Below are 72,089 nucleotides of genomic sequence, written 5' to 3' on the forward strand. Positions count from 1 at the left end.
AAATTTAATGAATTATGTATTAACATTATATTATTCTATTCATGCGACATATCATATGATCAAAAAACCTGTTATTTTAATAATTATTGTCTCCCAATTATGTAGTATAACTAAAATGAACCCTTTTCATTATTTACTAATAATTATTAATTCATAGATATAGATAGTTTATAGCATATAATAGTGATTATTTAATCGTAAGCGAAAACTTCCACCTGGTAAAGCAAGAATGTATTTTACCTTCCTAATATTTTATAGGATTTTATATTATAAAAATTTTTATTTGTAAAAGTTTTTTAAATATAATAGATTAATTTAAGATTTTACTCCATTTGAAATGAATCATTTTATATCATTTGTATGATATAGTAAATTTAAGATTATCCTGAACCAAAACAATTCATTAAATTAGATAATGAAGCAAATTTAATATTAATAATCCATTATAATAGTATTTCGTTAGTAAAAAATTTATAAACCATAGTATTAAAGGGTTATTAATAGTTGTTGTCCAGTTTAGAAGATTTAATCAATCTCCTATCAATATTTCATATCTAACTTGTTCACATTATATAGTTTTAAATGGTATGTGAATCATTAACAAATATGCTAAACAGTAGAACTGCATTAAAAAAATAACATAAATTCTTATTAATTATAATAAAATGATTTATAAATAAAAAATGAATAAAAATATTTTTCAAAAAAAAATATATTTTATGGAATACCACACAGATAAACATAATATTATCTTAGTATCAACCAACTTGGATATTGATATATCTCTTAATGTTTTATATTATTATCTAAGCTTAGTATAATCATTTGGGTTAAGTTGTTAGATTATAAAACTAAGATCATCATATTAAAATAGATCGTTATATATTACTCATTTCTTTGGCTATATTCACTAAAATTTAAAATTTTATTAATTATATATTATTGTATTAAATTCTTATTTAGATAAAATTATAAAGAAGAAACTCTAAATATGTGTTAATTGCTCTTTACAAGATTAGAGTATTAAATAAATATTTTTCAAGAAGTCCAAATTAAATCTATATTATTATTTCCGTTAATGTGCTAATATGATAATATAAATTTAGAAACTGTGCATATTTAGAAAAATTTAATATTTCAGGGACGACTCATATGTAAAAAATACTGTTAGTAAAAATAGTTCCTTAAGACATTTTTTTATTTCTATGATTATTCTCTGGTTTTTAAGGATTTTTAAATTCGAATAAGATATTATAATCACATTTACATATTTTTGTGAAAATAATACTCATAACTTTTTATTAATAAATAAGTAATTATAAATGTCCTACAAAATTTTTAGACAGGCCCTATAATCACAATTTTTAATTTATTATTCTCGATAAAATTTCTAGTTGATGAGCTACATTATATGTATAATGGAATTTCAATTAATGTGTTACTTATATTATATATGCTTTTATCTAGGATGATGAAAAAAAATATATCAAAAATAGAAAATAAAAAAGATGATAATTATGATTACAAGTAAAAAATAAATTTTCAAAAGAAATTTTAGAAATAAAAACTTTTTTAAAAAGGATAAATTTTTCCAAAGATTTTTTTTAACAAATATTTTTGTATACTTAGTTTCTCATCAAGGTTAACGTTTTTAACTAAATATAAACATATTAAAATTAAATGCAATATAAAAAATAAATATTATTGGCATCAATTAATTTATGCACTCAATCATTGGTTTTCACATTAAAAATATGAATATATATAAGGCTATCATAAAAATTCAACTAGAATAATTTTTAAAATGGTGGATATTAAATAAGATACATTTTCTAAATATTATTTTTAAGTCACTTGAAATATTTTATATAAATTGCTACCTAAAAGCCTACTCATTCTTAATGATTATTTATTTGGGATAAAACTTATTCATTTTATAAAATCCTTTTTTTAAAAGAATTAAATTAACTGATTTTTATAAATTAAAATAAAAATACTAAAATTTAACTCATGATAATTAAGCCTCACTTATTATATAATGATCTCCATCTTTTCCAGCACATGCCCCACCCCCTTCTTGCCCATAGCTGACTAACGACGTAATATATAATAACATATTTAAATTATTGTTTTATAAAACCGATTAAATTACATTTAAAACAAATCTTAACTCTTATTGTACCAATTAAGAAAGATTAAATCCTAAATATTTTGAATTTATATTAGCTTAAATGCGATTTCTCCAAAAAGGAAATAAGCCATCTCAATTGCAACACAATATTTTTTTACCTTCGCCTTTAGCATAAGTTACTTAAATATTTATTAAAATATGATTATCAAATAATATAATTTTTAACATGTATAGTTTATTATTAGACCTAAAATTATTAAGCCTTTTCATTAAATGTAAAATTCATATTTTCTTACGAATGATATGGAATCTTTGTCTAATTTCTTTATAAAAAAATATAAAATATTATATTAATACTACATATTTATGATATGCTGAAATTGTGTTATAAATCTTATTTTATTTTTATGGTTTGTTTTACAGTATTATGTTTCACTTATTTATTTATATTTTGGTTAATTGGTTTCACAATAATTGTATTACTCCATAAAATAATCTAATATTTTTAAAAAATCATTACAAATTAAATTTGTAACAAAATTTATATATACATAAATACATGTTAAGAAATGTTGTGATATTCGAGGGTTAAACATAATTTAATAATAATGTTTCAAATTTAATAAAAAGTAGTGTATTACATTTAAAATATAAATTGTTCATCATTAGCGAATTCCTAATTAATATTTTATTTATAAAGTTATTAATAAAGTTAAAGTTTTTATTAAAAAATAACATCAATTATATCACTAACTCATCAATTCTTTTATTTCAATGATTTGGCAATTATTTTATCATAAAGCATATTTCTAAACACCCATGGTTCATAAAAGGCAATAAATTTATTAGTATATTGAAACTCTAAATAGAAATTAAATAAAAATTTAATAAAAATAGCAGGTTTACTGCAAAGATTGAATATTTATGTCCAACCCGGATTTATAAATTCTCCTTTTCCAATCTGATGACATGGATAAATTGGCATTTATAATTTATATTTTCCTCGGATATAATGTCTTAATAATTTAGATAAATTAAAAATATGCTTACCATATTCCGCTTTTAGATCAGCTATATTAATTAATTAAATAAATGTGTTTAATCAAAATGCTAATTTATTTATCGCTATTTCCTTTTGAGTTTTAATATATTATTGTAAACAGATAATTAAAATGATTAAAAATAAATTTATTTTTAAAGAAAATAATTTATATTAGTCTAATTATAATGGAATAATGTTCCAAATTTGAAAAGTAACGTTACAAAAATTCAAAAAATAATAATTGTTCATCATTATCGAATTAAAATTAATATTTTAATTAATAATTATCAACAAAGTTAGAAGGTTTTCATAATAAAAGCATCAACCTATCACTTCTTTTATTTTAATGATTTGACAATTATTTTATCATAAAGCATATTTTTAAACACCCATGGTTCATAAATGCCCATGAATTTATTAATATATTTGAAACTCTCAAAAGAAATTAAATAAAAATTCAGCAGTAATAGCAGGTCTAAGGATAGAGGTCAAATATTTAGGTCTCCCGAATTTATAAATCAGTTTTTAATCTGACTTGACAAAGGGTAAATTGGCACTTATAGTCTACGCTCGGATTTTAAAAATAATCTCAAAGAAATTTAGATAAATTAAAATATACTTACCACATTTCGTTAGATCTTTATATTTATTAAATAAATAAATAATTTAAAAAAAATTTATTAAAAATATTAATTTATTTACGTAAATTTTCTCTTCCAATTCCTTTTGAGTTATATTATATTATTGTAAACATATAATTAAATTGATTAAAAATAAATTTTTCTAAAATATAATGAAGAAAATTTTATATTAGTCTAGATATAATGGAATATTAAATAAGTCAACATTTTATAAGAACGTTTAATATAATATTAGAATTCAAAAATATATTTCTTTTATGTCATTGTTTAATAGAACCAAAGTTTACGCCTTTAGGTTAGACCGGCTAGACTTATAATTACTTAAGAGTAATGATATATTACGTGGGACATTGTTGATTATATGTTTTTAAAAATAAATATTCTAATTAATATTATAAAAAATATTGCTTATTTATCTTAAATGGTTGTTTTATGTGTCTAAGAATTTAGAAATAGTTGAACATAAAAGCAAGTTTGACTTAGATCCCAAGTTTGGGGGAAAAACGGTCATTCTTTTCTTTCTAATACTATATCCGATATAATGAGATAACTTAAGGGTAGGGTTATATCAAATATGGTTTAATTTTTAAAATTGATATTCGTTGTGAGGATCCGACGTTTAATATAATTACTAATAATTTATAATATAATTATATTATTTCATTCATTCTGAAAAATATTATTAGGAAAAAATATATGATTAGAAAACATTATTTTTAATTTTAACTTTTAATTTATTAATTTTTGTTTTGTCATTTTTCTCTTATAAAATTATTTTTTTTTACATTAATTTATAATTATACCTTTATTAACTATATTTAAAAATAATGAATTAAATCATAAATATAAAACAATAGTTTTATAGCTGTATTTAAGGAGCTGATATTTACTCCCTTCAAATTTTACCGAAAAATTTTTTCTTTCTTACAAATATTATAATAGGGTCAATATTTTATTTATTTTATTTTCCCCTTAAAATTTAATAAAAATTTAAGATATGCAATGTGTAATATCTCAAATTCTAGTATTTCCGAAAAAGTTAATATATATGCGAATGTATGGATTGAGTCGTTATTATTTTAAGAATAAATAATATAATTTATAAATTTAATTATTATTATTATAGTCTTAAATTGTACAATTTCATTAGATAAATGAACCTAATTAAGTTATAATTAAAGGCTATTATAGACTAATTCTGGTGGAATAAATCTAGGTTCAAAATTAAAAATGATTAGTTTTCTTTTATTGAAGCTATTTATAATGTACGTCAATACATAATCAATTTTTATATTAAGAATTACAGTTTAGGTAAATAAATTGGGTTATTATCAGAAAAAATTAAGTTGGCCTATATCACAATCAATTGCAATCATTTTTTACATTTTAAAATTCACACCTTAATGATGATTATCTCTGATATTTGACCAATTAGGTTAGCTCCTGATAGGTATAAATAACCACTTTGAGATATTGGGAGTAAAATTAAGTAATTGATAACTTTAAATGGTTAATTTTGTCAAACGTATTACTATATTAGAATTTAGTATTCATTTAACTTTTATTGGAAAGGTTTCTGTCTTAAATAGATAATAAGCTAGAATCATTGGTATGTACAAACTAAGAATAAATTTTTAAGGGGTATGGTGGATAGTAAGAATGAGTTTTTGTTTTAGATTCCATCTTTAATGCAGTACTTGATTAAAATATGATAAAAAAAATTAATCTATTATCCTCCTATGTAGATTTACACATTAATTTCTTTAGAATATTGTTCCAATAAAATAATATATAATTATTTTTAATAAATTTGATAACTAAATTAACTGTGTGACAATTGTCAAAATTTAAGCAATATATTTCAAAAATATAGGTATAAAAGGTTAAAAGACTATAGGAAATTGCATTCCAGATATATTGCTATTTTAACTATAAGGGGCAAAATAATTATTATTTTATAGGCTAATGATGTGGAATAGAACTATTTTAAATAATAAATATAAAATAATTTGTCGCAATAGAGAAAATGGTTGCCATCCCACCGCATTTTCCTCTACTCATGTTGAACACTTGACACATATAGTATATATTTTTACAGATTAAAATTTCAATGTTTATATGTAGTCAGTTTATGAAATTAGATTTATAAAATAATTTATTGTACCAAATATTTTTTATATTTTAATTAAGAGTCCTGATAATTTAATTTTTATTTCAAAAGGAATTTGAAAATTATCTTAAGCCAAATTTTTGAGCCCCATTATTCAGAAAAATAATAATTAAAAAGGAGACAAATAGTTTGATATTACTTTCGTCTATGCATTTATTAACTAAATTATATAATAATGTAGAAATAATATTCAGATAAAATCATAAAAACTCTGCTTAAAATTGCTATTTTTTTAAATAAATATTTCAAGATATCCACAATTATAGATTTTTATTATCTCGTACAAGTTGTGACTTATTTTAATCAATCCCATCGAGTATGCTAATTTACAAATTCTGAACCCGTGCATTTACCTTTTTAAATATTAGCATATAAAATGTAACGTCCATTTTTATCAATATATTCAATGGGGAGTATGTTTTGTATAAAAGAAGAATAATCTAAAAATTATCATTTGAAAGTTTATCAAAAAATAATTTATTTTATATTTTTATAAACTTTTTAATATATGGTGAGCATTTTAGGAAATTTTAAAATCGATTTTATGTGTAGGCAAAATAATATATTTTCATATATATTTTGGAAGAACGTATTTATCCCTATTAAAGTTTGCATTCCCAAAAATTGTCGGTTAATTTATATTATAAGAATGTCACAACTGAAATTAATTTAAAAAAATATCGTTGCCATGTAATAACAGAATTATATATTTTAGCATAGCTCTAAATATTAGTTATAAGCTTAAAACATTCCAATACGTAGAAAATGTCAACATTCAATTATAAGATAGATTTGTGGATGGTCTGACCGAAAAGATACCAATGTGATATTCTAACTGCAATATACAATTCAAATTCAAAATCCCAAAAATTTTAACTTAAAAATAAATCATATTATCGCATTTCATATTAAAATGTCCGTGGCTTTTCAAAAGCTTAGAAATTTCAAAATCTAAACAGAATCTGAAAGTTAAAGAAATATTTTTAAAATTTAAATGTTAGTTAATTTTTTGAATTAATTTAAATGATTGGAATTTGGACTTCATTAATTCAAAAAATCTAAAATTTTTATTATTTAATATATTTATTATTGTCATCTGAGAGTTAATATGCTTATATAATATTTTAATTTATTCATTTCTCCTAAAAAAATTCATGGTTACATTACAAATATAATAATTTAATGATTTATATTTAAAAGCTTAATTAGTTTGTTACCTATTTTCAGAAGGAGAGTTTCTTAAAGTTATAAATAAAATTTAAATTTTACTAAAAAAAAAGAATATAACTGTAATTTAGGGAAAAATCTTCAAGTAGCCCATCTATTTCTTAATAAATTGGGCCTTCAGTCATAAAAGAATTAAATCTATTGCATACCCTTTCAGTTAAATTGGCAAAAAAATTATTATAATTGTTATTGGAAATATAAAAAAACTTTAAAATCGAATTAAAGTTATTTTATTGTCAATTTTCAAATTTAATTTATATATTAACTTTGTAAAATTGGACGAGTTTGTAGTTAACTTTTCAACTACTCTATAAACTTAGTATCTGTTAAATATGGATTTATATTTATAATTATTTTATTTATACTATATGTTGTTTAGCATAAATTGCAATTTATTTCATTCATTCCTTGTAATTCATAAAATAAATATCTATTAACATTTAGCACAATTATCTTATTTCATTCACATGACACAAGATTAAACTTGATTGATTGTAAAAGTATATATATACATATAATTTATAGTTGTAATAATATAATTTTTTAGATAAAATAAATTAATAAATATTCTATATGACAATTCCCTGCTCACCTTGACAGTATTGATATTGATATTTTTATACTGAAATTCATGTTGAATAAATCTGTCAAATTATATTTTTCTAATTTAAAAATTGCTGTCAGTTTTTGATTTAAAATTAAAAGATTCCAAATTCCCTCATATATTTCAATATTCAATTAATTTTCAGAAGATATTCAAAATTATTAAAAGGTAAATACGTTTAAAATAAATACCTAAAATTAAATTGTAAATTTCATATATCCCAAAAAATTTAAAGTTAGAAGTACTAATAAAAAAACAAATTATGAATTAAAAAATTTTTAAACTTTTTTTGTATTAATATAAAAATTTAAGAATATTAAATAATATCTATGTGTATATATTTTTGATTTATTCAATTAATATAAGTATAGTTTTTCTTTTTGTAGGATTATTATATTAAGTTGATAACATAATATTAAACCCTAAAATTTGACACGATCGAGATAACCATTGTTAATTTATAATATTCATATTTAATTTTTCGTAAAACGACCATGATCTAGTCGAGTGAGTGCTTCAATCTCAATCCAATATTTAGGTTTAAATTCAGTTATCTAAAGCGAACTAGGAGTTCCTTTTAGAATATCGTTTTTCTTAATAAAAAAATGGATCTTGCATTTTAAAAAAGCTTGGTCCATGTTTAGCACTTTAAATTTATATAATATTATTGTAGTATTTTAAGTTCAAAATATTAAATTATTTAACACGTGAATATAATTATCTAATAAAATAATTCACAAATTCATTTTAAAAATAAAATTTCTAAATCCTCTCGATCAAACTAAATTTTTTACAGCTTCTAACTTAAAGTAAATTCTTAGTTTCAAATATTTATTATATAAACTTTTTAATTATTTACTTATGTAAGCCCACTTTACTAAAATTTTATTCGATACAAAATATATTTCAACAAATCGTATATTATGTTTAAATTTTTTAATTAGAACATATTTAATTTTTTCTTACAAATTTCAAATTCTTCTGGGTTTAGTTCTATTTCTTTTAAAAAAGAATAAAACAAATTGTTCTCATAATAATTTCTTATTAATTAAATAGAAGTTTATAATTTACATTAAGCATAATGCAATAAAATAAAAAAGGATACAAAAATATATCTATAAATATAACCAAAATTTTATAAAAATTACAATTTTCATAGCATAATAAGTCTTAAAGAATAATTTTATGTTAAATTTTATTAGCAAAATTTTGGATTAAATTCAAATTTTTAACCCATAGCAAATTGTTATATTAAATTATTTAAAATATAAATTTAATTAAATTCTTTTTCATATTTATATAAAAACAATTATCTACATTTAGCATAGAATATTCTCTTCCATTCATCACCATTAAAATTATATTTCCCAGAAAGATTTCAGATCGGATTTTTATTAATTAAATCTTGCTTATCTAATAAACATATGGGGTGAAAAACAATTTAATATATTTGTATAAATTTTCTGAAAACTGATTCTCTTTCATATAGTAAAGTATAGGTGACCTGAATTTCTTCTTATACATTTGCTAATTGATATGTAACATAACAGTTTGCATGAATAAATCAGTTAGATAATGACTAATGAGTAAATAAAATTGAGATTTTGAATATTATAATAAAAATATAATTCTTAAATATTTTGGGTGTCCAGAGAAATTATTGTAATAACGTTAAAATTGCATTTGATACGACAAATATGCAATCTAACTTTCAAATAAACGATAATTATAATTATTTTTTACAGATTTCAAAATAAATTCAAAATTCTCATCAGTTAGAATAAATTACGAAGATTAACCAATAGTATTTTGAGACATAAGAATTTTTTTTGAGAAGAAATACAGTTAAGCTCATCAAATTTTTTATTTGAACCATATTTATTTCAAATAAATAAATTAAATTATTAAAGATTTTAGTATTATCAAGTTTTTAATAGGTTGATTTCCAATTTGAGGTACAAATCAGTTATTTGTTGTTTTTTTTTGATTTTGGGAATTTATTTAATTTTATGGATAATATATGAAAAATTCCTACTTTAAAAATTAAAACTTTTATATAATGGCGAAATTTAGCAGCTAATCTACTATGATGTTTTCTAAAGAGAGTTAATTCTAAGACATGACATGGTATCTTACAATTATATCATTGAAATTTATATATTCTTAAAATTATTCATAAATGTTATGTTTATTTAATTTAGTTTAATTTCAAAAAGAATTTGTCAAGAAATTTTCTAATCGTAGGTAAAAAAAAATAAAATAAATAATACTCTAAACTTAATTTTAAAATGAGTCATGGAAATTGTTATACTAATATAATAATGCATAACTCTAGTTAATTTTAATATTTAGAATTAATTTCTATAAAATATTATGAATACAATAAATATATTGTCCTAATTCTAATCATATAATTTAAAATTTTCAGGTTTCACGTGGTTTATAAATTCATTTTTCTTTTTAGAAAAGAATATTCATAAAAAAAATATAAAATAAAATACTAGTGACTGTATACCTAAATCATCATTTCTTTTTTCTAGATATTTATAAATTCATATATTTATATGCCTACTCAAAACGCGTTTTAAAAACTTTCTAATCCTAAAATGCGGAAGTTGTTTCGTATGAATATTTATTGAAATAGAACATTACTCAAAATTATTTAGAAAATCATTAAATAAATTCTTTTTTATAAAAACAAAATAATATATTTACATTCAAAAAATATAGTTTGTTTTTTTTCTCTCATTTTATGCTGTTCTATTTGATTTAATTTTTATTGTCTATTTCTTTTCTTTATTAAAATTTAATTATTGCATACCTTTCAATACTATATTTAAAGATAATAAATGTAAACGTGCATATATAATATTATTTCATTTGAGATTAAGTTAATAATTATTCCCATTAAAAATATGGAAGATTGAATTTTTTTTTCCTTTATAACTCAATAAGTATTATAAAAAATTACTGATTCTTCCGAGGTGCAAGTTATATAACCATTTTTAAAAAAAAGTTAACTAACTTAGATTACAGTAAAAATGGACCCAATAATTAAAAATTAGATGAAGTAAAAAATATAATTTTTCATAACAATGGCAAACTTATTGAATAAATGGGAATATAACCAAAATCCTAAAAAATTTCGATCAAAAAAGGCAAAATGTCAACCAAAAAAGGGGTAAAGTTCAATCAAAAAATGAAATGTATCTATCAATTAAGGAAAAGCTACCCGAAAAAAAAGAATGGTTCCATCAAAAATGAAAAATCGTTATTTTTTTTTGCTTATTAAAAAAAATTTTTTGATGTTAATTTGATAGAAAGTTTCTATCCTATTTTTTTCTAACTTTTTTCTATTTTTAATCTTATTCTTTTTTAAAAAAAAATCTTTATAAGTTAATTTCTTTTTTTCTATGTAACCTTTCTTCATTATTATTTTTTTTTGCCATTTTAAACCATCTTTTCCCCTTTTTTCATATTAGGTATTTCTTGTCTTTTAACTTTTTTTTAATATTATTTCATAAATTTTATTTGAACAATTTGTTTTACTTCTCAGTGGAAATCAATTCTTTTTTTTTATTAATATTTGTATATTTAATTATTTTATTACAATTACTATGTAAGAAATATAAAAAAAACTATAATCATTAATAATTTCCCATTTTCTCCATTTTGAAATAGAGGACTCCATATTTCAAAATTAAATTTTGGACTTCTCTTCCAGTATTCTTTCCATGCCATCGTTCACAAAAATTGTCTTCATCATATATTCTATTCAAATTGAATTAATATATTTTTTACTAGGTTCTTAAAATGAGCATTGCAAGGGCCATTAAGAACTTCCAATTAGAATATTCTTACAATCGTGAGCGCAACAATGATGATATTCATTTTCTTTTGAGTTTTTTATCTTTTTTTAAAAAAGGAAGGAGAATGGTTAAGAATGACAATCAGGAAAAATAAAGAAATAGTTGAAATTAAAAAAAAAATGAATGAGGGTCGATTAAAAAATCGAAAGATAATATAAAGATAAAGTGAGAAGAATGGAAGAAAAATTGAATCTAGGAAAGTGTGCAGAGAGAATACTGCCATCGAAACTTTGATAATTCGCTTTAAAGATAGTTATAACCAATTTCTGTCTGAGGAAGAAGCCTTCTCCGGATCGTCAGTATGCTTGTGAATAATGCAAGCTTACCAAAGAGGTTTAGATAATGGATATTATTGGTATAAAGATGTGTCTTCTGATATTTTCGAATATTTGAAATGTTATAGTGTTCTTTTTGCTAAAGTAGGTTTGGAGTTTAGTTGGATAAGCTAATAAATCTATACAAGAATATCCTAAGCCAGAAATTGGTCCCATTTCCATGAAATCAGGGTATTCAGTCAGGCCCATCGGATCAAGAAGTCCTGGTAGTTTCAATTATATTTTTTTTAATATGCAAAAATATAAGTATTTTCTTTTATTGAATGTTAATTTCCTTTATTTTTTATTGAACTTTACCTTAATTCGTGATATTTTTCCTTTTTTAGAAAATGACTGGAATTTTTCCGACTTTTCCTTTATTGATTGAAACCTTTTTCATTCTTGATCGGAACTTATACCTTTTTGATCAGATTTTTCCTTTTTTTGATTGACACTTTTCCTTTTTTGATCGGACCTTTTCCTTTTTTATTGACACTTTTCCTTTTTTAATCGTACCTTTTCCTAAGTCTTTGGTACTTTTCCCTTTATATTTCCATTTTGGATAATTTTTTGTTCGGACCTTTTCTTTTATTGATAGACAATTTTCTCTTTTTTTGAGAATCCTTGTAAAACCCGATTTTTTTTTAAATGGCTTTATTTTGCTCAAAAATGCTCTCAGTAACCAAAATGTATATCTTAATACTTGTTTTAATGGATCCATCTACTAAAATTTTTAGTAAATTATAAAATTATAATAATAATTCATATTTAGAGAAAATTATTTTTAAAAACATCTATATTTTCTCTATATGAATAATGTAATTAATATTTATATAAAGATCGTCCCAACACAATTTTTATTTTATATTTCTTTTTCAATTTGTGAGTTTCTTTATCACATTTGTTCCCTATGGGTTGATAGTATCATAATGTAATACTATTAACTTTGCATTTACTGATTTGTAGTAATATTTGGAAGACTATTATGTTATGCAGGATTATTTAGGAAAGGAGGGATAGCATTATTAGGTTGGTTTTCTCATATATAATTCAGGGGTGTTTTTTGGGAGGGAGTAGTTTAAAAAATTTGCCCCTGGCTATACCTAAGCTAAATATTTTTATTAACTTTATCTGATTATTATTTAAAATTACCATAAAATTCTATAAAAACTTTGTTAATTTCATAAGCTTAAATCACAATTAAAATATGCATTTACAATTGTTTTCTTATTCGTATAAAATAAGTACCGTTTTACATTATATATGATAATTTAATAGATTTAATTTGAATGTTTAATTAGTGTGTTACTTATATTGTTTAAGGTCACTTCTAAAGGATAAAATAATATATTAATAAATAATAAAACTTTTATTACATAATATTTAATAGAATTTTAAACAAATATATAAAAACGGAGGTGGGATTACAAGTTCTCAAAAAACAGGGATAATTATATTTTAAATAGGTGTATTAACAAATTCAAAATGATGCCACTTTTTATTTGATTTATTTCGTTAAAATTTTTATTATTATAATATTTACTAAAAATTTATATATTTTTGTAATATAAAGAAAAATAATTATATAATAAAGTTCCTATTATATACAATTATTTTACTATACTTTCACTTTCATATGTGCTGTACACTAAAATCAATGAATATAAAATTTTTAGTGGTTATTTCATTCTATATTATAATTTGCACCCATTAGCATGAGAGTATTTTTGGGAATGAAGTGAACTAGGAAATAAAATATGCAGAAATCTTTTCAAATAGGGTTGCGGTTTAAGGATTCAGAATAATCCTTTTAAAAAAAACTTCAGTTATTGGATATTGGGAAAATTTATTGCAATGTAAATCTTAGCTTTTGAATTTCGATTAGATAATAGCAAAATTTATTGAAATATTACAGTTTAATAAATATATTTTAATATATATTATTGTTGCCACTTTACAATATAATATCAGAACGAGAAAAGATCTATTAGATGCATGGTATAATAACTTTTTGTTTCTTTTTATAAGATATTAGGATTATTTTATCTCCAGGATGGCTAATGGATCAAAAACTTGTTGAAATTTTGCCTTCCAAATTAAACGTGATACGATTTAATTTATTAAAAAAATTAATCAATGCTAAACTATTTAGTGATGTAAGCGTCCTGATACTAATGTTAACCAACAAAAATATGGATGTGAAATTCCACAGCTCATCCTAATGTAAAAACATATTTTATATTTTGATGGCATTGTTTATAATCACTTGTGCTAATGGACAGTATTAGGTGAGAGATTTCAGATATGATAAAATAAAAATGATGATGAGGGTGAGGGTGATGTGAAGAAAACAACCTTTTTCACATTTTTTTGTTGTTTTGTGAAGGAGAAAAAAAATACATCTCCAATTTAATGTTTAATGATATTTTGGAAGAATATTACTATTGATTGTCAGATAAACTCGTTTTTAATAATTTTCGAAATTATTATCCCCTTACTTGGACTCGCGGAAGTTAAAAAATAAATAATTAACAGAAATTGAATAATCAATAATTTTTCGAGCTTTTCATAGTAATGCATTCTACGGAAATACAATCAAGCATGAAGTTGGAGATGCAATAACATCATAGTAATGTTAAATAAACTATCACAAGAGGTTGTAATTGTGAAATATCATTTTGCCTTACAAATGTAGAGGTTTATAAAGTTTTTTTTTTTACTGAATATAATAAATTCTTTAAATCTTATCAAATTTTTTTTGAGTAATAATAAATTTTGTCTGAAATATATAAAATACACAAGTATTGTCAGATAATCTGATATAATCACGTAGTTTACATATTTGATGATATCTCTTTTACAGTAATAAATCACAAATGAATAAAATATTGTTTGATTAGTCCTATATAAATTTGAGCATAATCTTGAACTATAATAGAGTAGTTCTCCGCAAGGTTCATTTGTTATAAATTATTCACTCAGGTTAAATTTCAACGAGTTAAGAAATAAAGTTTCTTGTGAAGAATTAAATGAATGTAAATAATTAGATAATGTATTTACCTAAATCGTTGTCAGACCTGTTAGCCTTTTGAGCATTGTATGATCTACCGCTAACCATTGTTTAAATTTTTGAATTAATATCAAACAATGAATTCAATCTCTCATTAAGTTTTGAAGTACCGGGTCAAGTTTATTACTTATTTAAGTAACAGCAAGGCTGAAATAGATTTAATAGAATTTAGGTAACTGGTGTTTTATCTGTGCATATTGTGTTTTCTAGACATGCCTGCTTAAGTCAGTTTTTTTTGTCTTAGGAATATAAACTTTAAAAGCTAATCTTCATAATATACGATTAAATAAATCTTTATTTTACATAAAATTAATTTCTTTAGCATTTGATTATTTTATTGGAACGTATAATTTTTACAAATATATTTCATGTCATTTATTATTTTGCTATGTAATTCTGTTTTTATATAAAAATATTAAATCTTGAAGAATTTATTTTGACAAATATAAGATTTGATTAAATCACAGAATCTTTTTAAAACAATCTTGACAGTTAAGCTAGCTGCTAACAATAACATAGATAATTAATACCTAAAATGGATAATAAACTAAATCATACACCCGCCTATAAATTTTTTGACATAAATAACCTAAAATTACAACATAATTATAACCTATATAATTTGGAGACTAGAACAAAAGACTATTGTTTATCAAAACAGTTGTCTCATTTCTCAAAATTTTGCTTTAAAGAAAACGTTTAACCATCTCTTATATTCTTATCAAGATGATTTTAACCATTTATAAATAGTTCTATTTATTTTTATTAATTCATCAAAATTATGATTAAAATTATGTATGAATACATAAATATACAAATGATTCCCTTTAAGCTTTAACAATAAATCTGTCAATTCTATAAGTTATTCTAATGATGTATTTGACCTTTTGATTATTAATTAAAAATATTTTAGATCTTGAAGTTATGGTAACTTCTATACATAAAGAAATGTTGTATTACCTTGGATGTTTTTATCATCATAATGGGTATTAGGTATTTATAATATTTTTTAGTCTGAATTTATATTGATACAGGTTTAGCCACAGAAATTATAGAGCTAATGGATAGATTAATGGCATTATTTTTAATTTTCTGATAAATCATAATCACATCATTTGAATCAATCTCTAAAATAATGGCTAGAATTTCAAATCCAATAAGTCCAAATACCACTGATGAAATTCACTTCTACCCTTCACACTAAAATATAGTGACTTATTTGACATTGTTTAAATGCAAAAATGTCAGGAATTGGTTTTTAATTCAAAAATAATGATCGATTTTAGTTGCCTGTCCTGGAAGATGCATTTCCGAATATAAAAGTTCAAGGTACATTTTATTTTTTTAAATTTTAACATCTAAGAGGCTATTTTCATTTAAATCAAAGCTTTTGAAGGCTGGTAATAAATAACAAGCTTGTGACAATTTATAATTCAAATATTGAGGTCAAACTCTTAATAAGAAGATCGGCCCTTCCTTTATGCCCTCCCTCTAGAGTTGTAGAGCTATATCAGATTCTTAAAGAGATAAAAACTCTTATAAATAATTCTTCATTAGATAATTTCTTTTGTTTATTTATGCATTATCATCAGTAATTTTTAATAATCAATTTTGGAATAAATACAAATGGCCCTCTCATTAGTAATAATAAGTGACAAATATAGTGATCTAACCGATAACTTTACAAAAAAATACTTATCAAAGGTTGATTCATTTCTTATTGTAAATGGTGAAGATGTATCGGAACTCCGCCAGTAAATCTGTAAAATGAAAGAGTGTACGTTGCAGTTTCAATTAGATTAAAAAGAAATCGATAACTAGTGCAATCCTTGACTGAATTAGTTTTTAATGTAGATGTTTTCATGTTTTTTGCTGAATTTGTAAATTTTAATTAAAAAAATGAATTTTTACATTTTGAAAAGTTGGATTACGTTTTTTACCTATTTAAAGAATTTAATAAAATTTTCAGAAAATTGATAATTCATCGCTCTCACAATCTATATAATTTAATACATTATATTTAGAAAAATGACAGATTTATTGCTAAAAATAGAAGGTATCAGTTCAGTTGGAACACAATGTAAAATTATTAAAGAAATGGTTATTATTAATTTTTTATATTTGATATGAATAGTTTTAAAAAGATAATATAATTTAATAATTTTAATAAAACAAAAAACAACAAATACCTTCAAAAATTATAAATCACCGACTTTTCAAAATTGGCAGTTATTCATTTCATTTTTTAATAGTAATTTAGGATTTATAAATCACCGACTTTTGAAAATTGGCAGTTATTCATTTCATTTTTTAATAGTAATTTAGGATTTTATTTATTAGGACTCATTGGTCAATTTAATTAGATGGAGCCCGAATTATCAAGTACCCATATTAAAGAGGTCTGACTGTATTTTGTAACATAAAATTTTAGCTATGTTTTAACTCTTGTGATAACTCTTGAATCTCTATGATTTTTTATAAATATAAGGCAGTATAATGGCTATCTATAAATAAACCTATGAAAAATATTAGTTAACTTTATATGACTATTTCCGATTTTATATTTTAAGCCTAAATAAGCTGATTTTTAATATTTAAAATAAAATTTAAGACATGGTTTTAGCTAAATTATTTTTTAAGATATTTAAAATTAAATGGAGTAAATATTCATTTTCTGCGTTTATGCATAGATGGTCATATTTCAAGAAAATAACTTTTATATGCTATTAAAATACATTTAACGCAAATCGAATATCATGTTTAAGATTTTTTATATGATAAAAAAATAACAAAAATTTATGTATATATTTTCTTACGAAAGGCTAACGGGTTTTCTGTAAAAAAAAAAATTTTTATAATAATATTTTTATTAAATTGCAGTTTTTAATTCATATTCAAACTTAATGCCTCATGCAAAAAAAGGATTGATATAGAGAAAATAATAAATTTTTACAAATTATCAAAAAATAATTTTAAGTAAGAAAATATTTAAGTAAAATTCTATTTTTGCATATCTTATTTGACGGTTATGTTGAATATTTTTAAAATATTTAACATTATAAAAAAATTTTTTAATTCTTACACTTTTTTTAAAAAAAATCAATTTTTTTACATATTGATATAAATTAATAAAATTACTCTTTATTTATTTTCTTTTTTGCTTAGTTGGTATACTGAAAGGATTAAAGTTTAAATTTCTCCCTAAGGATATTTTATATGCTTATATAATTAATATTTAAAGTATATTTAATTTCAGTGTCAATCATCATAATTAAAAAAATTATCCAGAAAGATTGCATATTTGATTTCTATTGTTACAGGTGATTAACCTAAATTTTTTTAAAAAATTTCTTTTGCTAATTAATTTTGGGTAAATTAGTTACTATTGAGAAAATTAAATTGAGAATTTATGTGCTTGTAATTATATAATCCGCATTTTTTTTGTGGGTCTAATGTATTTTGTAACGATTTTAAAATTAATTAAAATTATGTTTTAGAATAAATTTGAATTATTACGAAATTTTAAACTTTGAGTTACCAAAATTTTTAAATTCAAAATTGAAAATTTTATGAAAAAGACAACATGAATTTTTCTAATCAGTATTTATATTATTGAATCATTTTTTATTTATGTTTATCAATTTTAATTTTTTTTTAAATTTTTTTTAAATTTTCCAGGAAATTGGCTAATAATAAAATAACAAATATATATAATATTACATTTTACGAACATTAAAAAATTATAAGGGAATTTTTTTTTTCGATTTTATATTTATTTTGTTATTTGAACAAAAAAAAATTTTCTCGAAATTTCTATTACGTCATTTCTTATCTTAGTTTTTAAAATAAATATAAGCAAAAAAGAAAAGTTTATAATATAATTTCCATTTTTTGATATATACAAATTTAATTGCATATAATTAAATATAAAATTATTTATAATTATGTAAAAATAAGATTGCTTCTTATAGATAATCCTTATAGGTGAGAGTATATATTACTTACCCTTGTTGTACATCATTATTTTTTTGTTTTTTTTTTAAATTTAAAAATATCTAAAAGCCCAATGCTGCCTACATCTAGTCGGTATTATCTCAACTGTATTTTATATTTTTAAATCTGTATTCTTTACCAAAAATTGTTTGGGTAGATATGGTTAAATGGATAGGCTTCAAATCAATAATCATGCGTTTTAGCTTGCAATATATGAATATTACTATTAATTATTTGTAATAATTGGAATCAAAGTTTTAGCAATATTGAGGAAGGGAAAAGATCCTTACCAACTTTCTAATTTATACAATGATATGAAATTTATAGAATAATATTGTAATACTTTAAGTTAATTAAGTAACTCTAAAACAAAAGACCCTGATCCCATAGCTCTCCATAGAAACCTAAACAATTTCATGCTATTTTATTTTAAAAAAAACACCTAAAAAAATTTTTTTTGCAAATCGAAAATAAAATCTTCACATTTTTTGATCTTTAAAAGAGCAAGGATCTTTGAAGATTTTTTAATTTTGAGCAAATGTTATTTTTGATAAAAAAAATATAATTTTATTTGATAGACTTATTATTATAACAGCTTCCGTTTCCTCGGTGTTTAGTTTCATCTTTACAACAGTTAAGTTTTTCATCATATATTAAACAAAATTTGAAGGTCCTTAGGTAAGTCTGATTTTTGCGGCCTTGGACCATTAATTTTTCTGCTCCCCCGTTTGCACGCTCTGATAGATCTTGAAACTTAGCTTATTCTTTAAACCATTTGCTAAGTTTTTCTTTATATATTTTATCTTAATCTTTTCTACATGTCCCACACTAGATAAAAAATATAATATTTCTTATAATCTAATTTTTTTTTGTTTTCGTTTGTTTATAAATAAAATAAATAAAGGAAATTTAAAAAAGAAAAATATAATTTTAAAATAATGTATACGCCCCTCTCCCGTTTTGATGTCTATTCATTTTTCCTCCTTCCTTTAAACCGTCATACTATAACTCTAATTATAAATATTTAGGATCGGTTTTAATAAAATTCAAATCGGATTAATCGTTAAAAAAAATCATCGTTTAAACTAATTTCAATAAAATTATAACATGGATATCATTATTTGATTATTTCCTTCGAAAAAAATACTATATTTATTTTTATTTATGTAAGGTTTATCTAACGATTTATGTAATGATTTCATTTAAAATGATACTTTTAAATATTTTATACTAAAGCATAGTATAATAAAAAGTCAGCATTGAATAAAATAAATGGAACACTTCTCAGTTCAAAATAAATGAGGGGGTGAGGGGAGGGAAAATTTATAATTTATCTATCTGAAAAATTTATTTTTCCATCTCTGTCTTAATTTTTTAAAGAAAATGAATCTATAATTAATAGGAAAATTTTAATAATTAAATATGTTCTAAATTTAATAATATTTTTTAAAAAAATCGAGGATAAAGTGGTAAAAGTTTTTTTATAAAAAAATTAATATTCTGATTGTAAAGCTTTATTTAAAAGCTGAGTTTGGGTTCTAGGATATGAAATTCAGAACTTAGATACAAATACAGAACTTCAAATTTTAATTAAAATAACCAGCCAATTTTTGCAAAGAAAAAGACGAGATATACGGTAGAAAGCAAATTCTTATAAAAAATCTTGTGGGGAAATTGTCGATACAGTAAAAAAAAAATTTCCACAGATTTTAATTATTAAAATTATTTTTCGATATTTTTTCTTTAATTTTTTTTTAGCTTAAAAATTTACTAAAACAACAGAGATTGGCTATGTTTCTGCCTAATATTTTTTCTCCATATATTTTCTCGCTCCATCAAGCCCTAAAACTATTTATGCACGAACTGACTGGTTCCTCATTAGATTTTTTCCAAACCGTCGGCCAGGCTCTCGGGCGAAATTATGTGTAAAATTTTAAAAGGAAATTATTAATGCTGGTATTAGCAAAATTTTTAGAAATAATATATAAAATAAAAATGTTAATCATAATATGTATATTAAATTTTGTATATAATATACTAATATAAATAAAAAATTTTTATTAGATACACTGAATAATATTAATAAAATATTTTTTCTTAAAACAAACCCAGACAAAACTACTACATAATAAAAACATGAGATAAAAATAATTTTTTTTTTTTAACATTATATCAACTTGAGCAATAAGCAAATTTTGAAAATATAAATTATTTTCCCAATTTATAGCTTGTCCTGCCTAATTTGACCATATTAAAATAGGGCATAATACTACTTGTCAGATCAGATTTTGATCTTAACATTCGATTTGAATTTATGCTTTTATAAAATAATATACCCCTCTCCTCCTTATGTCTCTTCATTTTTCCTCCTTCTTTTAAAACATCATACTATAACTCAAATCATCTAAATTTAAATTTAAAAAAATAATATTTTTTTAAAATTTTTTCAAAGCAAAATTTTATAGTCAACTCCATTTGAGCTGAGTTTTTAAAAAATTTTACTCGATATTTTCGAAAACACTAATAAATGTCCAAATCTTTGTTCCAACTATAAAAATATCTTCAGATTTGCTTAATATTTTCTGAATAAAATACTGAGTTAGTCGTTTTTTTTAAATCGGATTAAATAGAGCCATTTGGCATCAATACATATAATTAAATAAAAAACTATTAAATAATATCTTATCAGTGTCCACTTTATTAATTTAATTTTCGTATTTAATAATAGATATAATAAATCTTTTTTCCATGGAATAAAATTATTAAAATTAATTTTCCACGAAATTATATTTCTTCAATGACATATATAATACCTACACTGACGATTTATTCATTAAAAATGAACATCAATGAAAATCAGCCGGAGACGCCATATTGGTTACACTAATGATTTTTAAAAATTTTAAACGAGAGCCTAATTTATTCCTATTAATGATGCTTTATTAAAGAATTACCTGATCATCGAGATAATAAGGAAGCAAGTTATCAATTTATTAGTAGTTTTTAACATGAGAATAATTACATGTGTTACCAAAATGGCGGGTTCAGCTGATCTGCTTTTAACGGCGCTTAAAAATGCATCTTAATGAATGAATTATCAATCTAGGTATTATATATGTCATTGTATTTATTATAATCTATTTTTTTTGTTTACATTTGTTTAGAAAAAAATAAATAAAGGTAGTTTAAAAAAAAATATAATTTTATGATGATAATATTTTAAAATTTAATGAAATTTTTTTAAAATATTTTCATTTTTAAAAATTTAAATAAAGTGTAGAATTTCTAATTTAAGGCAGAAAAATATTAAAATAATATAATTAAAACACAATTATTTTTCTTTTATTTAATAAATATTTAAACAGTCAAATATCAATTAACATCAAAGAATCAAATAAAGGGAACGTTTAATCTTCATTTACCGCTCATATTTACAATGTCCCATTGAAGCAATCAACAAAATACAATCAAAATAATTTAAAATAGTGAAATTATAAAAATATACGGAGAGGGTTTTAATAATATTTCCCTTTAAAATCTGGTTCTCTAAAGGATTTCTAAAAAAAATCTAGGTTTTATATTGACTTTTATATAAGTGAAATATATTAAAATTAGTTTTTTTTATATATCATCAATTCAAATAATAACGATCATTTTTTTTTAAAAAAAAATGTGAGTCGGTTCCAATATTCATATGATAAATATTTATTCAAAAAAAAAATTAAATATTTATTTGAAATAAATAATTTTCAAAGAAGGAGGCGAAAGTCAGAGGCTTAAATAGAAAAACGTTAAAAAATCGTCGTTTTTCTTTAAAATAATATGCATAAATAGATCGAGACGTAGAGAATGTCGTTCAGAATAGAGGCCTGCATTAGACGGGGTTTCGGCCCGCCCGCCTACGTCCGCCCATTTAAGTAGGCGGGTGGATGTGCGGGTAAAAGAATTTTCGAGAATGGACAGGCGCGGGTTAAAAAAGATTTGAAACTATGGGCTGGCGGGTTAAGAAATTTAAACAATGAGGGTTAAAGAAATTTAAAATTTTTGTTTAAAAACAAACTAAAAAAAATAATTGTTTAAATGATCTATAACAATATTTCTTTTTTAATTGTACCAATCGTTTTTTTTTTAAGTGGAGAACATTTACCTAACTGTATTATGTAATAAACACAACGATAAAACTTTTTTTCTTAGAATAAATAAACATTTTTTGTCTATTAAAAATTTCCATTTATGGGAATGTAATAAAACTTTTCTAGTGCTTCTTCCGAACGCGGAATTAGCGTTGCTGGAAGATTTTTAGAACAAAGAAGAACATGTTTGAATCCAGAAAATGTCGATTCATTATTATTTTTGCATTTATAATTACATATACATTTATATTTTTTTCATAAATATTCAATTTGATCAAATAAATTGTCCATAATTTACATTGATTATTTTTATACTTATATTAATTTCCTAAATTTTAAACATTTTGTAGAGGTGTATGTAATGCTGAAATATTTTTATTAGATGCTTAAAAAAATGAAAGAATGACCATAATTAAATTTTATAAGCGGGCTTGGGCTAATGTGCGGGCTGGGCATCCGGGTTAAATTTCCCAAAAACCTGCCCAATGCAAACCTCTAGTTCAGAGTTCATCTAATCCCAATTTAGATAGATCAGGCATGTCTGATCAGGACACTTTTATATATAATAGTTGTAGTAGTAAAAATGGGTGTTGAAAATAAAAATAAATTGCTCGTCTGGTATATTTGAAGAAATTTAAAGGTGATAATTATATATATCTTGTTTTTCTTTGTCTGTATTTTTTTTAAAATAATAATATATTATTATATATATTTTATATTATTAAATTATTATTGCAAATTTTTTTTTAGTTTTTCTTCAAATATTTTGCAAATACAAGCATAATTATTTAAATAAAAAATTTTTGCACAAATTTCAGAGAGAAAAAAGAAAGTAAAAATAATAAAGAAGAAGAAGGGAAAATGAAATAAATGAAAAATAATGAAGAAGAAGAAAAGAAAGAAAGAAAGAAATAAAGATATAGTAATTCTTAGTTAAAGAGTAAATAAGAATTATATATGATCAAATTTTTGTAACTGACCTAAAAAGATGTTATTAAAACAGGATTATGAATATGTGTTAAAAGATTATTTTTATTCCTGTTCACTTAAATATCTAATCTGCATCCGCTCAAAATTTTGTCAAACACGAAAATTTTTTTTCAGAAATTTTAAACCCAAAATAAAGTCTCTAAAAAGTTAACATAATATTTATAATAATTTGCAAAATAAATTAGAAAGCTAATCTGATTTTTTTTTGAACCAAAAAAAAATAAAAATTTTTTTTTATACTTTATCATTTATTTAAAATCGCATTTGGGGATATTAGAATTCTTATCACTTCCGAAAGTAATTGAATGGCGTGTTCCCTACAAAGCCCTTTTTCCTAGCTATCTAAATGTGAATTTTGTTACAATTTCTCACCCCTACCCTCCTCATCACCCATTGCAGGCTATGCCCTAGATGATTTTATTCATAAAATATTACCTTTCAATAATTCAATTGTATGTGGAGAAAGATTAAGAAATAGCGAAAAATAAATTAGTAATTAAATCGTTAACATTTTTTAATCATGGTTCAAAAATTTCTTTAAAAAAGGTTTAAAATATATCCACTTAATATTATTATGAGTAACATTATTTAAAAAATATGAGATTTATACTTCTTGGGAAATAATGCAATAAAATATATTAGTCAAATTACGAAGTGTAAATCAATTTTGAACATAGCAGAATAAATAGTGGACATTTTTTATTTATTCGCTATAAGATTTAGCATAATTATTATTGCAACGAAGGCTATAAATAAATATTACATGTTTCTTAAATGTAAAAATCCAAAATTATATTAATCAGAATCGAATAAAACATAATGTAGCAATTTGCCTAGTCGTTTAATTATATGTTGTAAAAAAAATACTTTAGGAGGTAAATTTATCAAAATAAATATTCGTAATAATTTACAATATAAATGATTAATCTATTTTAATGAATGAAATTAAAAATTATTATTTGAATGTAGAGATAAAAAATTAAATATCTCATTTAAGTTTATAAAGGAAGTTAAAAAGATGCTAGCCCATATACTCTGATTTAAAATTTTCAAATGATCTTAATACGTGATTTATAGCGCTTTTGCCCTCTGACATTGAAGATTCTAAAGAGCTACGCTAGATACTCCTCATTTCTATCTAATTGGAACTAAATTAATTTTGGTGATAAAGTAAAATATGAGGAGTCCTCTACACGTTTATGAGCAAATCGTACGTACTTGTAGGCGTCACATTTAGAAAAATGTTGCTTAAACGTCTATAGGCTCTTAGGGGGGAAAAGAAGGAGCCTATACCCAAGAACTATAGTATAATTTAATTACTTTAATAGGTGGGGGAGGGGGGGGTGGATAAATTTAAAGTTTAAAATCTTTAAGTAAGATTAAATTTATTTCAAATCGATTTTGAGAAATTATTTTTACTTTATATATTGAAGAATTTATTGATTAATTGAATTTAAGAATTTAATGTATCGTATCCTTTGAATTTCATATCTATACAAAAATTTGTTATAGTTTTGTAAAATCTTCTAGAGATGTATTTGATTATAATATATTGTTTATATATGGTATTTGGATTGTGAACTTTCATTTGAATTATCTCTCTTTGATATGACATATATTTTTGAATTCAGCGTTTTATTAATGTTATGTTTATTGGGGTACTTGTAAATATCGAAATCTCCTTTGTTTTCCATAATTTCATACACATGTATTAATCTCTCTCGCTTTTTGTAATCTAATTTTTATTTCCTCTTTGCAACTACCTTTATTATCCAGAGTGACCCCTAAATAGTCAATTTTGTCTGCTATTTTTACTGCGTTAGCTCCAACCGTAAAATTTTGGAGCAGTGGAGCAGGTAGGAAGAGAAGAATAAATGTATTATTGAAAATTATCATTAATCCAACTGACTAAAGGTTTCTAATAGGTAGAGTAAGTTTTTGGTTTCTTCTAAATTTTTGGTTATTACAACAACTGAATATGATATTATTCTATTTTCTAAAAGTATCGTCTCGATTGACCCTAAATCTATTAGATTGGCCACGCCCAGTGCCTTTTTAACGATTTTATTTATATGATATTAAATAAAAGTGGCGATAGAGTACAACCTTGTTTTACACCTTTTTTTTATTCTGAAGGAAGGGGATATTTTATTATTAATTTTGAAGTATGTAAATAGTTTGGAATAGTAATTTTTAAAAATTCTATTCTTCTATTCCACATTCTGACAGCGTTTTTCCTTAGAGCTTCATAATTTACATTGTCAAAAGCCCTATTGAAATCCACGAATGTCAAGTTTCTATTTACAACATTTTTGCATAATTATTTTCAGGACTAATATTTCCTTTACTATATTTTTGTTTGATACTCGCAAATGTATTTGGAGAAATGGTGGGGTGTGGATGATATAATTTTTTTTTAAGAGGATCGTAAAAATTTTTGAAACGCAGGATGTGACGGCTACATCTCGATCAGTAAATTTTTGTGGGTCTTTGATTTTAGGGAAATTACTAATTTATTAAAGAGGGCTAATAGGAAGAATGATATTGTTATAGGTGAAATTTTTATGTATTCCTATTATTAAGACACGGAGTTTTGTTTTTCTGTAGTTCTTTGACTATATTTGATATTTCATTTAAGGAGAAACCAGATGGATGGGGATCGGGCAAGATTTGTGTCTATATTAGTTGGTAGAGTTGCTTTACATGAGTCGAAGACCATCATATAATAATCAATCAGTAATGCCATTTGTTGGTCCTGATCAATGATTACTTTTCCCTTACCTAAAACAATGGAGTATAGTTTTCAAGTCTGTAAGGTTTAAAGAAATATTTAATTTTTTATTGGCATCATAACTTCTATTTTCTTTCATGTCCTTATCAATATCAAACACCTTTTATATTAAGTAAATCCCTCTATCGCTCCATAGGTCTCTATTCGAGCCATTATTCACTCTTTGTTGATTTATTTTTTTCTAATGTCTAACTAGACGTCCCTTCTTTCCTCGAGAAATAACTTACATTTGGCAAACCGTCATATGATTCTCAAGATCGCTTTTAAATAGTTTCCAGCACCTTTCTATGCTTCCTTGCATAACGCTTGGGAAGTTAGCTTTTTTCCTATTTAACGCTAAATCAAAAAGTTTTACATCTTCAGGCGTTTGCAATTTACTGAGTTTACGAGTAGAATTAGTTTTCAAAAAGTTTGTACTAGGTCTAGTTGAGTTTTGTCTAATTATGTGGTGACAGCCCCATATATTTCTTACGGTTGCATTAGCTATAAAAATTCTATGATTACGATAGCAGAAATCAAGAAATTTCTTACTGTCCTCATCATTTCGTTGTTGTATGGTAGCATATCCAGTGACATTACTACTAACATATCCGCTTCTTTACCAATTTTTATGTTTAGAACACTAAAATTTTTATATTATATCTACACTGTAGAGAGTGAATCAATTATCATTATGTCGATGACTAATCTTTCATTTAAATTAGGTGGGGCATAGATTTGCTATAGGCTTTGATGATAAAATTTTGTATTCTTTTATTTATTAGGAGAGCTATCCCAAACCAACTGTTGGAAGTGGTTACTAGCATAATATTTTATAATCATTGAAGTTTTCAGTGATATTTTCTGGATAGTGGATTTCTTCAATACCTATAATATACATCATCTCCTATTCTAGCATCTTTAAAAGGACCGCTAATTTTTTTATTCCATTAATATTGAGGGATGCAATTTGTAACTTGCCTGTGAGTTTGTTCTCCATTTGATCATCTTAACTTGTCCAAAAAAATTTTTTTAAATCCAGTAGACATTAGGTGAATTAATCTTTAGTTAAGTTTAGTGAAAATTAATATTAAAGTAAAAAAGGAATTTAAGATAAAAAGAATTAAATTCCAGCTTCTATATATAACAAACAATCATCTTAATTTAAATTGGTATTTGCTTGTCGAATTTCTTTCACCATATTTAATTTAAAAAAATATAGTTGTTTTATAAATTTTACAATGAGATGCATTTAATTTAGGCAAGGCCAAGCTTTAAAAAATACAAATTGATGATTAACTAAATACAATTTTAGATTTTTAAAAATGCAATAATTCTTCCCTTTTTCAGTCTATATCACAATTTATATCGGGGAAACTATAATTTTGTTGATTTTCTCATGATAACTTGATTTTTTTTTATCGTATTCAGGGGATCTCTATATATTATGAGAACACAATTTTTTTTTTGAACTATTTAGGTTGGGAGATGATAGACCTCCACCTGGCCTATTAGCAAGAAATAAAAGCTCTATTTTACCTTATTTATACGCATTTTTGGAGTCAATAAAAAGTTACGAGTAAATTTCCCGCCCAATATTTTTGATCAAGAAAATGGATGTATAAAAAATATCGTGTAGACCATTAGGATTTACAGTATTGAATTCCCAAAAAAGTACATTGACTTTATTTATTGTTAATAGTAAATTATATAGAAAAGGAATACAATTCCAAAGAAAATCATATAAATAAAAAGAGTGATTTAACTACAACATATGGTGCTGGCTATCAAGAACAAGACCTTATTTCCCAAATCTTTTTTGACCCAAAATAGTCCTTATCAAAAATAAATTGTTGATATAAATAAATTTATAAACCTTTTTAATTAGATGATAAAAAAAAATTTTTATGCCTTTTGAAGGATCTTCAAGTGGACATAGTAGACTTTGTACACTCAGACTCATAGTTAAATATTTTTAAGATTTTATAATTATTTACAGTTGAATTGTAATTTTTATAAATTGTAATTAATCTAATTTTTTTAAATATTTGCCATAGATGACCCACTCATTAAAATCGTTCAACATATATTCAAACATTTTTATTATCCAACTACAAATATTTGGAGGAAATATCATGCTTCTTGCTTAAATTTATTGTCAGAAAAAAAGGAAGTTCTCCAAAATATAGGAAGAGTGCTAACAGCTCCATCAAGGTTGGAATCAATTGAACCAGATGGGAATTGTTTTTACCGGTAAATTAAAAATGATTAAAAAATTTGCCCGATTATATGTGTTCATATTTTATTGGTTTTATTTTTTTTTACTAATATAAGGATTTGTTTTTGCTTCTTTCATCACCTTAAATTTTAATTATTATATCCTATAATCATTCGGAACACAATTTATTTTTAAAATTTTTTTTAATATGTTACCATTTCTAAAAACCAATCATGTTTCAAAAAAATAAATATTAGATGTAAAAGTATGAAGATTACAGGAAAACAAAACTCCTATGAATTGATTAGATCCCTTATGGTCTCGATGCTGCAAAAAAATGATAAAAAATATCTTAATACGTGTGTGAAGATGATTCGCAACGGTATATAATAGAAAAGGTGAATAATAGTGCTGAATAGGTAACAGATATTGAAATGCGAAGTGTTGCGACATTTCTCTATACCCCGATAATGGTGTACGCTAATTATGAAGGTTCATTTTGCTGTCTAATGTATCCGCCATTTAAATATGAAGATCGAAATATAACAAAATTTGACAAAATATTTATATTAACAATTCTGTATCACATTTTGTTAATGTTAAAATTAATTACAAAGCTGAACATTTTATACTATAATAGATGGCATTAAATATTAAGGAATTTAAATTAAATATAATTTATATTTAACTATGTTCAATTTAATCCGGTTACATAATAATGTAATATAATTTCAAAAATGATAATATAAAATTTTAAAATCCTAAATTTATAAAGTAGAATCAAAACAAATTAAGCCCTTAAGTTTTGATAAAGAACTATATTTAGAAAATAAATATTTTATTATAATAGTTTTGGCATCAACCTTTCTACATAATTTACTATTATCAATAAATAAAATCAGCGTACTTTTTTGTTGAATCCACGTTATAATGATTTCAGCAATGTATTTATTTAATTTTTTATTTTGATCAGTTGTAATTTCATACATATAATCTGTAGATAAATTTATTTATTTCTGAACTAATATTTTTTCTGTGTAACATTTTATGCTTAAAGAAACATATGTCGTCTCAAAGTAGCTAAAATATGATAAAATTAGTATGTTTATTTGATTAAGTTTTTATTCATTATATGCATATTTTACTTGTGCTTGAAGAATTTGAAAATGTTTGTAGACATATTTTACATGTTTTCCCAGCTTTATCTTTTTTGAAAAATTTATATAGATTTTTCACATGTGTTGTGGTTCATCAATAGTTATTATTTCATGTTTATCCATTTAATTTATAAGTAAAACACTAACTAAATATTGAAACGGAAGAATATAAAAAGTAAAAGGTGAATGAGATATTATAAAGTGTTAGGCATTAAATAATCATGTATTATGTGTTCATGTACATGTCACATTAACTAAAAAACGATTAATAGTATAGTAAACTTTTATCTTTTTTAATCGGTCGGACCGGACCACAGGACCGTGTTATGGGACCGGACTGGACCGTCCCATGGGACCCAAGAGCATGATGGGACCGACTTGGACCGGACCGGACTGTCGGTCCGACCGGTCCGACCAGTCCATTGCAAACACTATCAGTGGATAAATGTTTATTATCATCAAGGTCATTATTACTTAAGGTTGGCAGAACAGGATTAGAGAATATGGCTGAGAAGCTAGAAGATGGTAAAGAGGGAATATGGGAGAGAAATACAGATGCAGGACATGTTGATGAACTGGGGCCATGAAACCTGATTTTGTAAAAAATGTTAATTTGCTACAAGAGGGACATGAAACATAATTAGAAGAATAATACTCAATACTAAATTTTGATGTCTAATTATGTTGTTTTATAAATATAAATATCATTGTATTTAAAAGTTTATGAAATGATAATATATCAGCTGATTTTGAATTTATAGATATACAAAGGTAAAGGTTATTGTGAGTTAAAACATTAAGAAAAATAAACATTAATTAAGTAGGTCAATTAAAATAGATATCAAACTCATATTTTTGATTACATATAAAAACATATGTTATCGCCCCAAATGACATAAAGTTTTAAATTTAAAAATATTTTATTAAAGTGTATTCTTGCCTTATCTCGTGATTTCCCTAATAGCTTAGATCATGGCCCTAGTATGGTATAAACCTTTTTAAATTTGCTAATATTTTATTAAATTTATTCTTGCCTGATTACGTAGTGTCACAAACTGTTTAAATCTTCAAAGTTTTTTAAATCTCAGAAGTAAAATTTGGGACGTAACCGGCCCATGAATATTATACTGGAATTTTTGACCCCGTACTTAATAAGTTTCATCAGCCCGTAAAATATATTAACAAATTTTCCCTGGTCAGGGCTTGCAACTAATTTTGCAAAGAAAAAGGACATGAATTTACCTGATTATCAGTTTTAAAAACATTTTCAAACTATCGTTCCGCAAAATATAATGAAAATATGCCTAGCCCGGATTCGAAAATCTTTTTCCCTGTTTGGACTGGTCAGTTCCAATTTCTTTCATTTTCTTTTGAGAATAACAAAGTAGGATCTTTAATCAAATTTTACGAACAATAAGAGATATTTTTTTGCTATAAATCTTATATAAGTAAATTTTTTTATGATAAAATCAATAATTTTGATCAAAATTATGGGCTAAAAATGTTTTCTATGGAAGGTTAATTTCTTCTAGCATTGGAATGCAACAAGGTGATTCTCTAGGTTCCTTTTTGTTCTGTCTGGGCATTAATAACCTGATGCGAGACATAAATGACCAATGATTGCTTAACATAATTGGTATATCAACGATGGATACTAGAAAATATACTCAATCTTAAATTTAGAGATCTATCTTGGTTACAGGATATCTTACAAACCAAATCTGGGGGCATTGGCATAAGGTCGTCCTCGCTACTTTCTGGTAATGCATTAGGATCCTCTCTTGCGGGCCCAATATACACACTCTCTCAAAACACCTGACCTCTTGCTTCTGTAGTCAATTGATTTCTGGAAATCTCTCTCATTACTTGATAAATTGCATAAATTGAGGAGCCGACCTGATCACTCTCTACTCTTCACCATTTAGGGTGGGTAGCTGCTACAAATTTCTCGAGGCTCTCCCATAGCGAAAATTAACCAGCTACTAAGCAACAATGAGCAACGTCACGCTATTGATCTTAGACTCATTTGCGATATGGTGATACCCTATCACTATTATTCTCTGTCAAATATCGGTCAACTCCAAAGGCCGTCACTCTTTGCACTACAAACTTTGTAGAAGCAGATTCATTAAACATTCAAAATGCAACACTATTTCCAGGGCCTTAAAATCTGCTAGTATCCCGTCAACCCACGAGCCCACTGATCAATACAGTTCTAATTGTAAACGGCCTGATGGTCCTATCATGATCCCTTGGAAGAGGGAGGAGGGAATTCCCTAACCTGGGATTTCTTATGAATCGATACTCTTGCCCCTTCCTATATAACTAGAGCTGCTATACTGGGCGCCGAAATGAATAAACTCACCATCGCTACCTGCTAACTATACATTCCTACCATTGCCATGACATTAACAGAGTTTGGCTCTCATACCCTGGTTTTTCTTAAGGAGCTGGGGCACCGGATCTCTGCTAGAATCGAGGATCCTAACGAGCGATACTACCTACATCAGAATTTGGCCCTAAACATAATAAAGTGCAATCATCTCAGCTTTATACTTTTCATGACAGAAACCCCTGATTGAACATTCTGTGCATAGGATAGGCTTAGGCTATTTTGCTCCCAATTATAACGATGGCGCTAAAAGGGAACTTGGATAAGAAAATAAATGGCCAAAAAGCAAAGCTAATGCTACTTTTTAGATGCAGAATTCACAAATTTTTGCTTACTTAAATTATTTTAATTATATAAATTTTAAATTAAATTAAATATTATACTAATTTATAATTATAATCTTTATTTAAATGAATTTATCACATTTATCATGTAATTACCTATCATATGTCATTTATATTTTTGGAATATTGGATCACCATCCTTTTTAACCTTTTATACGAACATTATATTTTAGATAAAATTTTTATTTATATGAGAATATTGTAATTAGTGTTGAAACGGCCCGATTTGGGCTAGATTTTTAAGAAGAGCCTGATTAAGATTTCAGTCAAAATAGATATTTTGCTCATAAGTAGCAGAAAGATTTAACCTCTATTTGCCAAATCTCAATTATTTTGGCTAAAATATTAATCGGGTCTCTTTAAAAATTGGATCATTAAACAAGACAAATTGTCATCAATCTATGTAATATAATAAAAATAATGCAATAAAATGCTGATTATTTTATGTTTCACATTAATTTTGTTTTACTTGGGAATATATCCCAGTGAAATAATTTTTTTCATTTAAAATTTCATTTGATTTAGGGGTCTGCAAATTGGAGGGTTTTAACTAACACACCCGTCCACTCGTTATTTTGATATTTTTTTCAAACTACCGCCTACCCCTCTATGGGTTTTTTTAAATTTACACCGACCATCCAATGTTTTTATTTTTTGATGGCTTCTTAATAGTAGTCTGTTGGGCTCATTTCGCCCGAAAAATATTAAAAAAATTTGTAGATGATTGTAACATGATAACTGCTAAAATATGAAGACACGGTCGGAAAGTAGGTTAGGTGATCGTATTCCTCATTCCAACTGCTTTTGTGAATAAAGTTTCCTATAGCCAAGATAATTATCTAAAGTCAAGATTGACGATTTGTTCAGTCAATATTTTGATCTCTTGTTATCAGGTAGCATATCGAAAAAAATGGGTATTGATCCAGGGTATAATGAATCTTTAAAATTACAAGTAATTCCTTAGCAGGAATGAGGATTAATGGGATGATTCGGAATAAATAATGTATATATATAACAATATTATGTTACTAAAAACAACTCTTAGACGGGCTCAATCTTTTTGGGGGTGAACATTATAAAGCAGCTTCCACAAAGCGCTCCATTATGCGAAAATAAATACATAATCATTCAATTCCATATAATAATATATCAGATTCATATTTATCATGTTCTTGTATATTAATTTGCATGTATAATTAATGAATGTTCTAATTCATTTATTTTTATTTCAAAAAAACTACGAATTTGCTTCTTTGTCCAAATATAACTAGAAACTTCGATCAAGAACATAAATTATAAAAATCCAAGGGCCCCTAAAGGCTTGAACCAGTTCTAAGAGTTGCTTTTAATAACATAACATTATTACATATTTATATTATTTGTTTGCTTTAAACTCAAGATTGTGTTTTTAAAAGTAATAATTTGCGATATCATATTTTGTATTCATATTCCATTCGAATTTTTTATTATAATATTTTTGTTAATAATATTCCCTAATATATGAATCGAATAATTCGTTTTAGGGATAATGTATAAAACCTATTGCTATGATAGTCTGCGCACTTTTCAAATTGTTTCGTTCATCATTACTGATTAAAATTATAAATTGCATATCAGAATCTATAACATAGAACCTGAATACACTTATATTACAAGATTATAAGACATTAATTTATATAGTTTTAAAAATGATTTGTATAATTTTTACAGTTTAGCTAAGAAATTTAATTTAGGATTCGAAACTATTATATTTTTTTCTGAAAAAAATATTTAGTCAGCTTTGGGAATGAGTAACTTTTTGTAAAGAGTTAAATAAGAATTTATTAAATCTTTTATCCATTGCTCGTTCACATTGAATACTATAAAAAAAATATATTAATAATCGATATTAATAATATAGTTATAAATGTATTTAAAGAGAAAGAAAAGAGACAAGGAAGAAGGGGGGGGGGAGGTGTAGCTTTTTCAAGATTTGGTTTAAACTTAAAATAACAAAAATAAAAAATGAACAATGATATAACTTTGGATTTTTTTTTAAATTTAACTTTAACAAACTCATGAGGGATCTATGTAAGAAAAAGAAGAGATATTTAATAAGCAATTTTCATTTATCATGTGTTCTTCTTATTTTCAAATTCCTCCCCCCCCCCCCCAATTATATAAATGCTATCCTAAACAACCCTACTCTCTTTTAAAACAAATTCTTACCCCTCATTCATAGATCGATTTCGCGGCTCGGTAAACAAAATATTTTTTATATACTTCAGTGCGAATTTACTCTAACTGTGAAAGCAGGGTTAGATACTCAACTGGTAATGCTTAACAATTTTATATTTTATTTGCAATGGCAGGTATAAAGATTGGTTTTAAAATACAAAGACCCTTTTAGCAGTATTTCAAAAAATAATTAACAATTATCACAACTTTTTTTTTGCTATATTACAAATATAAACAAATGTATAACTATCCTATTCTTTTCAACATATATTTTTTTTCTTAACTAAAAACACTTAGAAACTTGTTTTTGACCCATTCCATGCAGGAGATAATGATGATGCACGGCTTTTAGATAACTTTAAAATTTATTAAATAACCACCAAATTTTATCAACTATTTTTTAAATATATTAACCCTACCCCATATCTCTATATCCCGTTATATTCCTCTCGGCTAGATCCAAATTAGTACCTGGACCAGCCGGTTTTCAATTTTACAAGGTTGCTCAAACCGGTCCAGTTATTTTGCATATAAGGCCTAACCAGCTGAACACCAAAATAAATAACTATTTAATTGGGGATTGGTTACATTGAAAACACTACATTTTATGGATTATCATTTCTATTGAATCTCAGAATTTCATCAATAATCTAACCCAATGATAACTTTTACCCGGGTCCGTTAATTAATTTTGCCCGGACCGACACCCTAAATAAATTATTTCATACTTATCCCGACAGCGATCGCGGATGGGGCGTTGCAAATTTCTAACCCTAATATTGTGCGAGAAGTTTCTCAGAAAAAATGGGTTTCCGTCAGTGATCAAACTCGGAAGGTGTTCCACTTAAGTCCAAATCTCTAGCCCTCTGAGCCACTAAAATACGATTTTGTTTTGAGATATATGTGTTAAAAAATAATTGTGAACATTGACTGCTCATTATATCGTTAGTCTTCAACATAACCCAATCCTCAAATCTATTTGGAATTGGAACCAAATTTATTACGTGCCAATTCTTAAGGAATTTTAGCGAAAATGATCATATAAAATTTTATTTTTGTTATAGTTTGTTAGATTTTTTACAAAACTAAAATATATATATACACGAATTGAATTTCGAAATTAAGAAATCTTTTTATTTATTGATTTTTGAAAAGACAAAACCAAAAATAAAATTGGTTCACGTATTTTTCTTGAAGCAATGATGATTATATATATATATATATTTTATCATTTAATATATATATTTAATTTGGTATAAAAATCTATTTATATTCGCTTTTGAGTTTAAAAAAAAATAACTTAATATGGTTGGTAAAAAAAAGAAAGTATGAATAGAACAACCTATAATCGAAATTATTTTTAAAAAAAAAATACATGCACGAAACTTTTCATATAATAATTTTAGACATCGAATCATTGTATTAGTGTTGTTAATAGGTAAATTAACAACACTAATTTGTGTATCAGAAAATTTTCAAGCTTGCGTTATATTTTAGCCGCATAATATTACCTGAATCTGCAAATTTCTCCAATAAATGTCCAAACATTTGCGCATCAGAAAAATCTTCTGACTCGCGTAATATTTTTCTGGCTAAATATCGAGTTCGCCATTCTTAAAAATCGGCTCAAATGAAGCGATTTTGCATCACTAATCTATAGGATAAATAAAAATACGTAATGAGTTTATTTTTTAAAATAAAATATAAATTTAATTTATTATTTTTTAAAAAATAAAATAAATAATATTCTCCTAAAGCCTTTGAAAATAAATTTTAAATTAGGAATTATTTTATGTTTAAAAAACGATAATAGTTTTTTATAATTTTTTATAGATAACTAGATTTTTTTTAAAACAAAATTTACAATTATTTTAGAAGCAAATTAAAAATTTATTTAAATTTAATTTAAATTAAAAATTTTTTATTTTTTTATACTAAAAGAAAAGTGACATTGGTTCATTAACTTGCACAAGTAAGTCACTAATATAATATAATAAATTGAATTCAAATAATTTATAATTTTGTTTGTAACGAGAAAAAAAAAGGTAAAGAGTGAAAAGGGGGTAAAGACACTAATTCAAAAATTGTTATTTAAAATTTATTGTTTATTTGAAATTTAATCAAAAATAAAACTTAATTTACCTAAAATTATTTAAATGGTAAAAAAAAATACTGGGGAATTTATATTTCTGAACTATAGATTTAGATACTAATTCCTATACTTCTAGATGTTCAGACCCACTAATTCATAAATTATCATTATAACATCAAATAAATTCATGTTATTTTATCTAGTGTGTTTAAAACCTAATTTTAGGAAAACGAACTAAATTCATTTTTGCGAATCGTTTTGACAATGATAAACACCAATGGAATATAATATTACCTTACATTATTATATAAATGATAAAAAAATGTAAAATGGTGGGAAACAAATATTCAGCATTCTTGCTATTGATATTATCGCATTATAACTTTTTCGAGAAAGGAATAACAACGCTATCAAACGTTATTTATGCTAATTTTAATCACTCATCTAGTGTTACGAATATTGATTCAACGGATAAGGGGAATAACTTGAAAGAATTTCATAACGTATTAGATGGTAAGCAATTTTACAAAAAAAATGTTAAACGAGTTACATTTTCCAAGCTTGACCCGTGCCAGCAGTACGGCTGGGAAGAAAATATAAACTTCAACAGATCCATTGGGCAAAATGTCATTAATAGTTCATCACATAATTATAACGAAGAACGTAACGATAATCTGACGGGTGAGATCGTAAATCCCGGTTATCATGATCAATATCCCAACAATATGGAATGCGTCAACATTATAGTGGGTTAGATTTTTTTTTCCTTTTAAAGATAATGATAAAAAAAAATATATGAAATAAAAGAAATAAATAAGATACTATTATAATTAAAATTGGAGATTGAAATCTAGATCAATATAAATATGACGCCTTGCATTTCTAATTTTTTTTAAGAATGGTTCCATTTCCGGTTCCCAAATTTGACACGGTTCTTAAAAATCCAGGTATATGTTACAAACAAATCGATCAAAATTTTATAAAAAAAAGAAATAATTAAGCAATAAATAAACCTTCTAAAATGGATAAAACAACACTAAAAATAATATAACCGTGGTGGCTAAAAAAGAACGTCTCGATTTATAATCTTTATACCTCTAAAACGCGTCATTCGTTTTCTAAAACCGGTTCTATAACTGACATAGTTAACGGATTTTATAACCGGTTAGATAACCGGTTTCTCATAAATTTTAAACTCAGTTCCGATACCTAAAAATTTTAAAAAAGGGTTCCAGATTATTTATGTATTTGGTTCAAAATTCTGATTTAAAATAGTTTTTTTTATTATATATATATATATAAATATCTGTAAAATAAAAAAATAGCTCCGAAAAATTATGTAATATCCTTATCCTTCGATGTCAAAACTTTCGAGATAGAGCCTTCCTCGAACTGTCAATTTGATTTTCTGGAAATGAGGGACGGTCCTTTTGGTTGGTCTCCATTGATAGGTAAATTTTGCGGATTAAAGCATCCAAACTTGTTTCAATGGAAATCGATGGGTCGATATGTGTGGATGTATTTTAAAACTGATAAGGAATTGAGATACAAAGGATTTCGGCTTCTCTACAAGTTCGTCATCGCTAGAGACACTCATAAAAAATTGAATATCTCCAGGCAAGATAATTACGTTCAAAGTAAGGTATAATGAAAAGATTTTTTATATATTTTAATATGTAAATTGAAAGGTGTGGGACTTGGAACGTTTAAAAATGGTTTGGGAATAAATCAAAAATGTCAAATATTATAGAAAAAAAATAGGAATGTAACTGGCGGAGGTTCTGGAACTTGTATTAGAACTTTCAGAAATCTCTAGAGACAAAACATTCTGGAATATTGGAACTTTTTAAAAATATGAAGGGAGAGTGTGCTGATTTGTTTTTTCTAACTTAAAATAATTGGAAAGCATAACCAGAGAATTACCAAAAAATAAACGGGTTCTTAAAAGCCATATTTTTCAACTTATTTATATTAAGACGTTAAAATGCGTATCTAAAGCTTGTCTGTCGTAATTGGGATATAAAATCTTTCGGTACTCGAAACTGTATATATATATATATTCGAGCATGTATAGAGTAATAACCCACACTATGAAATTTCATAACAATTGTTTTTGCCAAGAATTCTTTTGAACGGCTCTTAATTTATTATTTACGTATTTATGTATATAAAATATTATTCAAAGGTTAAGGTTTGAAATTATCCGAATTTAGTGTTTTATTATAAAGATTTGGTTCGATGTTTAAAAAACAGTCTCATTTAAGATTTTAGCCAAAATAATATTATGCAGGCCTGGAAATTTTTGCTCAAATATAGTAGCTAGAAAATGTTTTGGACCACTCTCTTTATAGTAAAATATCGAGGATTACATAATAATATTTTGGCTCAAAATCTTAATCGGGCTGTTTACCAACACTATCTGAAATTCACAGGGTTAGGATGTACTCTACAATCCTTACTGAAATTACATTTGTCAAGTCAGATGATTTTTTTTTTTTTAAATAAAAAATATTGGACTAAGTAAAGTGATTTAATATTAAAAGATTTAGAATTCTTCCATGGATATTTCATGTCCCAAAGCGACATATATAATTAATGTTTAATTCAATTTAATAAATAAATATATTTTTGAAAAAAAAAATCATATTATATAAATTTGCTTGATAAATCGTGTCGCATAATAATAAAACAAAACTTTTTAAGATTTTCAAATTTTCAAGTTTTCAGTTTTTTTTAAAATATAAAATCTATATCTTTTTTTGACTTCGAAAGAAACCTATAATTTATATAGTAATAATATATGCATTAATTATTTGCAAGATGTATATCGGTTTGGCTTCAATAAAATGAAAAATAAATTGCCACATTTTTTGAAATCTTTGCCGAAACTCACGCGTTACCCCTCATTCATGGTTGGCGCGAATTCGCGGCGAATTATTCAAAATACTCTGTATTTTTGTATTCTCCACCACGAATACCCGCTAACCGCGAATGACTCGAGTTTCAAAAAAAAAATATTTTTCAAAGCAGGGTAGGATTTCTATTGGATTAAACTTATAGCTGAGTTTTCAATTTTTTGAAAATATTTCCCATAATTATATATTATAGCGCAAAAATTATATTAAAAATATCTTTATTATTAAATTACTACCTTATATTATAAAGTTATTCAAAATACATGGTAATAAAGGGAATGTATGTTGTATCGGCCTTCCATTTATCTTTTATAACAGCTTAAAATCTCCTCTTCTACTGATCAAAATCTAACTTGGATTTTTTTTGTTGAGAAATATATGAGAGTAACACCATCGATTTTTTTTTCTAAGTTTATCTAAAAAATCTAAAAGATCGAAGAAGCCAGCCTCCTACATGATAAATCCAAATGGGTCTTGATCAGGGGAATTAAGCAGTTTGATGGGCAAATTTTATAAATCTAAACTCGTTGAACTTCATTATATATTTTACATTTGTCTTAGAGAATTCACAAATCAGACTTAGTGCTTATCTATAAAAGATCCTTAAGGAGTTACATCGGATAATTTAAAATATAAAATCAAGAATTCAATAAAATGTGGCAAAATTTTGACTTAGGGAAATTTTTTTTGGCAAAAATAAATTATCTTTCTTAAAATTTTTAAATTTAAAGATTATCTTAAAGTTTAGAAAATTTAATAGCCTTAGTCATTAAAAAAAACAACTTTATTTTAAAGGATTTGTAATGTATTTTATTGTATTTTGCCTTAATGTCCATATCTTTTTTTTATCAGTATTCTGAATGAATATTGAGAAAAAAATTTATCTATTTATTATGGATGAGAATAAGATTTAAATAAGCAAGCTTTGATCCTCTTTCTTTATAAGATAGAGTGTTGTGCAGATTTAATTCAAACATTCCCATATTTATTTTAATTCATTTATAAATTATAATTTATTTATCTTGTGAAAAAATTGATAAGAATATATATATATGTTATTATAACAATATTTTTTTTTGATTCTAATTTAGCAGATAAAAATATATATTTTCTAAAAGTGTAAAACAAAGATTAATTTTTATAAAAAAATATGTTTGCGACCAAAAGGATCTTCTAAATTTGGCCCTAAAACACTGCAATAAAATTTATAGGGCCAAAAAAGGCATCCTCACTCTTCCTACTACAAAGTTACAAGGAAAATTACGGGTATCAGCGTCTACATGACAGTATATTTACTGGATGCAAACCCCCCTCAAAAATATATCTACCCCCTTATATACCAAAATATTATCCATAGAATTTAAAAATGTAATTGAAAATTTTCTAGATTATTATAGCCTACCCCCCAAAATGCCTACCCCCTACCACCTACCCCCTCAAATAGATATTAGATACCAAAAATTAGGCAAATATACAAATTAACTCATTTATTATTTTCTTCATTTGTTTTTAGATTTAACTATCGCATAAAGTGTTGTTAAAATGTGACGATTTTTAAAGGCAGCTAACTTAGTTTTTATCCAGTAAAGATTTTGCTTGGAGATCTCTCAGTGAAATCTCGAATCTTAGTAAATATCTTTCTGGATAAATATTCAGTGATCCGTTTATAAAAATCGGTTCAAACGGTGTCACAAGACTTCTTACTTACTTCTGATTTAGCATTAGATATTTAGCCCCTGATTCTAATTTTTATTTGAATTTTATTAAACATAAAGATATATATATATATATATCTTTATACTATAAACGTACCAAATAGATAAAAAAAACATGATCATTGTGAATACTAGATCAAAACCTATTTTATTCCTATCAAAATAAAATATATATACGTGGAAATATATTTAAAAAAAATATCTATATACTTCATTTTAAACAAATAAAAAGATCTTTATAATAAAAATATCTAAAACTCCCTATCGTTTATTTTATTATGGTTTGGCCCCTGAGATCCCTGAGGTCCCTGAAATGTCTGATTTTTCAATTAATAAATATTCTAATATATATTATTTAGCTAATAAATTAATGTCAAAATGGTTTTTTTTTATTACCAGTAATGATATGATATATGATTTATTTTTGTTTTAAAAAAAACGAATTAATTCTGATTTGTAAAATTTTTTTTCTCCCTTCTTTTAATATTGATTTTTAACTATCATACTTATCAGTAATAAAATGACCTACGAACGAGAATTTATGTATTAGATATAACATGGTCCTGAATAAATTACAAACCAAACACAAGCATATTTTTTTGGATAGAAAAATTGAAATGAAATGAAAAACGTTTTAAAATTTTATAATAAATTTTTTAAAAGCATCAAAATATTTTATTTTATCCCCTGTTGAATTCTAATTTTTCTGTTAGATATTCTCAAATGAATTATTCATTTATTTTCATTTTATTTTTTTAAAAAAATCATATAAATTATAAACGGTATAATATAAAATTAGTTCATCATCTCATTTAAAAAAAAAAATAACCAAATAACTAAAAACTATTCTATATTATAATTTTTTTTATTTATAAACCTTGAGTTTTGAAAACGAAATAATTTTTTGAAAGAAAGAAAGAAAAGAAAAGAAAAGAAAAGAAAAGAAAAGAAAAGAAAAGAAAAGAAAAGAAAAGAAAAGAAAAGAAAAGAAAAGAAAAGAAAAGAAAAGAAAAGAAAAGAAAAGAAAAGAAAAGAAAAGAAAAGAAAAGAAAAGAAAAGAAAAGAAAAGAAAAGAAAAGAAAAGAAAAGAAAAGAAAAGAAAAGAAAAGAAAAGAAAAGAAAAGAAAAGAAAAGAAAAGAAAAGAAAAGAAAAGAAAAGAAAAGAAAAGAAAAGAAAAGAAAAGAAAAGAAAAGAAAAGAAAAGAAAAGAAAAGAAAAGAAAAGAAAAGAAAGAATGAAAGAAAGAGAAAAGAAAAGAAAGAAAGAAAGAAAGAAAGAAATCTAAACAAAAAAATCGAAGCAAAAAAAACGAAAAATATATTTTTTTAAATTTATTAGCCAAATTTAGTTAAGTTGCTTCTCCAAACAAGATAAATAACTATTTAAATAATTTATGACTACTAAAATCATGATTGTCCTGGTTCGACTTATTTCTAAGCAGCCCTCAATTTAGCCGGCTTAATATCTTCAAACTTAACAGCCTAGTCCTATCTAAGAGACTGTTTAATTTAATTATACCACTCAGTCAATTTTATAAATAAAGATAGTACAGTTCATATATAGTAAAGAAAGCACATAATTCTAGCAATGGAAAAAAACAAAAAAAACAATGCCATCAAAAATTAAAAACAAACTAAGATAGGGTGTCCTAATTCAAAAGATGTTTAGCCTAGGCTGAACAGCAATAAACATAGTTAAAAAAGAGTCGAACAGGAACACAGCCTCAGTGTTTCGCTGATAAGGAAGGTATACAAATAAAATGAGAATATAGTTTCCCATTTCTTAGATATATATTTTTCTAGAGGGTCGCGGCATTGTATGTCAAATATTTCTATCTTTTTTACGAAATTCCGTTATGTTATAATTTCCTAGAATACTATAACAAAGATTTTATTTTCTAACAAGAGCTATAAAATTTAACATAATAATTCTTATATAGGTTTTTTTTAAAAAAAACTTGTCAAGATAAATTAAATAATTTCTATATGTATTTTAGAGATCTATAAATGTATAGGCCCGACCCCTGATAAAAAATTTTATTTGGGCTGGACTAGGCAAAAAAAAATATTAACAAGCCTGGCCGTGAGGACAAAGTTTAGAAAAATGCCGGGCGGGCTTAATATCTAAAGTTTGCTAATTATTTTAATGATTAAATTACCTGCTACTCTGATTATTTTCTACATTTTGTTTTTTATTGATATAGTTATAAGAAAATCATGAAATCAAAATCCTCATCATTACTGGTTATTTTTTTTTTCCATAGTATACATTTCTGGATTTTAAAAAGCCGGACCGGGCCAGACACTCTTAGTATAAAATTGAAACCGGTTGAACGGGCCGGGCTGGAAAAAAACTAAATACTAACAGGACCGGATCGGGCCTAAAAATTTTGCCCTGTTAAACTTCTAATGCATGTACGCAATGTCTATATCTATCGAATTTAATGACTTATATAATTTATATTAGAATTTTTCAAATTAGGAAAAGAAGCACGAAACTTCCCACTTCAAACTAAACGAAGGTGTGTAAGAATAATAATAATTTCATTTTATTTTATTTAATAAAAATCCTGATTTTACCAGAATTGTCTTTCATCATGTTTTATTATAAGAGTTTCTGGCAATTATGCCACGTTGAACTTAATATAATTTACATCAATTTTTTCCATAGATTTTTTTTTTAACTTTAATTATATATGACTCAAAGGTTAACAGCAAAATTGCATACAATTGATAAAAATAGAGACTAAATTATAGGAAATAGCCAAATTTCGAAAAATTTTGCATTGCAATCGGACCAAAATATTTCCAAAATGCCGACCTAACCGGGCTTGAAAGTAAAAACATTTAGACGGGCCGGATTTGGAAATGAATTATATTTTTCAAATCCCGGGTCGGACCGAATCTAAAATTTTTACCTCTTGTTAGTTCTCTTATAGAAAAATCAGTAAACATTTCCGGAAACATAATTGAAAATATTTTAATCCATCCTCAATGATATATATATATATTACTAGATTGGTGATTCATTAAAAGTTTATATATGTATATAGGAGTCAGCTGTAGGGCAATTTTGAATTATCATTATATCAATGCATATTGATGTTATTTAATCGACCTGTGACAAATCCCAAAATAGCTCTACAAGCTGACTCCTTATGTATGAACAACTTTTAAATGCATTTATTCGCCAATTTAAAGTATATATATATATCAATGACATATATAATATCCTAGACTGACGATTCATTCATTAAAATGCATTTTTAAGCTTCGTTAAAAGCAAATCAGCTGGACCCGCCATTTTGGTAACACATATAGTAATTATTCTCTTGTTAAAAACTACTATTAAATTGATAACTTTCTTCCTTATTATCTCGATGGTAATTCTTTAATAAAATTTGCATCAGATATAGGAATAAATTAAGCTCCCGTTTAAAATTTTAATAATGATTAGTGTAACCAAGATGGCGTCTCCAGCGATTTGCATTGATGTATACACTTTTAATGAATGAATTGTCAGTCTAGGTATTATATATGTCATTGATATATATATATAACACTGTAAACTTGGATTCTAAAAAATATCTGCTTAATAGTATATTAATTAATAAATCGTTATAAAAACATTTGGACATGAAATGAATTATAAATATAGTAAACAACGAAATAAAAATGATGGAAAAATGTGTATATTAATAAAAATAAAAATGGAGGTCGCTTTTATCGAAATATCTAGTTTTATAGGTGAAGAAAAAGATTTCTTACCCTTGCATTCACAGTTAGCGGAAATCGGCGACTAATTACACAAAATCTATTGGAATAATTTTGTATTAATTTTTTGCTATACTTAGCCACGAATTCGCGTTATCTGTGAATCAGAGTTATATTGGTCAAGAAAAATAATTCTTATGCATCAAAGTTAAAACTATTTTACCGTCTCAGTATAAATTATTTTTAATAAAAAAATTCTTCTCAAAATATTAATAAACAAATTAGCGATGGAATGTATAAAAATACTCCCAGCTAAGAAGTACGACCATATCAAGATATCCGACATATCCACCAACTCGAAAACGCTATCCAAGTTGTTAGACATAGCGATTGATTGCGTATGGATAATCGAGTATCCCCCGCTATCAAACGTATGTATTTATTATTATAGCACCAGTCAGAACCTTACATTAGCAATGGCAGCTCTTATTTCAAAAAAAAAGATAAGATTTTAAAGAAGGTCTTCTAATCATGGCAAAGGTTCCTATTATGCTCCTGATGCATAACTTTTTAAAACATGAGCTTTCTTTCTTTCTTTCTTTCTTTCTTTCTTTCTCTTCTCTTCTCTTCTCTTCTCTTCTCTTCTCTCTTTCTTTCTTTCTTTCTTTCTTTCTTTCTTTCTTTCTTTCTTTCTTTCTTTCTTTCTTTCTTTCTTTCTTTCTTTCTTTCTAGATATAATGAAGTTTTTTATTGAAGTTCGCATGATAGAAATTTTTGATTAATAAAAGGAAAAAGAGAGAGAGCGAAAGAATAAAACATTGTAAACTGGAATAAGAATTATATTTATTTATTTCAAATAAATAGATTCAAAAAATTTTATTCGCTCATTATTTGTAATAATTTATCATTTCTTGAGTCGCCCTTCCTTGGTAGGTAGTTTGACTCAATCATGTCCGGGCTAAATAAAAATTCCATCTGAACATTAAAAGGTGCCCACCCTTTAAATATCTGTTATTTTAATTTTTGAATATGCTAATCGTCCAGTTTTTTAGGTATATTTATTTTTAAATATCATTGCTAGTTGTTTAGTGAGACCATAGGCGGTTTCTTGATTGCAATTATTCGTGTCATTTGATGGGTATAAGAAACCTAACATGATATTTTAAAGATTGTATCATTAAAATTTTTAAAAAAAGTAATTTAACATAAATAGGTTTTTCTCAGACTGCCTCATAAAAATTTATTAGGAAGCTTGGACTGTCGTATCGCCGCCTTAGAACTATATTCCGCAGCTTCCTCTCTAAATAATCGTTTCGTAAAAATATGTCAAGCTCAAGATCCACATTTAAAATCATCCACTTATAATACCGATTTTGCCCATGATACCTACGACAATAATAAGGATAATACATCTTGGTTCAATAAAAATGATGAAGATTCTTGGGTTTCTTGCAGTAAATTTTTAACCAAGAGGAGGCCTGTTAAATTATTTGTGAGATTGCAAATCAGTTCCTACCCTTCATTTTTAACCCTATTGCGGGCGAAAGGGTCTAATACCTCCAACAAATTTAGGAGCAATTCCTTAGAGTGTGTCGAGGCAACTGCCAATGGTAGAAAATCTTCTAGCAAAACATGTGAAAATACCGATTATAACAATATCGAGGATACTATAACTTTATTCGAATATACTCTCTTTACAACGAACGGTAAACTTATTACATATAAAAAAACTGAAAAACATTTTTGAAAAAATTTTCTAAGTGCTGACGACTTCCTTTGCAATGAACTGTGACTGATAGTCTATTTATTTTTAACAATTTTATAGTTATTTAAATTAAAAATAAATAATAAAAAGTATATTAATTTTGATAAAAATTTAATTTTAATTCAAAGTTTTAAATATAAATTATGTGTTTTTTTTACAAGTTAAATGTAGAGTCGATTCTCAGTTCGATTGTGGTAACAACACTTGCGTTGACAAAACTTTTATATGCGATGGCGTTGTTAATTGCCCAAATTTTAGCGACGAACATAATTGCCATGGTAAGTTCGATAAGGTAATAATACATTTATATTAGTTGCATTTAATTTCTTAAAACATTTTATAATTTGTAGATATCTAATATATTATTATTAGTATATTATCATATCTAATTTTATAGCATACAAAAAATAAAATATTAGTATATAATATATAATAGCTATAGGCATCATAACCAGAATATTAATAAAGAGGAATAAGGGTGTTGCCAAAATATTTTTGGGGGCCTCGTCTCAAAACACCAAATTTCGACCTTAGACTCTGATTGGGCATTTTTTAATTTTTTTCTAAAAATTTTTTTTTAATTTTAAAATATATAACATCTTTATATCGCCTCTGTTAAAGTTTGCTGAACAATTGGAAGTATACTATTCAAAATTCTATTTCAATGGTTCCATGCTTTATTAGTGACTATGAGTTAACAAAAAAACTATTTTTCCAGCCTTAGAAAAAGAATGAATACAATTTTTCAGACAATTTTATCAACATTTGGTGCTTAATTTGTAGGAGGATTGTTAAAAAAGCCTGATTCTGGTCAATTTTTGATACAACCCGATTAAGATTATACCCAAAAGAATATTATGTAAGCCTGGAAGATGACAGGCAGAAAGGTTTGGACTTCTATTTGCCAGATATCGAGGCTTTCACAATATTATATTGGCTAAAATCTTACCCCTTCATTCTTAGTTAGTGCGATTTCGCAACGGATAATACAAAATACGCTGTATTAGTGCCTTCCCCACCCCGAATTTGCGCTAACTGTAAATGAGGGGTTAATCGGATGAATTTTTTTAAAATCCGTTTGGAAGACAGTAAAAAAAAAGAATATCAAAATAAGAAAATGTCGGAGTTAGCATCCTTGTCAGAATAAAAAAATATATATAGAAGAAACTAAATATATGGTTATTTTGCCACTGATATTTCGGTGCTTGACTAGTATATTTATTAATTTCCAAATTTATTCATAGTTACAAACCACATAAAACAAAAGCGAGTTATATATAAAATGAGAATCCTGAGCAAAGCTTTAGGAAAACACGAATTCTGAAGTTATATACCATTAAATAGTGTTTAATTTAGTACATTTTTAATCTGTTTGGTATATTGGATTTAAAAGGGAAATAAAGTTATTGATAAAATAAGAAGAAGAAAAAGTTTATAAAAATGGATTAAAGTGTAAAGTTTAAAAAAAATAACTATGAACCAAACTTTTTAAATAATTTATTTAGCACGTATTTTTAAATTTTAATATATTTTTTCTGGAAGAGTATTCTTATAGGTGTAAAATGCCTATCTAAAATATTTGTATAATTTTGCAAGTTATTTACACATCTTAATTAAGGATACGCGTAAGATTATTCGATTTGAATGTGACATATACAAATTTAAGCATTTTAGGCAACATCTTTCATACAGATATATATAACTCACGTAAAACTGGCAACTAGTGTGTAATCTGCTAATTTTAGGCAAATTTTTATATAAAAAAATGGCTAAACTTGGCTCTTCAGCGTTACTTAATAAATATAGCTAAAATAATTATATATAAATAATTTTAATAATAAATAAATACTAATTAAGGCTAGCTTTATCTTGAGTAACGCTGAAGGACATTTAACAACGCTCCTTAGCCTATGCCTAATTTTTTTATTAATTAATTTTGGCAGATTTTTTGGATAAGCCTGATTCCAATTTTACGCTAATCCTAATAAGGCTTATGGCGAGAGTTGATAAGGCAACACTGCTCGCTACCATTAGTACTGCTATTTTAAAGTGTTAAGTATATAAAGATTATCAATTAAATTATTATCGACCAAGAATCCTTAACTAAATAAAGAATCGTAGCTGCTATAAATTTATAATTTATAATTATTATTGTTAAAGGACGCTCGTAACATTAAATAGCCCCCTACTATTAAATAAATTGGGTTTAAACAAAAAGAATCTACACATTATAGTCTAAGGCTATTTACAGACTGATTTGTTATGTAACAATAGTTCTTTTTTAAAAAAATAATATGCTTTAGCTAAAAGATTTACAAGTAGAGATCTCGGAAATTTTTCTAACTTTTTGGGAACCTGGTTTGGAGATAAATTGAACGCCTCGATTGTTTTACTGATTCTGGCATCTTCGGTGATTATTCTAGGAGGAGCTTACGTAGCTTACAAATTGTCCGAATGTCAGCCATTAACCTTCGGAAACGGAAAATTGTGGAATTTATATTATGCTAAAAGGGGCAACTTAAGCACTAAAAGTAATAGCGGATTGAGTGAACATACCACTTATTCGTTCAATGACTTAACGCCCAAAGTTGAAAGAGGTTTGATTAATTATTATTTGTGTTAGACTCTAATCTAGAGTTCATCTTTATATATTCTTGAGATTATTAAACAGGACAGCAACAAAGCTTCCATGTTTTGGGAGGAAGGAAGGAAGGAAGGAAGGAAGGAAGGAAGGAAGGAAGGAAGGAAGGAAGGAAGGAAGGAAGGAAGGAAGGAAGGAAGGAAGGAAGGAAGGAAGGAAGGAAGGAAGGAAGGAAGGAAGGAAGGAATCATAATTGGTAAAGAAGTTATTTCTTAAAACGTTGGATTTATTTAACAAATTAACAATATTTTATTTTAAGTTAACCTCGATATCGACTCCATGACTGCTGAACCAAATAATTTTTTAGAGAGCGCGTCTCTAGCAAGCTTCGATTTTAAAAAATTGAACGGGGGGCATAACATAAATGTTAAGTACCAAGATAATATTCGCGTTATTTACGGAGAAAATTTATCGCAGAACAACGACAGAAAAATGATTGGTCAGGTCGAAGAAACGAATAGGCTCTATTACGTTAAGGAGGCCACTAAAATCAAGCCTTTCCAACATAAAAGGTTTCATAGAAACGTAAATTATTTTGTTCAAATAAATCGATCTAGTGGTTTAAAGTATCACAATCAATTTGTATTTTGATATTTGACCCGTTTTCCACCGACCGCTGCCTATATCAAATTTTTAATATTGTTTCTTTCTTCATAAATTCTTAATATTTCGTTTCTAATTAATAAAAGAAAAAACTATAAATTTTTGAATTAGCTATCATATAGTATACGAAAAATAAATGAATGCTACTATTTGGTAACTGCGGGTAAATATTTCAAAAAATCTTCTTTTTTTAAAATAATCCTCACAAAATAGGAATTTATATGATTAGCAAGCAATATAAATAAAATATTTTAGATAATGAATGTTTCAATTGCTAAAATTTTTGCCATTCATAAAAAGGGAAATATATATAAGTAACACATATGTATAGATAAATATTATTTAAATTTTCATAAATGTTTTGATATAGACTCTGGTAAATTCATCATGTGCATATAATGGAAAATTCCTTTCACTTATTAGAGTGGTACTACCAAGGGTGTAAACAAATGATTTTTTAAAATGAAAATCACTGATAAACCATTATTTATATTTCAACTAGGCATAATAGTTATACTTGATATAAAAAAACCATTGTTTAGTCTAGGTAATCGATAAAAATTTTGTAAATATATTTTCTGATTAAGTTCAAAAAATTATAATTTATTAATAAAGTAAGTTGCAATTATATTCAGATACTTTCGAAATGTAGCTTAGTTACTCTAAAAGAATGTAATTTGTTATTGTAAATAGTCATTTTTTTAAGTTAGATCTTAGGGCATAAATATTGTCAAATTCTCAAGCCGATTAGAATAAATTAGAGTGTCAAGATAAAAACACCCCTCCCCCCTCCCGATGAATATTTTTACCGTGCTTAGGCTTCCGTCAGAAAAAAACATTCCATAAGGATTTTATAATTTGAAATGTTTTATTTTTCATTATATTTTCTTATTCTTTACAAGAATGACACCTGAAGGTAATACACAAATTCTCCAAAATGATTCTCAGCGGGGATCCAAAGATTTAAATCTGAACGTGATTCCTATTTATATGACCGGCACGACCAGATCCAATCATGACTTTGCTAGAAAGGACGCGAAAAACATTTGGCATTATCATAATACCGACGCTAATCAGAGTCTAAATAATGATCGAATGGGAAATAGAAATATTTTAATGAACTTGAAATCAATTTTATTATGAACAAATTTTTTTTTTTTTGTAAATAAAAAAAATGAATATTTTATTATTTGCTGATAATTTGATTGATTAAATAAAATTTGTTATATATCATGGATACCAACTATAAAAATTTCTATTGTAACGTATGTTAGATATAAGTTTATAGATATATTATACCATTGAAAAATATGCTGAGATAATTTTTAATGAATAATTTTTCTTGCATGGCTGAAACAAACCCCCGTACACATCTCAGAAATTCAACCGGGGTACCATAAAAATTATATTGTTATTTTTTAAATAATCTTTTTATTAGTGCTGCTAATGTAAATACCTATCTAAAACTAGTTACCTATGTCCACCTACAGGAAATGGAACTCAAACTAATTATATATATATATGTCAAAGAACTGCAGGCACAGCTCTAAGTCCGGCCTAGACTGGGTACACGAGTCGGGCCGTATTTTAATTTTTTTTAATATACTCAGGCTGGGCTTAAAATATTTTTTTAAATAAATATTCAGGCAAGGCCATATATTTTAAAACCAAATATTTGAAATCGCCATTATTAGCTATAAAAATAAATATAATATATTTTAAAAATATCTGGGCCGAGCCGTGCAAATTGTATCTCTGCAGGTCCCTGGTATATGTTTTAAATTTAACTTGTAACACATCTTAATTATTACTAAAAATTGTAAGATTTTTTATTTCAAGTTGCTTGAATTCTCCCTTTTTCGAAAAATGTAACAATTAAATGGAACCAGTTATTTTTTAGTGATACAAAAATAACTGTAAAGTAACTTTAACAACGCTAATTTTTGTATGCTTTTTATTTTTAAATAAATATATTTTATTTCAAGCCAAGCTATTTTAATTATTGTAATCTGACTGAATGCCATCTGGAAATGAAATACTGAGATTCTTAATTCATATAATAAAAGCTTCACTCAACTGCTCAAGTCTAGATACATTTCACAAGATATACTGAAAATACATTCCTGTATTGACCCCTTGGCCCCATCCAACCACGCCATCAACATCCTTGACCAGAAGGAACAACTTAAAATTTCTAAATACACAGAAATAATAAACGATCATTGCTTCATCCCAATCATATCAACCACTCTTGGCACCTTCGGCAAACTCGCCTTAGCATTTTTCAAAAACTTAAGATCACAAATCAGCAAACTCTCAGAAGAACCACGAGAGGGTTTTTTTCTTCGTCAACGATTATCCATAGCGATTCACAAAGCTAATTATATCAGTTTCAATGGTAGCCTTCTAGCCAAAGAGCTATCATAGACAACGCTTACGTCCCTTTTTCATTTTTGTTTCCCTGCGTCACAACATCTCCGTTCTTTTTTTTAATAGTATTATTATATATTTTTCAAACATTTTAAATATATTAAAATTTTTTATAATGAAAATTTAAATTATTATGTATAAATATGTGTTTCTCTTTTTAGAAAAATCTGAAGTATCAATTACATTAATGTTATATAAGTAAGTTATTAATATTTAATTTCTCGTATTGTATATTAAAATTTATTATAATTTAAAATAATATAATAATTTATAACCACCTTCCAAATTTTATATATTCTAAACATAATCATAGAACATTTTATTTCTACTTAAATTTTGTTAACATTTATTAATCTCGTATTTTATATTTTTCTTATTTAATTTACAGCTAATTAATTCAAATTCAATATGGTGAAAACATGGGATTACTAATGTCAAAGTGATACTTACATGGTAATTGGTATGGATTATGATTATTGATCGATGCTAATAAATAAGGAAGATATTTGTAAAATGGAAGGTGATAGAGGAACCTGCCTAATTTAGACTTTTGGAAAATTTATGCTGAAAAGGAACTGTAATTATATTTATGATTGGACTATGGGCTTTCAGTCATACCATAGGCGCCCGATGTGGAACATCAAAGATGATTGAGATGCCAGTTATTAAGATTAGAATCGATGTTGTCCATCGAAGATACTCGGGGGAATTTGCCCTTCAGAATAAAGTTAAAAGGGATTAGTTTATCGATGAGGTCCATCGACAAGGACAAGTGATGATGACTATTCAGTTAATGATAATAAGCAGGAATAGTGGGATCTAGGGTGAATTGTCGAAGGTGGGTGGTTGGCTATAGTGACCTCATGGTATTTCAAGAGATAACGGATTGTTCAAGGACCGTTTAACGCTGAACACCTTGTGAACTGCCAAATGTTTGATAACAAATATGGGTGCAGAATTGATCATGGTGACCTCAATGGCGTCTAAGCGATAACGGGATCCTCGAGGGGCGTTCAAAGTTAAACGAACCATCCAAGGGTTACGATTATACAAGGATATTTTTGGGGAAGAGATATAACGATTAGCTACCTATCACGGTGATATACTCTAATCATGAATCGGATCATTGGTTTTTGAAGGTAGAATAAAGTTCTAGAGCGAATGCTGGTGTTATGGATTTTATTTGATAATTATGATTGTGTATGGATTTTATATATGATTATTATTTGTTTCCAATAAAAGAATTACATGATGTAAGATTTATATGTACTCTAGGTATTTTTATATTTTATTGCCATATATTCGCGCCTGTCCTACTACTTGATAATACAAACTCTTAATATCTAGTTTCTTCGCGTACATCATATTTTAGCAATGAAATTATTTTATATATCCAGTCATTTTTGTCAAATATTATGATGATATTATTATCAAAAACTATTAAATAACAAATATCATACATAGTGAATTGATGTGATATGATGATGAAAATAAAATACAACATAGCTTAATGTAACTTCCTTTTTCTTTAAAAACATCATATCTTTTTTTAAGAAATATTTTCAAAATCCTTGTGATATTTTTAAATTACATTCTTTAAAAAAAAGCCTCTTTAAGTTTTTTAGGGGATCATGTAGTTTTTGAAGGTAGAGTATAGTTCTAGAATGAATGCTGGTGTTATGGATTTTATATATCTTTTAATTTATACCGAAATAAAGCGAAAGATATCTAAAATCCAGAGACGTAGATAGCTTGGTACGCTAAATACCTCCATCATTATAATTAAACTAATTTTGAAAAATGAAGTACTATATTTTTTTAAATTAAAACCCACTTTTTAAATAATTAGCACCCTTTTATACAAATACATTCATATTTTATTTGAATAGCCCTTTTACGAAATTGTAGGGCCTATTTCAAATAAATATTATTGTCTTTGTGGCATTTATTATAATTTTCCTTCTTTTTGTCTTAAACAAAAATAAAGTTGTGGAAAATCGAAATGTATTATTAAATCAAATCATAAAATTAAATCTACATTCTTTGGTAGATTCGTATTTATACATTATAATAATTTAATTTAATAACAAATGACAATAAAATTAGGTATAAATGGCGTAGATTTGTATATTTTATATTAAATTTTTTAACACATATGACAAGCTTATGTCACGCTGAATATCAATTATGATGTCAAGCATTTTTTATACAATGATGGAGATAATATTTTGGAGTTTTTTTTTTATTTTCACATTTAAATATTACTTTATTTCAGATTTAAAAAAAGGGAATCAAAACCCCATCATTATTCCACAGAATATATTAATTGACATAATATTTATTCGACTTGAAAATTTATAAGATTCTATATGATATTATATAAAATTAATCATAACATCTGCGAATTTGATCGTAATTTGATATTAGATAAAATAATATATAATGTATAAATACGAATGACACATTAAGATAAACTAAAATTATATTATATAAATAAAAAAAATAATATATTTATATATTCTATTAATTGAAGTTGATATTTATTTTCTTAGGATTTAAACAAGTTAAGAAATTAAATTACTAGATATATTTAATAATAAAGTAATATAAAAATAATTATATTTAAGTTTTTTTTGGTCATTGGGTTAAAGCATTTGAGATGAATTCTAATATTATTATTATTATATAATAAATTATAGTATAATAGATAAAAAAGATGAAGACCCGAGATAGAGTGGTTTAGGACGCGTGGACCCTCATAAATTTTGTAAAAATAGAGTTTACACTTTTTAGCGTCCCCTTTGTAAAACCCCTGTTAAAATCCATTTGAAATCATATTTTATTTATTAAATTATTGTTTGGAGAAGATTGATTGGTTTGTTTGAATGTAGGATCGCTAAATGATTGGATTTCGAATGTGCTTAGATTTAGATTTCATTTTATCTTTAGTGTAACTTTTAATAAAATAAAGTGTTAAATAAATTTATAATAAATCACATATACATATATGTGGTGTAGTATTTATATTATAAAATTAAATATTTGTTTTAAATACATTCAATCATAAATGATTGATGGAAAATTTCTTAAGCTGCACTAATAGCATATCGAATGTCGTCGATATTTTTAAATCAGAGAAAATCCCCTCCCAGTCCCAATTCAGCTACCATACAAAAAGTATAAATAAATAATTTGATTAACAGAATTTATTTTATATAAATAGTTATTGGATGAAAACACTCAATTGATTATGTGTATAGCGGAAAATCAAAATAAAGGAAATGCTGCAGAATGTATTTCGTAATTTAAACATTTTAAAATATAATTTAATAGTCATTTATAGTTACCAACAAGTCCTTCATAAAAATTTGGTGTATTTAGCCACAATGGCAGATTACAATCAACAAAATGTAATGAATCATTATTAGCAAAATATTTTTATTTTACAAATATAGCCCACACCTGGTCAACCCAATACAAATGAGCCAATAAATTATGAAGGTGCCTCACAAAATCATCAAAATAAAAGTTTTAATGCAATTTATTATTTTTTTGTGCTGAATCTACAATGAAATTTTAGCACATCACTAAATTAATATTTTATATTTAGTTATTTATTTCACATAAATTAATAGTTCCACCAAATTCATTCCAATCACAAAATGAACAAATCACTTACTCTAACAAACAAAATTATAATCCATTGATAGATACCTCATACCAAAGACCTTTTATGACTCCTAATAGTCAATATAGTTCTCTACAGAATCCTGATATCAGTAATTTTTATTTTTTAATTTCAAAGACATGTATAAACATTTGTATTTACCTCAAGCTTATTATACAATAATTTAAATTTATACTTGTCATAATATATAAGTATATTTTAATGAGCTTAAATTAGATTTTTATTGATGATAAATATAAATCATTTATAAAGTTATGGAAAAAATTTCATTAAAATGCTAAAGGGTTATCAAGCTGATATTTCTAAGTTTTTTTATTTAATGAAAAACTATTTTTATGTAATTGCTGTTTTTTAATTTAATTTTATAAATTTATCTAGATAATTAATTATTTGCAAAGTTTTATAATATAAATAGGCACTATATTATTAGATTTAATTTAATGTTTTGTCAAATATTTAAACTTTTATATCAGGGGTAAAGATATTTAGTATTCAATTTAATGTATGTATCCACATCTGATTTAATATTTAATGTTGTTAAATGGCTAGATTTTGGCCGATTTTTAAAAACAGCTAACCTCATAGCAAGGAAAATATTGCCTAAGAATCGAGATTTTGCCAATAGATGTTCAACCCTATGTGCCATCTATGAGCAAAATCTTTAGGCTTACTTTATATTTTTCTGAATAAAATATTGAGTTAGCAAGGCATGGGCAATATTTTTCTGGCTAAAATATGGAGTTAGCCGCTTTTAAAAATTGGCTCAAATCAAGCCGTTTAACAACACTAGAATATTCCAACCCTCACAAACACTGACTAAATCTTCTTTTAAAGACTGGACCTCCATCTGAATAAAGGGGTAAGAGATATATGTGGGTTAATAGGGTTAATCATACTTAATATCCAAATATATTTAGAGCAGGCTGGCGATCAGATATGGATATATCGTTAAATCATGTGCTAAATATAATTTAGACAGTGTATCCTAATTTATCTATTGCTTTTTTTAAAAAAAAATTTTTACAAGATTAAAAAAAAATTGTTAAAATATTAATCGGTTTTTTGTTATTATGTAAAGATAAGAATCATTATTAATTTAAATTAAGATATAACATAACTATATTAATTTATAGCGTATCATTTAAATCATACTCTTTGTTTATAATAACAAATGTTAAGTATTGGTAGTATATTGACAGTGAGCCATACTGCAAAACACCAGAAACAACATTTTTGAAATTGCTTAGGATATAAAATAATTTTAATAATCCTATTTTAATCTTGAATTTTAAAAAAAAAACAATTCTTACAAAGTTTTGTTTAATATTATATGTATCATGGATTCTTGAATAAAATACATTTCATTATTAAATATAGGTTTTTTTTGGAAGTGACCAAATATAATTATAAACATTTATTAAGAAGCGAGCTTTTGAGTATTGATCAAGGACTAATAAACATACTTACATTTCTGTAAATAAAAAATTATTTTAAAAAAATAGCACCCCACAAGGTTCGGCAATATGGCCAACGATATTTTAAACATTTATTTTTAAAAAATATTTTCATTTTATATCTAACATCTTAATCTGAAAAAATATTTTCTCATTTATTAGCAACTAATAAACTCCAACCCTCCCATCACGCAGCCACTTCTCCCTTTAATCAAGCTAATTCCAATCAACACCAAACTTACAATAATTCTCCGCATAATTTAAACAACAATAATGTTTACCCTCAAGGAATTCCGGATAACAACCCATCGCACACCCCCATAAATTACCCAAGCAATACGAATCGACATAATTTTGGTAATAGTTATACTAACAGACCTGCCCAACATCACATGTCTGTCTATCCTCCTTATTTCCAACAACCCACCACCACTAACCACCAAATGGACCATGAAATGAGCTCTTCAACATTGTCCCCAAAAGAAAAAAATAGTATAGAATATTTGGGTCAAGATAATCCATTGTCGAAATAAAACAATTTTCCTTATATCTCTTTTTTTTACTTTCTCCTTGATAATAAATTATATGGTTATTGTAGGAATTGCATTTCTTATTTTTTTTTCTGGCATGCTTATCTTAGGCATAGATAAAAAAAATAATTTATTCTAAGAATATGTCAATCTTCTTATTTTTAATCAGATTTTAATGTGATTTCATATTTTAATTTTTTTAGCTCTAATAATATCTAAATATTTTCTACCCACCTTCAATCGTGTTATTATTTATAAATTATCCAATTCAAACTTGTCAGAATTTTTATTCTATATTATTTTTTTCTTAGAGCCCCACTCATTTTTAATGTTAAATTTGAATATATTCACTATATATATATATATATATATTAAAATCTATCATAAATAAGAAATTATTCGAATTTGTTATATTTTTTTTCATTGATCATAATTTATTCAAATTTTGCTCTGAAAGTTAAAGTTCGCTCAATCTGGTCCGACCATAAAATTTTCTAAGTTGTCCGACCTTCGGGCTGGGTTGCGCTGATCTCTAATGCAAGTACGTATTTAATTTGAGCAAGAATAATAAAAAGAAATAGTTTTAGAGGATAATCATTTATTTTTTTACATCCTCACTAAAAAAAAGAAGAAAATGACATTACAATTTCAATAAAATTAATATTCCTTACCACCAGAAAAATGAAAACTTGCAAGATATAAGGTCAGGAAATAATAAAATAAATCACCTCGAATTAAGACAACAAAAATTATAAATTTATTGAGTTGCATATTATTTATATTATATATATATTTTTTTAAATCATTAATATAATTCGATCTTGAAACAATGAGTGACTTAAAGAAAAGATTTTTAAAATGATGATTTCTTTTTGCTCAAATTTTGAGGAAAAAAATGATCATAAAATTGATGATTATTCCATCATGAAGGTTTTTTTATGCATATAAATTACAAAAGATTTACTCTATAAGCGATATTTTTATTGAAATGACTGGGTAGGGTAAAATTTGAACATTTTAGCTTAATTTGGATACTTAATTGATTTTAGTATAGGCTAAAAAGTATTTGATCCATTATCCCTTATTTTGGTTTATTTTAATTTGGTGGTATTCTATTTTTCATTTTTTCTTGTTTTTTTTAAAAACAAATATCTTTTGCTTTTATGGCTATTTAGTTGATACTTAAAAGACGGCTCACCGGCTATCAAGTATTAAGGACCTAGGGAACGGCTTTAAATTTTTTTTAGAGATGTTATTTTATTATCGTAACCCAGAGTTTAGCTCCATATATTGGAACTTTCTTTTTAAAATTTTCGTAAGGAATCTGAATCCATTTTAAGATTTACCGGAAGGTCATTTTATAAGGGTTTATTTATTGTTTCAATATTTTTTAAAAAAAAATTAATTTAATAGAGTTTAAAAACCAGAACTCTCGGAACCACGTAAGAATCTAAAAACCTAGTGACCATTTTTCGACATTATAGGAATAAAAAACCCCGTTAAAGAAAATAAATTAATTCAAATCCGGAAGTAGATCTATTTTTATTCCACGTTATTAACTATGCTTTATAATCTCGAGAGCATATGTTGGAGAAAAAAAATTCGTTGGTAATATTAATAACGTATAATAAATACTTTGACTGATAAATTCATTCATATTATCAGATTGTGGCACGCCATTTTAATTTCCCCATAAACCATTTGCATTAAAATTTTATGAAAAATGGTAAAATGGTGTGTTAACCGGTGATTTTGTATTTAGAGATCAAATTCACTTTAATAATGAATAATTGTCCTAGGATAAGTATTTTTTATATTGGCAAATTTTTAAAAAGAATTGACATCTAATGGTGTCGCTATCTTCCTTAGTTAGATAATAAAACTTTGCATTGGTCAATCGATGCTCATATCCTCTCAATATATACTCCTCAAAGCGGTAATAATAGAGTTCCAGATGTAACTCTTATGGAAATTCTTAAAGATGGTATAGTTATAATAGGCGGATTTAAAATCACATGTGAAAATGTCAAGAGAAGGATATAAAATATACCATAGTTTTTGATATGGAGAATTAAATGAAGGAGGAGAGCATGTATATAGTTTTGCGCGAGTCTTTGACCTTACCTTCAATAAAAGAGAAACATTTAGCATGTGTTTATAATAATTTATATAATCTTTTAGCTACACGAATCATCCAGATAGATTACATTCTAATTTCACATAAAAGCTTTATGATGTAATAGACCGTAAAGTCATCCCATGTGAAGACATTGCCTCACAGAACAAATTACTAATCATGGATTTATTCTTTATAAATAAATCCTCACAAAACAAACCAAGACTAAAATCACATCAATTGTGGGATTTTAAAATCAATGACAGATATCTTAGCAATAATTACAAACATTGAAACTATCGATTCTTAACAAAAAAATGTGGACAAATATCTTTCTTCTAGATTAAAAGATACTGCTACACCTACCCTCGGTGGAACAAAATAAATAGTGTAATAAGAATATACAAATAAAGGACAATAAAGACTATAAAATATTGCAAAATTTATTAGCACAGATGACAAATAGAAATATAAAGATTTAAATAGAATGGCACCAAAAGTGGTGGCTTGATCATCACTGGAATATGAATACATGTACGAGCAACTTCACACAAAAGAGAAGGGAGATAAAATCTACAGATTAGCCAAACAACGAGAGAAAAAAATTCAAGAGAAAAGAGATAATGAATAGATGGAAAAAATATTTTCAGTAGCCTCTCACCTTTAATCTTATATACTAAATGAAAACCAGCATGACAAGATGTCATTCAACGCAATGAATAAAAAATGGCCCCAAAAATATAAAAATGATAAGGCAAGAGAGTGATAATATTCCAATTAAAGCCTAAAGGCACCAGCATATGAATGAATAGATTTCCTTCAAAACTATGCAACAAAATACTGTGAAACGAAGAGATTCCAATATAAAGGTGTAAAGCTATTTAGTTCCTATCTTCAAAAATAAGGGGGAAATACATAATTGTCAAAGTTACAGGGGCGCAAAAATGATGTCACACTGTTTAAAAACTACGAAAAAATATTTTTTAAAAAGTTAAGGGACATAGTCGAAATAGGGAAGATTCAGTTAAGCATCGTGTCTGGAAAATCAATGACTGGTACAATTAAACAAATGAAGGGGAAAAGCTTCATATAGTCTTTTTCAATCTAGAAAAAGTTTTTAATAGAATTTCAAGAAAGCTTTTCTGGTTTTACGCAGTATAAGGGTACTAGAAAAATATCTAAAAATCATACAAAGCATGAATAAAAACCATACACCAATGATCCAAAGCACAAATAGCATAATCAAGATTTCCAATAGCCAAGTGATTTTGTCAAGTGTCTGCTCTTAGTAGCGCCTCATAAAATCATATTTTTGAAATTTTATTTTTTGTAAAAGTGAAAATTTTGTCCAGCGCAAATGACTTCAAGGGGCTTCTCAAACCATTAATTTTTTTAAGGCTATAAAATAAATTTATTGTTCAAAATATAATACTTTTAAACTGAAATTAATTATATATAAAAATTGAAACTTAATTGATTTATTTAATAAACATTTTGAAGATATAAAGATAAGGATCTTAAGGAGAGATTATGATTTCTTAGCATAGTTCCTAAATACCAATCATACATAGCCTTGAATCTTCTTTCCAAGATTTTGAAATATTGCTTTCATATTAACTACCATAATTGACGTCTATGATTTAACAAGCCCCGCTTGCTATAAATTGACTAATCATGATTTAATGATATCTAGACATATTAAATATTCATAAAACTTTCTCAAATTATAAAAGAGGGTTAAATCTTTGCCATAAAATTTAGTTTATCAAAAATAAAAATTCTGTCATTTAAAAATCTTTTGAATTTTATATCAAAATTTTGTTTTTCAAATAAATTTTTTTTATATATTGGGTTAAAATTTTAACTTTCTAGTCAATTTAATTTTAAAACTAGATTAAGTGGTTTGACAAGCACCGGGGTTTACCTAACCCCAGTCCTTCCTATTCTATAAATGCACTGTATTTGAAATTCGACGTTGTTTTTCAGAGAAATCAGAGGCCTAAATTTAATTTATCTAAGGGGCAAAAATAATCAACTTACATGTTTTCAGAATATTAACGACTGTATTTACCATTTACGTAAATTAAATATAAAATACCTTTACAGGTAAATTGTAATTTTGCAGGGAAATAAATCTTTAATAGGTTAAAACGATACTTTATATTAAATACGATGCAATCGTAAATTTTGAGCATTTGAACAAAAGATTTTTTATCGTCTGCCTACTTGTATTAATTTACAAAATATTATCATATTTTAAAGGTATAGATGCTTATAATAAAAATTTATTTAAAACATGTATAATTTAGAAACTTTAATATTCCTTATCAAACACTAGATATGGTATTAGCCTACAATTGTTTTATATTTATAATCTAAATATATATTTAGAAATGGATTCCATTTATGGAATAATTTAATCGTTAAAAATAACTAATTGCCATTTATTTTTTTTCAATTGAAAATATTTTAAAATTAATGTTAAATAATTATATATTTTTTGAAAATATTAATTATGGAGTAATTCTATGCTATCATTATCAGGTTATACGATAATTTAAATGAGAAAGTATTTTTAGCAGTTTTTTTAAAAATTAGTTTGTTTTCTATCCATCATAAAAAAGTGTGTTTAATCTTTTTAACATAGTAATTTACCTTTAAGGTTGTGTCAAATTTTTGATAATTATTTTCAGAGGATAGTAAATATTATAATAATGAATATTTCGAAATATATATTTTTGAAGATATAAAACCTTTTTGAATTGGTAAGAATCAGCCTCTCTTTATCATCAGTGTTAACATAAATAAATTTTTGTAAAAAAAGACGTCATATTTTTAACGATCCTGATAAACCTCGAGAAATCTTTGGCCGACAAATCAAATATCACCGACAATGTGAATGAGACGGCAAAAAACTGCTATTGCATTTACACGCGTGCGCTTAAAACCAAATTTGTTAAACTAGTGATTAGATGCGATATCGACAAGAAGTATTTCGCCTTATTCGATTTCGTGGGAACCATGATCAATCTTTTCAAATATCAAAGAAAAGTGAGTGAACTTTATATCATACAAACTATTTACACGGGATTAAGCAACATAGGAGTAGTGAATTCCGGGCTGTTTCCTAAATTGCCAAGGCTCGAGGAAGTTTTCCTGAATAATTCTCAAATCACATCAGTGCAGAAAAATGCCTTCAATCCTTGCAAAATGATAGCTATAATTGACCTGAGTTATAACAAGCTAACCTACATAAATATGAACACCTTTAAAGGTTACATGATGTTACTATATATAATAAATTTTGGAATTCGTCTGGAATTTCGAATTCCAACGTTGAGTTTCTCGATATCAAATTCCTACCTAAAACACTATACTCATGGCCCAGGGTAGGGCAAATTTTCAAAAGAATATATTCGAATATAAATACAAATAACACTGCAAGAAAATTTTTCTTGAATATAATTCCATTTACGTTTTAAAGAAAAGTTTTAAATATAAATACTAAATACCCCCCCCCCCCCCTAAATTTAAAAAAAAATATATAACTTAGTGTTGCTAAACGGCTTAATTTGAGCAAAAACGGCGATTTCAAAATTTTATTCAGAAAAAAATTATGCGAGTCTAAAAATTTTGCTCATAGATGGCACATAGGATTGAGCAGCATTTATTGGCGAAATATCGACTCTTAGGCATTATTTTCCTGGCTATGTTGATTTAGCCGTTTTTGTAAAATTATCGGATCAAATCGTGCCTTTTAACAATACTAATTTTACTTTTTAAAATAATTACAAGGGTAGGCCCTATATTTTAAAATCAAATATTCATTATCTATAAAAATTACATTAAAAAAACATATTTTTCAATATAATCCGGGCCGGCCTTTGACTAAAATATCAATTTTTCGGTTACAGTTTGTGTTGTTAAACAGCTCGACTTGAGCCGATTTTTTAAAAACGGTTAACGGAGATATTTTATGAAATCTCTAGGATTGGGCAATATTTTTCTGGCTAAAATAATGAGTTTGCCGTTTTTTAAAAATCGGCTCTAAGTTACGGTTGGATAATTTTTTTTAAAGTAATGTCAGTCGTGAATCGCTGACAAAAATTAAGTAGGGAAAAATTGAGAAAATTGATTTCGGATTCCTTTAATTTTTTTAAAATTAATAAACCTTTGTCACTTTATTTAGAGTAGACAAGACATGATTTGTTCAAACTTAATGTTGTTTAGCGGCTCATTTTTATAAAAGGCTAACTCAATATTTTTGCCATAAAAATATTGCCTAAGTCTCGAGATTTCGCTAATAGATGTCCAAACCTTTGTTCCTTTTATAAACAAAATCTTCAGGCTTACGTAATATTATTCTAGACGAAATATTGAATTAGCCGTTTTCCGCTTAATAACACAATTCAAACGGCGTGGTATTTAACGCGGCGTTATTTCAAAATCAAACCAACAAATAGGTATGATTTATAAATATGGAGCGAAACAATGAAAACGTTAGGATAAAATTTTAAAAACATATGTTACGGAGGTATATCTTCAATAATTATAAAATTCGATAATTTAAATAACACACGCATAAACATAACTCCCTTACTATAAATGAGGCTTCAGTTTGTTGTTTAATTTTCTCAAATTTTTTAATATCATGAAATTTCGCCAAAACCAACATATTTATATATTTGTTTGAAAAAAAGGATGTCCCCTAATTATGCTAAAGTTGAACAATAACAACATATTCATTTTGCACGGAGCTCACATCTTCATGAGCGTCATATATACTTTAGAGATCCACCTGGAGCATAACCACATTTTCTGTTCCTGTCCGTTGTATGAATTAATGTGTTACATGAAGGGTCGCAAAATGGGTATCCGTAATTTTCCCAACGATGCTTATTATTATTATGGAAACGTCAGCAAAACTCTCGCCATGACAACTTGCTACCTCCTGACAGACAACATCGTCAGTTGCATCTCGCCTATGAACTCATTGTATATATACGCTACCCAAATTTGCGAGTTTAAAACCCAGCTCGATGCTAAGCCGTTGGCCCCTACCAACCCATTGGGCATAATCAATTATTGGGAAAAATCTTGCAACTATAAAATAGAAAATAAAACTTTGGATAATTGCGCCAACCCTTCGTATACACAAAAGGGAATTGATTCCATAGCCTTATTCGTTGAATTTGGAAAAATAACCTTAGATGCGTTGTCCAAGGAATACATGCCCATTATAAAAAAAGGAAAAAACGATGAACTTAAACGATTAAACCCGCCTCTCAAGAATACGCCACCTATTCAAGACCCGGAAATCGATAATTATTTGAACGTGTATTCGGAAGATTTACCCGTATGGGATCGGAATTCCCGGGCTTACGTGAACAAATTTTATGACGATAGCGAAGATTACGATTTCGATAACCTTATACGCGTGATTAAAATTGAAACTGGATCTGTGATTGATTTCGATAAGAACGACGATACGTATGTGAACCCAGAAAAATTAAAAATTTTGCTGAATCAAGATTATCTAGAACTTTCGGAAGCCAATAAGACAGAGTTGGCTGATTTTATCAGGGGCTATTTAAAAGATATAAATTATCTTAGGAAGGACCAAGTGGATTCCATAGAGGGGATGTTTCCTCAGATCGATAAGAATATGTTAGGAATTATGTTGATGACTTTTTCTTTGGCCTTTGCCACATCCACCATATTTTGCTTCATGTACCATCTAGTGTACGTCAATTATATTCCAGTCCCAGATATGCCTCCTCCTCTTCCTCCAAATAAAAATTAATCTTATTTATAAAGATTGGAACTCTTAATTAATTAGATTTACTAAATAATGCTAAAAAATTTACTTCTGAACAATAAATAATTATATGCTGTTCAAGCGCACAATTTTTAAGGCCAGACAAAAAATAGAACTTTTTGAATGTTTATATATTTAATTATAGTCTGCTTACTTGTATTATGGTGCACACAAATTGAGCTATTACGTTTTGCCAATTTTTAATAAAATAACTTTCCTTTCCTTTCCTTTCCTTTCCTTTCCTTTCCTTTCCTTTCCTTTCCTTTCCTTTCCTTTCCTTTCCTTTCCTTTCCTTTCCTTTCCTTTCCTTTCCTTTCCTTTCCTTTCCTTTCCTTTCCTTTCCTTTCCTTTCCTTTCCTTTCCTTTGTGTAGACCAATCCTATATCTTAAAATAAAATTTGAGTCAAAGCTGTACCTATGATATGTTTTAGATGAATTTATTTATCTGGATGTTAAAGCTTAAAATTAGCCACTTACCTATTTATAACTTATAAATTTCATCAAAACAAACTAATTAACGAGTACTGGCCTTTATACACTTTCCGAAGAATGAACGTTTTATTGGGAAAAGTCAAAATTTTTAATATTTAAGTGGATATTAACAATATCAAAACGATCATTAAAAGCCCAAAATGGATATTCTATAAATAAATCATTATTCAAATAAATTTCACACGGTCGTTTTGGTTCATTTAAAATAAATATATATTTCCTTAATCTTAAAATTAATTGAGAGTGGAACGGAGGGGGGGGGGGCAATTTGCTTTCATATATATCATAAAGTAGTAATGCCGATAGGTAGTGTATTTTTTTTGAAAATATAGTGTGTAAATTTTAAACCCCTTGTTGCCTGCAAGAAAAATTTTTTCTCCCACGTAGATGCATTGATATGTTGATACGCATAATAAAAATCACAGGTTAATAACTATTTTTCGCAAGCTTTCTATGAAACTTGTTTTGAATATTTTTTAAGTTGTTTATCGAAGCCTATACAACCAAATTTTGATATCTTTTTATATATAATCGTAACACAAAAACATAATATGTCCTAAAAATTTGACACTTCACTCTCCGCGTGATTGAGCGACTGCGTTAAACCTTTACTGAGGAAATCATACAGTGATCGTGATCTTCTCAAATTTTTATTAATGATATAAACTGTTCTGTAAAATCCTAAAGATAATTCAGCAAATTCCACTTTCCTTCTTTTGTAACTTGCATATTTATTCTATTTTTTTTTTAAAGAAAAATATATAAATTATAGAAACATAGATTCTAAAAAAATTAAATTTCTCGCAACACTATAAAAAAAAATTTATAATATTATTAAAGTTAATATACAAATTAATGAAACACCTTCAAAATTCTTAACATTATAATGGCCAACAATACAATTATATTCTGGATATCACTATTCATTTTCAATCTTCGCGTAATCTTAGCACAAATAAGTAATGTATAAATATATTTAGTATTATAGTAAGTATACAGTAAAACCTGTCAAATTTGGGCGGCGTTGGAATCTAAGATATTTGCCCAACGAGCCCAATATATCATGATCTTATACTTTTCTAAATAGTACTTAATAGGAATTTTTTTAAAAAATTAATCAAATTAAGTTGCCAAAAATATCAGGTCCAAAATAGACAAGTTTATACCCGTAAGCTAATTCTGCATTCACAGTTAGAGCGAATTCGCGCCCAAGTATACAAAAAATAAATGTAAAATTCCCGCCAACTATGAATGTAGGGTAAGGCCTAATTTACAGTAAACGCGTTACGCCCAAGTGACCCGTTATTTATAAAATCAAGCCAATAAATTAATTTATAAATATGGAGCGTTGGGTCTCATTTATAATAAACGCGTTATCTATAAGTTAAAAAATAGTACAATTGGTATAAATTTAAATTCTGATGAGACCACTCTGATAAATTTTGAGCAACATCTGTTCCTATACTTTGATAAAGTAAATATGCTGATACTATTATAAAAAAATCGCAAATTCGATAATAAGTTATTATATAAAACAATTATCTCTATTTTAACTTTATGCTAGTTTTCAAAATTGAGTCAGCTGTAATTAACGCAACGCTTGGAGATGACGCGCTTACTATAAATGAGGCCTTACCTCGCATTAGCGCAAATTCGCAGCGAATCGGGCAAAAAATTGGCAAAAATAAAAATTTCTAATGCCGCGATTCGCGCTAACTCTGAATGGACAAGGTTATAATGATAACGCTCCTCCATCGTGTTATTTCAAAAATAGTAACACTCAAATGTGTCATTATTACGCTACTAAAAATCAACTGTGATTTCGATAGTCTTATAATAACGCGACGGTTGAACATAACACGTTTACAATAAATTAGGCCTAACCCCGCGTTCACTGTTAGCGTAAATTCGCGGCCATGCATATTTAAATACTCAAAAATGGAGCATATATTGCATACTTCCTTGAGAAATCGTATTAACTGTGAATGTTGGGTAGTTTATAATAACCGCCATGTAACTCAAAATAGAACGCTCTTACGTAAAATACATAATGTCATATTAAAATAACTGTCCTATCGTTTGGTGAGAAATTAGGCATCATCTTGAGCTCACTATATTACGCGCTTACTATCAAACGGGACCTAATTATTATCCATATTTTTTATTTATGATTAGATTCCGCGAAGGGTTTTATATTCAAAAAAATAAATTTTCAATTTTATTATCTAAACTACTTTCAAAATGTTTTAATAAGTTGGGTTCTTCTAGCCTTAAACCCCAATTATTCTTTCTGCAATAGTGTTAATTAACTGGCTGACAAGTTTCTGATGCTATTTTATGCTATATCTTGTTTAACATTTATCAGTTTATCTGGTTCTGTAATACAACGACGATTACTTGGGTAAATCTTTACCCGTAATTCCTCATACGTCTATATTTAATCGAGGCCGAGAAAAACCATTACAATCAATACCTCTATTCTATTCTATTATCTAACAACTACTTTTTTTGTGAATTTTGATGAACGCTTCGTAAAGATTGGCAAACGTATAGTTTCATGATTTTACAATGCATCACTTAAAGCACCTCTTACACACATGTAAGTCATGTAAACGCTATTTACATTTTTAGGAATTTTGCATTACTTTTAAAATCAACTCTATCTTTTTTTCTTCTTCTTATTATGTGACTACTATTAGTTTGGTTACTTTTTGGCTTTCGTCACCCCTATATTACTTTCATATTTCGCTAATCTAGTTTCAAGGTTTAAATGTCCAAGCAAGTTTTGCCTTTCTTCCTATAGTGTTTTTGGGGCGACTTTGGAAAAGAATAGAAAATAGGCCAAAATAGTAAACAGGAAAACCTTCCAGACTTCCATTTATTTTCAGATATCTCCGACGCTTAGATCTTTTCTTTTTTTAGTAAAGATTTATCCAACATGTCTTATGTGTTTTTTTTTCTCGCCCGTGAAACTTTCCCCAACAATATATGGGAATATTTTGATCTTCGAAATAATGTATTGAACTTTGCCCAGATCTAACTTTTTAAGCCGGAAGCGAATTTTTTTTTTACTTTTCCTATTTAGATTCTTGTGTGCACCAATACCCGAGTCCAATTCTTAACGCCCATCACATGTCATTAGACACTAATACGGCTTAGGATTTTTTAAGCAAACTATTTAGTAAAAAAAATAAAATATGTAAGATTTGCTAGAAAACCATTAAATTTGATTTAACTTCCTTTTTTTTCTTATCCAAATTTTGGCCCTATTTTTGTTTTTTAATCATAATGTCCTAAATATCTGTTTTTAAATTTGAATAATATCGTTATTTTGAAGAAGCGAGGGAGTGCGTATCCAAATGCCCGGATTCGTATGTGTACAATAAAAGGGCGATAGAATGTTGGCGTTACGAAAACCAAACACTACTCACTTGGAAGGAAAACGAGGAAGCTTGCAAAAATGACGCTAAATCCACTCCTCTAATACTCAACGAGTTTAGTATGGTAATTTTTTCCCCTTAAAATTAGTTAGATTTTAACCCCATCCCCTCCTCTCTAAAATTTTATTCAAAAATGGCTTCATAAATCCTTATCCCTCCTTCAATTTCAATGGCGTTTCTCGCCCTCATTCTCACCCCCTTGGTGGAAGTTCCTGCGTCCCTGGACTAATAAGAAATGAAAACTTAATTGATATAAATTCATTCAAGCATTTAAGCAACGATTTAATGATGACGTGAATCATTTATTAATTGATTTACTGTATATAATTATGTAAGCATAAGAGACCTTTATTTAATATATATCGTAAAGTAAAGTAAATGACCACGAATCCTTATGGGAGTTTAGAAGAAAAAAATATATCTCAGAAGAAAATCTATGGCAATAAAAAAAAAATCTCTGAGGATTATTTCAGGTTAGTTTAATATAATTTTATTCTCATTTTGGCAGTCCATATCTTAAAGACTTAAAAGGGTGTTGAAACTATGTGGGAGGGTCCCAACACAGGCGGACCGTGATATTCACTAGCAAAGTGATCAGATTTTCATAATAATTATGGGATGCATTATTTAAAAACAACTCCATTGGCATATAATAAATACTTATATATACACTAGTTTTTTAATAATCAGCTGTTTGGTTGTTATAACTTCCTCATGTTAAGACAGGACACCAGGGTGTAGAATATTAAATAATTAGCAGTGGACATCTAGTTTAGTATACTAAAATTCAATGATAGACCATTTTTGCTTAAATACTCATTTTTAATACAGCCATTAAAATACTGCCCTTATAAAATTTATTCTGTTTCCTCTCAAAGCAAGGAGTATTGATGGAACGCCTCAATATATTCACCGGATTAGTCAAGGATACCGCGACAAATAGTTGGGTAGATGTCTTAGGTAATGTGCTGGTTAAATGTAGCCGCCCGGATGGACCATGTGACCCCATTTACATGTATCCTCCAATTTCAAATATGTTCATCACGGGGGAACCGTTTATGACTTTTTACGATTGCGTTCGTATCAGAGAAGATGGAGCTTTCGTGGCCTACCCATGCACGGAAAAACTGTCATTATTTTGTGCAATTGATCGTTGTGGTAAAACAAATATATTTCATAAAAATATATAAGTTTCTATTTTTCATTCCTTGAGTGGAAAAGTGGTTGAAATAAAATTTCGCCGAGTGGTGGGGGTGCAGATCATCCCCCCCCCCCGCCCCTTTTCATTCAAAACTATATTATCTCCCGAATTTCTATAATAAGCTTTGATATTTTATACCTTTACTAAGTGTTGACCTGAATGAATATATAAAATTTTCGAAGATTTTAATGTTA

At 26.0% G+C, this 72,089-nt stretch overlaps 2 protein-coding genes across 2 annotated transcripts; both read left to right on the forward strand.

Annotated features, from left to right (window-relative positions):
* Positions 1–37,149: 37,149 nt before the first annotated feature.
* LOC135924514 (uncharacterized) lies at positions 37,150–51,869 on the forward strand. Its single transcript, XM_065459571.1, has 10 exons — positions 37,150–37,254; positions 37,600–38,124; positions 38,700–39,016; positions 44,486–44,525; positions 46,003–46,148; positions 46,931–47,423; positions 47,644–47,760; positions 49,786–50,079; positions 50,383–50,635; positions 51,629–51,869. The coding sequence occupies exons 2-10, from the start codon at positions 37,686–37,688 to the stop codon at positions 51,867–51,869; spliced, it is 2,340 nt and encodes a 779-aa protein (XP_065315643.1). The 5' UTR covers positions 37,150–37,254; positions 37,600–37,685.
* Positions 51,870–56,232: 4,363 nt separating this feature from the next.
* Positions 56,233–59,140, forward strand: LOC135924682 (uncharacterized). The gene is made up of 6 exons (XM_065459778.1): positions 56,233–56,333; positions 56,380–56,456; positions 56,500–56,566; positions 56,612–56,684; positions 56,792–56,935; positions 58,461–59,140. Exons 1-6 carry the CDS (start codon positions 56,268–56,270, stop codon positions 58,829–58,831), a joined length of 798 nt encoding a protein of 265 aa, XP_065315850.1. The 5' UTR covers positions 56,233–56,267; the 3' UTR covers positions 58,832–59,140.
* The last annotated feature ends 12,949 nt before the right edge of the window (positions 59,141–72,089 follow it).

This window comes from Gordionus sp. m RMFG-2023, chromosome 2 (assembly GCF_954871325.1).
Source record: "Gordionus sp. m RMFG-2023 chromosome 2, tfGorSpeb1-WG-v2, whole genome shotgun sequence".
Lineage (NCBI taxonomy): Eukaryota > Metazoa > Nematomorpha > Gordioida > Chordodea > Parachordodidae > Gordionus > Gordionus sp. m RMFG-2023.

Bases quoted from the DNA above. Each gene is read 5' to 3' on its own strand.
- LOC135924514 (XM_065459571.1), top strand. From the start codon at position 37,686: ATGATAAAAAAATGTAAAATGGTGGGAAACAAATATTCAGCATTCTTG. The intron at 38,125-38,699 runs GTTAGATTTTTT...ATAAAAAAATAG, and splicing joins ATGCGTCAACATTATAGTGG to CTCCGAAAAATTATGTAATA. The intron at 44,526-46,002 runs GTGTGTAAGAAT...TAAACAAATTAG, and splicing joins CCACTTCAAACTAAACGAAG to CGATGGAATGTATAAAAATA.
- LOC135924682 (XM_065459778.1), top strand. From the start codon at position 56,268: ATGTCGTCGATATTTTTAAATCAGAGAAAATCCCCTCCCAGTCCCAAT. The intron at 56,334-56,379 runs GTATAAATAAAT...TTATATAAATAG, and splicing joins ATTCAGCTACCATACAAAAA to TTATTGGATGAAAACACTCA. The intron at 56,685-56,791 runs GTTTTAATGCAA...ATAAATTAATAG, and splicing joins ACAAAATCATCAAAATAAAA to TTCCACCAAATTCATTCCAA.